At 43.6% G+C, this 72,089-nt stretch overlaps 1 protein-coding gene and 1 long non-coding RNA gene across 3 annotated transcripts; one reads left to right on the top strand and one right to left on the bottom strand.

The window, feature by feature from the left end:
• The first annotated feature begins 33,263 nt into the window (after positions 1-33,263).
• On the top strand, positions 33,264-42,163 carry LOC123078895 (uncharacterized). The gene is made up of 4 exons (XR_006437758.1): positions 33,264-33,507; positions 37,559-37,794; positions 40,617-40,691; positions 41,220-42,163. It is a non-coding gene; the product is annotated as an uncharacterized lncRNA (long non-coding RNA).
• LOC542790 (ABC transporter B family member 4) lies at positions 34,759-41,674 on the bottom strand. 2 transcript variants are annotated; one of them, XM_044501542.1, is made up of 12 exons: positions 41,403-41,674; positions 41,261-41,315; positions 40,500-40,675; positions 40,051-40,272; positions 39,722-39,960; positions 37,866-38,391; positions 37,518-37,791; positions 36,785-37,418; positions 36,471-36,699; positions 36,095-36,361; positions 35,742-36,005; positions 34,759-35,504 (listed from the first exon to the last, which is right to left on the bottom strand). In XM_044501542.1, exons 1-12 carry the CDS (start codon positions 41,661-41,663, stop codon positions 34,863-34,865), a joined length of 3,789 nt encoding a protein of 1,262 aa, XP_044357477.1. In that variant the 5' UTR covers positions 41,664-41,674; the 3' UTR covers positions 34,759-34,862. The 2 variants fall into 2 exon arrangements, with proteins under 2 accessions (XP_044357477.1, XP_044357478.1); XM_044501543.1 differs by having other exon boundaries at positions 41,261-41,363; positions 41,424-41,663.
• Positions 42,164-72,089: the final 29,926 nt, after the last annotated feature.

The raw sequence follows: 72,089 nt of genomic DNA, 5'->3' as shown, positions 1-72,089 counted from the left end.
TTATGAAAGAAAATTTGGAAAAATAATACTTTACAATGCCCCCTTGAGGTATAGACCAATGTTTTGACCAGTCAGTCTAGAGGGCATTATAAATTAATAAAAAATTATAAAAAAATTAAAACCTTGGAAAACTAGCTTTGTTTGTGCAAGAGATCATGTGTGCCAAAACTGAGGTGATTTGGAGGTGGTCGAAAAAATCATCGCATTCCGGAGGGGCCATTTGGTCTAACTTAAGCCAGTTTTTGAACATACGTGATTTTTTCCACCACCTCCAAATCACCCAAATTTTCTTGTACATGGTGACCCACATGTGCCAAACATGGCTATGAAAGAAATTTTGGAAAAATAATACTTTACAATGCCCCCTTGAAGTATAGACCGATGTTTTGACCAGTCAGTCTAGAGGGCATTATAAATTAATAAAAAATTCAAAAAATGTAAAACCTTGGAAAACTAGCTTTGTTTGTGCAAGAGAACATGTGTGCCAAAATTGAGGTGATTTGGAGGTGGTCGAAAAAATGCCCGCATTCCGGAGGGACCAACTTAAGCCAGTTTTTGAAAAAAGGTGAATTTTTCCACCGCCTCCAAATCACCCAAATTTTCTTGTACATGGTGACACACATGTGCCAAACATGTGTATGAATTTTTTTTTTGAAAAAAATTATTTTACAATGCCCCCTTGAGGCATAGACCGATGTTTTCAGCAGTCAGTCTAGAGGGCATTATAAATTCAAAAAAATCAAAAAAATAAAAAAACTTGGAAACCTAGCATTTTTTGTGCAAGAGATCATATGTGCCAAAATTGAGGTGATTTGGAGATGGTCGAAAAATTGCCCGCATTCCGGAGGGACCATTTGGTCTTAAGCCAGTTTTTGAAAAAAGGTGAATTTTTCCACCGCCTCCAAATCACCCAAATTTTCTTGTACATGGTGACACACATGTGCCAAACATGTCTATGAAAGAAATTTTTGAAAAAAATTATTTTACAATGCCCCCTTGAGGCATAGACCGATGTTTTCAGCAGTCAGTCTAGAGGGCATTATAAATTCAAAAAAAAATTAAAAAAATACAAAAACTTGGAAACCTAGTTTTGTTTGTGGAAGAGATCATGTGTGCAACATGTCTATGAAAGAAATTTTTGAAAAAAATTATTTTACAATGTCCCCTTGAGGTATAGACCGACGTTTTGAGCATTAAATCAGGGTGTGTACAACTCTAGCTTGTTCTTGCCAAAATGCAGCATGATGGACAGGCTGCAATGGAAATAATGGTGACAAATGAAAAAAATGAAATAGACATAAAAAGCCCGCCTACTTGCCCGCTTTCACAATTCAACGGCCTGCATACGACTAGTAACCCAATCATTTATTGGGCCAGGATGCAGAGGCCCGCCAGATTGTGAAAACAGGTAGCAAGTAGGCCCCACAGGGCAGGGACGGAGACAGTTAGGCAATGTGCTGCCCGCTTTAGAAAGGAACTTGAGAGGGAAAGCTTAGCCCGCTATATAAACCGGTGCTAGCTCCCCTCGCTCGGCGAGGTGGGACTAAACTCCCTGCTCCCCTGGGATGTGCCCGGCGCGAAGCTCGCTTGGGCCTAATTCGGGTGGGCCATCCCATGCCAGCCTCACCCGCTGGGTCGCTGGATGGACCGTTGGGCCATCTCGTTGTCTGCGCCTGAGGCCTGCATGCATGGGAAGGGTGGCGACGTGGGTTTGCATGCGCGGGTGGCGGACGTGCATGCATGCGAGCGAGGCGATTAAAACCTTGTTTTCACACTTTTCGATTCAACGTGGCAATTAAAACCTTGGTTTCACACTTTTTTGATCCACCCGCATGTATTCAACGTGGAAATTAAAGCCTTGGTTTCACACTTTTTTGATCCACCCGCATCTATTCAACGTGGCAATTAAAGTGGCATATGGATCGTTCGACGCGGCTAGTTTGAACCTAAGGGCGGTAGGTTCCCTTCCCTTCCCCTTTCCCTATTTAAACCACCAGCCCTCACCTTCTGCACACATCCATTTGCGCCGCCCTTCTCTTCTTCCCCAAACCCAGAGCACTCTCTGAGCGAGCCGCGAGGATGCAGTACAACGGCCCCACCTACCGGCTCCCACCGACCGTGCTGGAGAGACAGTATCCGGCCGGCGTCGTCGTGGAGAGCACGCTTCGCGTGTGGGCGTTCTCACGCTGGAGGGGTGCAAGGGGCTTTGCCCAGTGGTTCCTCCGTGCGGGCTTCGCCCACCTCCCGGCGGGCTCGCCGGTGATGTTCCGACTGGATGAAGTGCGTCCAAACTCCTGGTCTCCGCCGATAGGGCTCACCGTCACCTTCACCAACAGATTTGATGCGTACTACCTCCTCGGCAAGGTGTTTTGGTGTGGATGCGAATTCATCGCATTCACAACCCACAACATCTTCACAAACTTTGACTGCGTCTTCCCCACCCGCGACGGTATGCACACCCTCCCCTACTACATCGGCGAGGACGGGATGGAGAGGAGCACTGGAGAGGAGGCGCAGTGAAGATGGTGGTGAAGGCGCGGTCTCGTCAGCTTGACTTGCCCTAGCATGCTAGGGCAAGTTTTTTATCTTTTAAATATTTCTATTAAATCATGTTGTTGGTTCTACCGTGAACTTTATCTATCCGAACTATGTTATGATTTCTACCCGTCTATTTGATATGTTGTTGGTTATCTGTGTTTTGCTTGCTATTTCTATCTTCTTCCCTTGATATTTCTATCTTATTTGACGTCAAAACCAGCAAGTTTTGGGGTTAGCTCAGATTTCACGCGGCCCACGGGGGTGTGCTTGCGCGCTTGATGGAAAAAATTGGTGTCATTCAACTTAGCCGTTCGGGTAGCAGGGGATGTTCCGTCTGGGAAGACGGATTTTTTCGGCATGCTTGAAATGGACCCAAAAAATTTTGAAACCCTTGTACCAACATGACAAGCATCCATGCCAACTGGAAATTGTTTTGCGACGTTGTATGGTTTTGTAGGCTATAATGATTACACGTGTAGATGAAAGGCACGAAAAAACAGTTTCAACAAAGACAACATAAATGATTTTTTACAAGTTTTATAGATGGAAACTTCTTTAGATGCAATGCCATCTCACAAACAACTCAGAAACAACTGTATGATTGATCATAAAACACATGCATTGTTGTTCAAAGAACTGTCTCATGAATAAATTGTACCATAATTGCGAACATAGTGTGAAACAGAAAAAAAATGTTTGTTTGCAACAAAATAATCCTGGTTTGAAGCTTAAACTGGTTGAAAAACAATTGAGCCTACTTCATATGGTCTTCTGCACTGCCAAAATCCAGTGACCTCTTGCGTTGCGATGTTGGAGATCGCGTCGGGCTTGGCGATGACCCATGTGCTTCAATATTTTTCTCTTTAACATCAATGTAACCATACAACTGAAGTTGTTCTTGTTCTTTCTCCGCAAACTCTCTAGCAAGACCCTCCGTTTCTTGGATTCTCACTTCCTGTAGGAAACCATAGGAATTGTATTAGGAAGAACTTAAAAATGACGTAGCCATAAACTAGATGCATGTAACATGTAAAATTTGAACCTCTGGATCAATGTCACCCTCGGGAAAACAACCCGTAGTTCTATTGTACACAATGTATAGGTGACATGTCTTGCTGCCATTCAGATCAGAAAGCATTTTTTCTACATCATCTGGTCCTGCAATCAAGAACATTCCTTCTGGCAGCTTCCACGCAGACCCGGGTAAGAAGTAGTACAGTTCTGCTCCCAGTTTGCAACCAAAAGTATCTCTCATTTCACTCATAATGAGATCGTAGGTCACTTTGGCGGGTTCAAAAATTCTGACTTCTCCCGGGTGTTCGTCAAAGTATGCTCTCGGGACATGTGACATCTCATCATCCCTACTAACAAAAAATTCCATGACCAGCACCTAGTATCTCACATCAGAGTTAATACATTCAATGAGTAAAGGGGCAAACACAATTTTTTATGTGCATAGCAACATTGCGGTGTTGTTACCTGCTTTTGTGGAATGTATCCTTCATGTGGAGTGACTGGGTATTGTGCCATCTCAAACCTTCTCACCTTGTTATGTGGAATGTATCCTTCATGTGGTGTGACTGGGGACTCTGCCATCACACGTTTCTTATCCTGCGTATGAAACGTCGACAGTGGGTTTACACACAAATTTTAAAAGGTCATACCATATCTTGGGTATGGCATCATTGGGAGGTACTTACAAGGGGAGAATTGAAGATATGTTGTTGGGGTGGAGTGATGTGGCATTGAACGGGTGACTCTATCGCAATGTCTCGAGTGGATGGCGACTGTGCCGTCTCATGACGCTTAGCCTACATACAATTGCCGACATAAGGTTGCCACAAATTGAAGATGTTTGTATCATAGAATACGTAGGTCCTTAATATATACAATCGGTGCGAGATACTTACAGGGGGAGAAAAATTGAAGACATGTTGTCGGGGTGGCCGTGAGATCGCACGGGCTTCTAACATATGTCCTTCCAAACGGACCTTCTCCAGCATGGCCTTATAATCCATGTCCGACCGCTCCTGTAGCAGCCTGCTGTCCATATCCGAACGTGCCTGCAACACATAGGCATCCATCCTGACTCGCTCTGTCTGTATAATACTGTCCACAAGCTTCCGGTCCTTCTGCAACGTTTGATGCATTTCCTTGTAGCCAAGGAAAAACTTTTTTTCCATGTCCTCACAGTCCCGCTTATACTTTTCTTCAATCTCAAGACGCATCTTCGCCATCTTACGGGAAAACTCCTCACGCTCCTCCTTTATCATCATGTCCACGTATGAACGTTCTTTTTTGAGTTTCTTTTCTACCTCAGCGCGATCCTTTTGCACCTTCAACTCGATCTCTCGGCGCGCTTCATGCAAAGACTTGTCGTACTCCACACGGTTGTTATGCGCCTCTGAGACCATGGTCCCTACAACAACACATATACCCATAGTATGAAAACTGTATCCACAACCTCATCCAACTAATTCCTAACAATACCACCGAGAAAATATATTCATAACCAGTTCGTACGAACAACTACTACAAACTATCAATCAAAAAGCTCTTGCATGACATCATGTACTCCAATTACACCAGAACTACTCAACTATGGCAAAGGCTGTATTTTCTAATCTCTTCGGAAATGACTTCTTGGTCGAATCAATGGAAAAAATAATCAGCACTGCAATCGAAGATGGGAGGAGCCGTGGAGGAGACCTTTTTAATCCGGCGTCGGCGTGGTCGCTTGAGAAGCGATGGCGCGATCCCGGCGATGGCTATGTGAGGAGAAACAAGGTAGATGGGGGTGGTTAGGATAGGGTTGATATGCGGTAGAATGGGAAGGTATATATCCGTGATTGTAGGGTTAATTAGTTATTTTGAAGTAATGCGCTTCGATGCAAGTTTTTTTTAACGAGCACGATCTTTTGGGGGCTTCCAAAACATGTGCACTGACCGCGGGTCCAACCACATATCACAGAAGCCCGAGCCAGAAACTTATTGTTCTCTAAAAAAGGAAGAGCAATAAATTCCTTCCAAGAATTTCCAGAAATAATTGTCAACCCATTTTCGTTGGTAATTACGTGATATGTTTGGCGCAATTAGTGGCTAACTGGTTTTTTTAGGAATAGTGGCTACTTGGTTTGATACATGCCAAACGTTACGTTCAGATTAGTTGCATTATTTCGTTCATTTTTTACCCAAAAAATCTATACAAAGTGTTAATTGGACAATGTGAACAATGTGGCATGTACCCTGAACCCTAACCCCCCCCCCCCACACACACAAAACCGTAAAAACATTCAAAATTTTGTCCCACATGGAAACCATTATGCATGCATTCTCTATGGGGTCATGGGATGCCATGAAGAAAGTTTGGGATTATACACGCAAGTACGATCTCTGACACGCGCATTTCCGGCCTAGCATGTCAACACCCCGAAAGCCCCCTTGAGGTATAGACCGATGTTTTGACCAGTCAGTCTAGAAAACTAGCTTTGTTTGTGCAAGAGATCATGTGTGCCAAAACTGAGGTGATTTGGAGGTGGTAGAAAAAATCATCGCATTCCGGAGGGGCCATTTGGTCTAACTTAAGCCAGTTTTTGAACATACGTGATTTTTTCCACCACCTCCAAATCACCCAAATTTTCTTGTACATGGTGACCCACATGTGCCAAACATGGCTATGAATTTTTTTTGGAAAAATAATACTTTACAATGCCCCCTTGAGGTATAGACCGATGTTTTGACCAGTCAGTCTAGAGGACATATTTTGTTTCAAACTTGTGTGCAAAATTAGACATTTGACATATGCAAAAAATTGAATACAAATTTAAAAATTTACTTTGGGTATCCTCACATGGTGGAAATGTTTGGTCCAAATATTTTTAATATTTTTAAATTTTAAATTTAATTTATAATTTGAAAATTTAATGATTCAAACTTGTTTGCAAAATTTGACATGTGACATAAGCAAAAAATTAGACATGTGACATATGCAAAAAAATTAAATAAATAATAAAAATTGCCAACTTGTTTGCAAAATTTTACATGTGACATATGCAAAAAATTAGACATGTGACATATGCAAAAAAATTAAATAAATAATAAAAAATGTCAGCCTACACCAACAACATTTATATGAAACCCCACGGCCTGCATACGACTAGTAACCCATTGGGCCAGGATGCAGGCCCGCGGTGAATGTATATAAGTTGCCGGTAGGCCCAACGGGGCAGAGAGAGACTGGTTAGGCAATGAGCTGCCTGCTTTAGATAGGAACTTGAGATGATTAGCTCAGGTGCGTTTATAAACCGGTGCGAGCTCCTCTCCGTTGGCGAGGTGGGACTAAACTCCCACCACCCCGAGACAGTGCCCGCCGCGGCTTTGATTTGGGCCTAATTTGGGTGGGCCGTTCCAGGCCGGCCTCACACACGGTTATCAGCTGGAGAGGGGAAAAATTCCCCATTTCATCTGGCAGATACGAACCCTAGGTCTTTGCTTCTGTTCCCCATTCACTCCGTGTGCTCAAATCTCACATCTGGCATCGCCGGCGATGGGGGACAAGAAGGGAAGGAGGTCGCGGTCGGCAAGTGATTGCCGCCGCGCTCAAGAAAAGTGGGAGGAGGCAGTTGGGAAGTTCTGTCAGGGTGATCTGGAGAAGAGGGCGAATGTGGAGGAGATCTGCAGCTGGTTTCCCAGCTTGCAGATGTTCATCGACCACGGTAGGGGTCTCATCAAAGTGCTTACGGGCAATGAGAAGAAATCGTTGTTTGGTCCTGCTCGAGGAGTTGTTCCAGTCCAGGTTTTCCTCTGGGCTATGAACGAAGCGGAGAACTCCCCGGATCCGCGTCAGCGTGCGAGGTGGTACATGTACCGCTCCCGCCGCCGCGCCCCTCCTATTCCAGTGCCAGATCTTGTCGGAGTGTTGCTCGCGGTGCCTGCTCCGGTTGATCAGTCCAATGTTCACTCTGACAGTGATGTGGAGCAAAGAAAGGATGACAGTGATAGTGAAGATGTGGAGCATAGGGAGGATGAGAGTGATAGCGAAGATGTGGACCAGAGCAAGGATGAGAGCGGGGAAGAGGAGGTTGTTCTGCTGCTGGACGACAGTGCTGGAGAGGAGGAGCAGGATGATGTTGTCCAGGAGCAGCCGGCGGACGTGCAGATTGTGGGTCCAGGGATCCCGCAGCTCGGAGACAGGATCATGCCGATTGAAGCGGAGACCTACATCCGTATGGGCATTCGTCACTCAGAGCGCATCAGCAAGTTGAAGGACAAGAAAACAGAGTGATGGCATGTCAGTGTCTTCAGTTAGTCTATCTGTGTGAGTCAGTTTGGACCCGTTTGATAGCATACTATGTTCTAAGTTCTTTGAGAATACTTCAGTATTTGAGATTATGTTAGTTTTATTTACAGTGAGCTGTTTGGTTGCCCCTAATAAATGTGATTTTAGTACTGCAGTATTGGGAAAACTATAGTTATTTCTCTGCATGAAAAATGTAGCCCCTAATAGGATTGTTGATTGATCTATTTTGCAGACAAAGGAGCCACAAAAAAGGTGCTGGAGGTGGGAGCAAGACTGCTAGAGCGAGTAGCAAGTGAAGTGTACACAGCGAAGCAGGGGTGGAGAATCAACATGGCAAGACTGGAAGGATAAAAAAGAAGACTCTACTTCCTGCTGAAGATGTGGCCTTTACTTTGTTGCGATGTTTTAGTAGTTGTTGCTGTTATTTTGCGGTGCTCATGAACTTTGTAAGCCTAGGATGATGGGTTAGGCAGACTGCGGGCCATGCTGGCTTTTGGTTATATAGGTTTATGCTGGCTTGAAGTGGAAATAGAGCATTATTAATGATATATGGATCAGCCAGTTCTTCAACTCTAAGGTTGCGTTAATTTGGTTCTAGATTCAAATACATAGCTTAACCCTGCAAGGTTAGCGATAAAACCCTAGAACAGTGCCCCGACATGACGCAACGTGTGTATTGTGTCCGAATTCGTGCACACCTTGCCTGGGGGACCACATTGGCCATGCCCACATGCTCCGAAAAAATTGGGGTCATCTCATGCATGCCTCCACATGAACCATGTACAAGCCGGGCAAGTTTGAAAGAGGTTTTCCTTGCCGGTCCCACCAAATGATCCCAAACTTTATGCACACCCTACCATGACCATGGCATGCATGTGGGAGCAGAATTCATACACCACGGCCTCATTTTTGTTGAAATCCCATTAATAGCCATGTGTATTACATGTAAGTGAGCATGTGTAAAATTTATTAGGTGATTTGAAGGTCAAAACATTAACTTGTCATATATGCAAAAAATGTGTATTGAATGCAAGTGAGCATGTGTATAATTTAGTGTGTGATTTGAAGATCAAAACACATGGCAATATGCCAAAAAAAGTGCCCACCTACCAGAGCAGGAGGATTCATACACCACGGCCTGCATACGACTAGGAACCCAGCCGTTCATGGGCCAGGATGCAGGCCCGTGGTGCAGAATATCTCTGCTGCTAGTAGGCCCCACGGGGCAGAGGGGCCGAGAGTTAGGCAATGTACTGCCTGCATATGATAGGAGCTTGGGAGGGGAGTCGCAGCCGGGTATATAAACCAGTGCGGCGCTCTCTCGCTTGGCGAGGTGGGACTAAACTCCCACCACCCCACGGCTGTGCGCTGCGCTGTGCCTTGCGCGGCTCTGCCTTGGGCCCAATTCGGGCGGGCTGGCCCAGGGCAGCCTTACCCGCGCACTGATCTGTTTTATATTCTCTTTGTTTTTCACTTCTTAACTCCAAAATTTATTTTCTTGTTTATATTTCTAATATTTAAAATCAAATCTCTTTTTTCTATATTATTTCTAACAGTGTTTACTAAAATTAAAAATATATGCCAAATTTTGTTGTGTTTTATTTCATTTGTTCGTTCTCGTTTTTATATTGATAATATTTACGAAATATAAACTAAAATGGTGTGTTTTATTTCAATTCTTCATTCTAATATTTCTTATCTTTATTATATTTGAAATGTTTTTAGTTTGTAAAATAAAATGTTCTGTTTTATTTCACTTCTTCATTCTAATATTTGCTCTCTTATTTATATTTGAAATATTTTCAAAATGTAAGATAATATGTTATCTTTTATTTCACTTCTTCATTCTAATAGATCTTATCTTTTTTACATTTGAATTGTTTTTTAAAATCTTAGTAAATGCATCGAGTGTCGGAAATCGATGAGAATTGGCATGCATGATGTCCATGGTCATCCCGTTGTGTGAAAAAAATTGGGGCCATTTGGTTGAGTCCAGAAAAACAACGTCCTTCGGGCTCCCCCTACGGCAGACCCGAATGATGGTGATTGCACATGTGCTATGTGCTGGCCTGCATGAAATGACACCAAACTTTGGCACCATGTGAGGATGCCCAATGTAGGCCCCCATGCAACATGTGAGCCATTCCTGACACCGAACGAACATTGCGTCACGTCCGGGCAGCGTTTCGGGTTCTTTTCGCCGGCAAAATCCTAGTAAATGCATCGAGTGTCGGAAATCGATGAGAATTGGCATGCATGATGTCCATGGTCATCCCATTGCGTGAAAATTTTTGGGGCCATTTGGTTGAGTCCAGAAAAACAACGTCCTTCGGGCTCCCCTACGGCAGACCCGAATGATGGTGATTGCACATGTGCTATGTGCTGGCCTGCATGAAATGACACCAAACTTTGGCACCATGTGAGGATGCCCAATGTAGGCCCCCATGCAACATGTGAGCCATTCCTGACACCGAACGAACGTTGGGTCACGTCCGGGCAACGTTTCGGGTTCTTTTCGCCGGCAAAATCCTAGTAAATGCACCGAGTGTCGGAAATCGATGAGAATTGGCATGCATGATGTCCATGGTCATCCCATTGTGTGAAATTTTTTTGGGGCCATTTGGTTGAGTTGAAATAATTATTTGGTATCAAAATTTTCTAATATGAAAAAGAAAAGAAAAAAAGTACATGAAACGAGCCACTCATCGCTCAAAGAGAGGAGCAGCTGCGATTTGTTACATAATTCCCGGATCGGAATCTACAAAAAAAACTCGAGCGTGGGAAGCCTATCCCTTTAATTTAGGAGCACGTACTGCCTCTCCTCAACTAAGGAAGGCAAAGATCACGGGCGTTCTATCCCTGGTGGTTACGACGACCTAGGAGATCCTCCTCCTCCTATTTAGTCTCGGCATCGTCTTTCATGTCGTCTACGACGGCTCCTACCGCCGAGTCGACGACAGCTGCGTCCCTAGCATCGGCCCAACCCTAGCAAGATCGTCGAGAACATCCAGGTCGTCAGCGCGTGCTGGACGTCGTGGACGAACTGCGTCCACGTTACAACGCCGACAACTTCCATCTTCATCGAGCGATCCAGTATGTTGGCAACCGTACCGCATCGATGATGCTTTTCTTTGTGCGTGTGTTAGATTCGATAGGACTAAGATTAATTAGCGCATAATCTTCGCATTACATCTGTTGGAGTAGATGTTTTTTGTTTGTGCGTGTATTAGATTAGATAGGCCTATGACACTAGATTTGTTTGTGCGTGTATTTGATTAGATAGCCCTACGATTGCAAATTAGTTTCTGCATGTTGTTTGCTGTCTTTCACTTGTAGGTTGGATTGATGAATAAACAACAATATTTTATCAGTGTTAGTTATAGCATAGTCACTTTAAGTTATAGCAATGCCCTAAGACATGCATGTTGCAACTATGAGACGCCGACTAATATTGTATGTGATGCACGTTTGTTTGATGCAGGTTCCAGTATGCATAATTTCGTTTTTTTCTTTTCAATTTACTGTTAATTAGGCACTGTCACCGATTCTTATATCTATTTGTACAGTACCATATGAAAATAAATGATTAGATAAATTATGTTGCTTTTTATTATGAAACTAATTGGTTAAATAAGTACTTGTTAAACTGTCATTTTATGTGCTGCATGTGTCTCTGCTGAATGTTTCAGTATGAATAAATTATGTTGTATAGTTTTCTATCTACTGTGGGATAGTGTATTCCATTATTATGTTTTATGCAACAATATGTTAGGAAAAAAGTTGATTACATAATTTATGGTACTAGTATATTTTTTAACAGGATGGATGAACTCAACGGAGAAATTGTTTGCGCCGTATAAAAATGGTGCAAACTTATTGCCGGTCTATCTTCCGGTCAACGGGCCGCACTTGCCGAAACACCACTCCGTAGCATGCTTCAGATACCTTCGCTGAAGATGCGTACACTGTTGATCCGGTACATGGTTGAGATATTTGATCCTAGCAAGGGCAGATTCATTGTACAAGACTTGGTTGGCGAAGTGTCTCTCGGTGCCGTGGATGTTGAGTGCATCTTGGCCTTGGAGAACCACGGACTGTCGGCAGAAGGTATTCTCGGTGAGGAAGGTGAGGATGTTAAAGATCGAGTGCCGCCTCAATTCCTGAGCAAGACCACAGGTAACATAGTCATCGATGATTTGATTGTGGACATCACAAAAAATAAATCTGCCGACGACGATTTCCTTCGGAGAGTTGTCCTCGTGTTGCTTGGAACAGTTCTTGCTCCCATGTCGAGCAAGACTGTACCAAAGCAATATTACGCATTGGTGGACGATGTGAAGCGTATATCCAAGATTAATTGGAATGCATTCACCCTCCGGGTTCTGCTGGACTGCCTTCGCAACGTGAGGAAAGGCAAACACCTCCGCCAATGGCCGAGAGGGAACTTAGCTCTCCTGCAGGTACACCTTTCAGACTTGTACCATTGCAAAAAAAAATGATTGCTAATTTACCTGCTGTATAGTACTAATTGTAATTTTTCATATTCATGCAGTACCTGTACTGGGAGAAGGTTCAGCCTCTGGAAGATGAATGCGCATTCAATCCTAGCTTGTCCATGGAACCTCTAATGAGGAATTGGACTGAAGCTGCAGCCTCAAGGAGAGACAAGTTTGATTATGACCAAGGCCGTGGCCGTGGTAACATCAAGGTAATTCATTACGTTGGGTACTTCTTAACTTTTATATAACATAATTAGTTGTATTAATATTTTTATTGATCACATATACTTGTATTTCACATGCAGATTGAAGACAACATAACCAAGGAGTATAGGGCGCAGGAGCGCAAAGTACCCGAACCAGAAAAGCCAAAAATGAAGCCCGCCGTTGGTGCGGCAAAGAAGTCCAAGTTAGCCTCAAACGCGGACGAGATGATGAACCTCATCATGAAGCGGTGTATGGATTACATACGCAGCCAAATGAAGGAAATACCAGAACAAGTAGCCGAGGTGACACACCCTTAATTCTATGTTTACAACATTTTTGAAGTTGCAAAACCGTGCCGACATTAATTAATATTTTTTATGTAATGCAGAGATTGTTAGAGAAGTTGAACCAAAATGGTGTGATGTACAAGCCAGCGGCTGCTGCGGCTTCCGGCAACAACGATGCCGACCTAGAAGTGGATTCCTTTGAGAATGGTCCGCCAGAAAAAAAAGAATTCGTGTACAAGGATGACTCTGACGGTCTAGAGCCGGTGATTGATTTGACACAGCCTGACGAGCCTGTTGTAAACCAGAACAACGATGATGAGGAAGTATGTTTTCATTTATTTGTCTTCATTTATCTCAATTATGCATCTTCATTTTTGTTAACTGAACCTATCACATTATTTTTTTGTTAACTAGAAAACACCTGCCAAGTTAAATGTTGACAAGACAACGAAGCCTACTGATGAGTGCGGCGCAACACCGGAGAACCCTTGGATTGTAGGTAATTCTCCTCGAGCAGAATCGTCCGACATTGACATTTCTGCAAGTTCTATCGACAGGATGGTGGGTAAGAGCAAGGGGAAAAAGTCTGCAGCAACCGCAAAAGAAGACGATGTTATATCCGGGAAGCGCCGACGGACTGTTCCCAAGAAATTTGAATCCCCCTTTAAACTTGACAAGCCCGGCAAGCGAAGCGCTCGCGGTACTAAGCCATCCGGCAACACTACCGCAACTAGAGGTACCGTTAGTAGCTATCTGAGTGCTTAATTTACTACCATTTCATGTACTCACTGTTCGTGACGTTCGTAATTTATCATGCAGCTCTGTTTAGTGACAATGACATGGAAGGCTCTGTTAAGGACGATTTGACACCGGAACTCATCGATGCTGCTGTTGCGTTTGTGGAGGCAGCTGCTCGGTGTGAGAAGAATATGACAAAAAGAGTTTACTACAATGAACGTGGCACCTCTGTGACTGTGGAGAGTATACGACATGTACTTGAGCATACATGGCTGGCGGATGACGTAAGATCTATTACCATGTCCTGCTATTTAAGTGCATAATCTAGGTGTCACCTATGAAAATAAAATGTTCTATTATTTTACGCAGATTATCGATGCTTATCAGACACATTTGGCTCTGCGCGTTGGTCATGATCGGCACCTCTGTCCAGCCTGGAGGTCCAAATACCTTGTTGATCGTGCTAAGGCACGAGACAACCCTAAACCGTCGAAATACAACATGGATAGTGCGCTGAGCAGAGCTGGAGCAGTACGTAGGGTTCTGGACGAGTATACCGTCCGTGATAAGGTACGATATGTTCTTACTAGTTCATTAACACTCATTTCAACAAGCATAATTGCATCTGATTACAAATGTGTTCCACATTTCAGTCGTTTATCCCGTTGAACGTCGGCAATACACACTGGATCACCGTGGTGATGCACAACCGCAAGAAAGAATTCCGAGTTTTTGATTCGCTCTATCCTCTCGAGTTCTCTCTCGACACTGTGAAAGCACTGGTACTCTCCCCGACATTGAGCATTCTTCATATGAAATGTCATATGGTTTCTCACTACTACTTTCTTTCAAATAGCGACTAGCAATAGCAATTGATATGGAAGAGGCAAACCGTATTACACCTGGCAAATATCCAGACGTCACTAAGTGGCCTATCATACCTCAGATCGACATGCCACTACAAGAGGACGGGTGAGTTATGGTTCATCATTTTCTACTTACGAAAGACATGTTCGTGTGCACGGTGACTAATGTTTGCATATATATTAGGAACTCTTGTGGCCTTTTTGTGATTGAAGTTATGGAGCATTGGGACGGGGATCGATGGACCACCGATTTTACCCAGGTAATTTGTCCTCTCTGCTCGTACACTTGTACAATTGTCGTATAATACCAACTTCTATTCATTAAACCTTGTTCTAAAAATTGCAGGGCACGGTTAATGCAAGGAGAAGGCGTCTCATCGCCGAGTTGGTTCTCTCACCTACCAACACGCTCGAATGTGTGAAGAACAAAATCCGCGACATCGCAAAGAAAAGCAAGGCGTGAAGACATCATACATGATTCAAGATTCTAGTTTCAGTCGTTTGTTTTAAGTCCGGAAGCACGTTTCCCGGAATGGACAACTTTGATTTTCTATCATTCATGTAATAAGCACGATACCATGGATTTTGTGTGGATTTTTGGTCGCTCACACATACTTGTGTATGTGTAATGCAGTCAGACTATACGTTTCGTACCAATAAATTTTTGCTTCCCTTCATTTGTTCTACCTTAATGTTTTTTGCTGCTGTGTTCATTCTTTTCTTCCATGGAAGAGTAATTCATTTCCTTTTTAATTTTGCATATTTTTTTGATTTGATTTGGCATTATTCAACAATAAGAAAAAAAGTTGATAAATTCCTTTTTGTTTGCTTGAGAATCAACCTCGGCTGTCGTGCCATCCGGTGTGGGATCCCGCGCCCGAGACAACGACAGATCCGGTCCCAGCGCGGGCGACCCAGTCGACGAGCGCCAGTTGGCGCGGGGGGACGCGCCAGGTCCGGTCCCGCCCGACCGCTCGGTGGAGACAGCCCGCGTGTCGGACGCAGACGGGCCACCCGTGGATCCTGCGGTTGGTGGAGTAGGCAGATCCGCCGGGGATCCCGTGCGCATGATTGCCGCTGGATCTCTCGGGATCGGCATCCACAGGTGGATCTTCCTCGTGTCTTGCGCCAGACTCCCTTGGCGTTATGTGTTGCTTCAAATCTCGTTGCATAGTTTTTTTGCTGCATTTTTGTTAGCCTTTTCCTTTTCTGCATCATGAAGATCAAGATCAGTAGCACCATCAATCACATGATCAACTACTATTTTGCCCCCTTGATCAGTACGATTTAGAGCTCCGGCGGAAGCAAAATAATTTCAGTGCTTAGCCAAGAACCCGCATTAGGATGCAGGTTAAACAAGGGCAAACTATTTCGAAAGTGATATAATTTATTGGTTAATATAATATACTTAGACCTTACACAAATGAACTGGCCACAATGCAGATAGGACTTGATCATTCTGTTCAACAATAAACCACAAAACATACTTAAAATTCATCACAAATCTCCTTCAGCTTCTTGATCTTATCAACGTACCCATGTTTCTGTTTGAGAAAATCTGCAATAATATACTCAAGTTTTTTCTTCTCTTGCTTCAGCTGGTCCCTCTCTCTCATCACTTGGTCTCTCTCTAGCACCACCCGGTCCCGGTCTTTCTCAGCCTTTACCCTCAGGACCTGATGTAGATTGGCACAACCATGATCTGCCATCTTATTCTTCTCCAGCTCCTCTTTGAGATCGCTAAGTGACAATCTTGCATTGCCCAACTGCGTGAGAGCATCCTCCTTATCAGCCACCAGTTTAGCAAAGTCCATTTTGAAAAATCTCAGCTCTTCCTCCGTCCTCCTCTTTTCTCCAATTAACATGCATTTTTCTTCAGCATTCTTAATATTCTGTCTCAGCTTCTCGTCATACATGCTCCACAGTTCTCTCAGGCAGAACTTCGTAGCCACTGACCACTCCGGGTCTACCCATTCCACATAGTTACATTTCACTTCTTCCTACAGCATGAAAAAATATGGTCTCAATCATATATGCACAAATGCAATACAATTACATGCAATGCACTAAAAATATGGTCTCAATCATATAAACACAAAATGTAGCATGCAATGATATACATATATATATATGGATCAATTAACTACAAGTATATGCTATTATGTGCTAAAACAAATATTAGACCGTAAAAAAACAACATAAATGCGGACTTTGTAAATGCACAAATTAATTGAAATGTATGCAATTTTGGGCAGAACAATGGATTACCGCGAAGTAAATCGAGCACGAGGTAATTTAAACATATATTTACAGTACGGAACAACATACCTTCTGACCACAGGCAAGAAAACGTCTGCCAGTGTCCAAGGAATCAAAAGCAACTAGCCTGACGCAAGGTTCTCGATGCAGACAACGAGAAGACAGATCGTGAGCAATGCCACTCCATTCATAGCAAGGGATAGTCGTAGGAAGCTAAACGAAACAACAGAGATAATGCACAAATCAACGCCCTGCGTTAAATACCGGAAATGAAGAACCCTAACTCTAAGCCTAGCACTATTTGGAGATTATATAGTAGGAGCGTACCTGCAGGCTAGTCACGGATTCGCCATCCGAAGAAGAGCTCGACTCGTCGCTCCACGAAACCATGGCGTAACGTGACCGGCGGCAAGACGTGGATCGGTGGCGGCAGCGGCGGCGGCGGTTGCAGTGGATAGATAGAACGCGCGTGGAGATCGCGAGGGAAGAACCGCCCCGACCAGGTGGCCAGCGCGGCCCATTTAAACGGGCTGTAATCAAAATAAAAATTGTTCAATGGGCTCGGCAACGGGAGCGGCCGTGTGTCGCGCCGTCTTACGGCATCCATCACCCCCCCTCCACGTCATCGCGACAAGCGGCCCGAGTTACACTACAAGCCATAAAATGGTGGGTTTTTCTTTTCTTCATAAGGGGAAAATGGTGGGTTTTTGGTACGAAGTCTATACTATAGACCAAAGTGAGCTGGTATCTTCTATATCTAAATGGTGGTGAACCAAAGGAGTCAAAAAAATTTAATTATTACCACACATAATTACATCTTCTATATCTAAACAACTAGCCACCACTAACTATTTCTCTTAACATGCAAGTTTGCCACCTCGTCATTCAACATGTATGGAGAAAGGTCCACCACAACATGCAAACAAAATATTCCCGCAACAACATATACATGTTACACGTAACCATTTCTCTATGAATATATTGCAAAACATTCCCGCAACAACATGCCAGGTATCGTCTAGTTTTCTAATATAATATAACTACAGTGGACAACACAAAAGATGCCATCATTACAATGGCTAAAATGCTATCCATTTTCCATGATTAAAGTCCCTAGTGACCGCCTCCTGTTTAGTCCATATATGCTACAAGCACTATCTCAAGGTACTGGCCTCTTGCAATAGTATATATCATGTATCATGTATGCAGTAACACATTGTAAACACCTCACTATTAGATCACTGGATTCATTGTAACATAACTTTAGCAACTGTTCTACTCTTCTTCGCCCACCACGCTTCTGCACACGATAACATGAAAAGTTAATGAATGACAAGTTAAAAACAATTATAACCTACAATGCATACAAAAACTTACTTCTTATTTAGTTTGCATTTCTTGCTGCGTTTAGTGTGCCCTAGCAATTTGCATGCGCCGCACCTGATTCTGATCTCGTCGTACGAAAGTGGCCTACCATTTTTCGACATAGGGCGGTTCTCATCTACCTTAGTTGCACCTTTCATTGATACTTTAATAGGATCATGAACTTCAACTATGTTGCCTTCACCATCATCTACATATTCAATTGCACAAGTACTAAGATCAGCCATTTTCTTACTCAAATTTTCCTTTAGCTGATCATACTCATGGCTCTTAGCTATCACGGCCTTCAAACTCTCCTGTAACTGATCCCACAAAGTTGGGTGTTTGCATGCTGCATGCATAGCTTCTGAAGCCAACACACTGACCTGGCTATATTTCATTCTTTCAGCTGCTCCAGTCCATCCAAATCCCAACAGATCACTTGTGCGCCTGGCGGGCAGTCCCAACCTTGCGTCTTTCGTGAACTGCACAAGAACTAAACACTTTGGTATTTCAGATATATTCAAGTACTTCAGTACATGGAATATGTGCTTGCAAGGTAGACCCTTTCGAATCATTCTTCTGCAGCTGCACCTTATAGTTTCTGCGGAATTTACTGGAGTGTACTCCACCCAAAAACGGCTCTTCCGGTTATTCTTCCAGGCCACGATGTACTGCTGTGATCCGTCTCCGAGCTTTATTTCTACAATCTCCATGCCACCAATTTTCCTAAGATCTGCTTGCAACATATAGAAGTTTGCTGGAGTGAAGACGTGAGAAGCAGCTATCTCAAGTTCCCTCGAGCTAGTTACTGGCACCGGTAAACTCTGTGAGGCCGTGCAATCATCTCGTGCCTCATTCTCACGGATACGTACAACGGCGTTCTCATAGTGCAAAATCATATCCACCAGGGTCATTTCACCGTCTAGGTGGAGGTGAAGGCATGAGTTTAGACTTTCACTCCTCTGGTTGCTTTTCATGCCAAGCCAAAAACCCTCTGTCAGATAAGCCGCGGCCCACAGTCTCCTCTTCTTATACATCCGTCTCAACCATGTTACTGTTTTTTCCGACTGCCATCTTTTGGAAAACGCGTGCCATCTCTCCTCAAACGTGGCCATGGACGTGCTGTAGTACAGAAGAGTTCAGAACTCCTTCAAGGACTTGTGACTGAGGTGAATCTTCATATTTTTTTCTATATGCCACGTACATATACGGTGCCACACGTCTGCCAAGACTTGGCGAATTGCCTTCATCATCGCAGCGTCGGCATCCGTGATAACACTCATAGGCATCTTTTGACACATGGACCTCAAAAAAGTCTCCAGCAGCCACACATATGTCTCTTCGGTCTCGTTCAAAACTATGGCACAAGCAAAAACAGTGGTCTTCCGGTGATTGTTAAGACCAACAAAGGGTATGAATGGCATACCATACCGGTTCATCTTGTACGTGCTGTCAAATACAAGCACGTCGCCGAAGTCCTCATAGTCATGACGAGACTGGGAGTCACACCAGAACATCCTATTCAGATGTCCTTCCTTGTCTAGCTTGTACTCGAAAAAGAAGCTAGGATCCCTCTGTTTCCTACTGACCATGATGCCTATGACTGTGGCAGCATCACCTTTTGAAAGCAGCTTCCTCTTCTCCCTGGCGCAAAGGTTGTATATTTCACGCCTGGTAAAACCAACACCGCCGTACCATACATGTTTGCTGATGAAGCAATCCATCATGTCGTGAATTCTAATCCCTGCAGCTCCCATGGACATTATCTCATGCTTCTGGTACTCTTTGATTTTTCTGTGGGACCAAAGAAAAGGTACCTCGTCCGGTCCTGCCAAGATATGGCTATGCTTGTCCTCAAAACTATCAACATACCAAACCCCACGCTTTTGGTCAAGCTTCACGGTCAGGTGCGCTTCGCAGTGGCAGCGTGTCTCGGGTCTGAGCCTACGGCTGTGTCCTTCCTCGGTTAGCAACCTGTTGTCACATTTTCCTTGTCTGGAACAAACAAACCGCCTATAACGCATATGACGTGACTCGGTTTTGCTATACCTGACCCTATTCTTTCTAATGCTGAAACCATTATCTCTAGCATAGCTGTTGTAGAAATCATACGCAGCCTCGTGAGACGTAAAAGTCATTTGTATTATCTGCATGAACATATCCCTCTTATCATCTGCACTAGCAGTATCTTGGACATTCTTTTTACCCTCAACTTCTGTCACCTACACAATCATAACATAGCCATGAAAACAATTTTCTATGGTATAACATTACTTCCATACAACATTGATTACATACATACCTCACTCATGATGACCGACAATTGCGACTCCCCAGAATCAGATGCAGCTAATGGTTCGACATCAAGGCCTGTCTCCGCGTCGGATTCACCGTAATAGTCGTACGCATTATGACATTCGGAAATGAGCTGAAAAATATAACACAAATACATAAGTACTTATCATATAATATTCCAGGATTAATTCAATTTGCATGCATGCCAACAAAAAATTCCACTTCCATACCTGACTAATGTAATCTTCATTCGAGATCTCCGAGTTGTTTTCCTCACCATCATCATGCTCATTGTTTTCCTGACCATCGTCATGTTCATCCATCTATAAATTTTCAAAATATAATATTGTCGGATGCCACCAAAAAATTACAAGATGATAATGCCACTCACATTAAGATCTTCCAATACGTTCCCATTCTCTGACCTATGTCCACGATCTGAATTTTCATCATCTGACCAATCTTCTATCCAGTCTTTCATCAGTTCTCCAAACTCCATGTCATACATCATATCAGTTAACTCATCTTCCGCCATTTCCTACAACAATTAATATGTATCATCACATGTGCAAACATTATCAATGCTGACATATACAACACCTAGCGCACGATCACGGATGTTAAATAAACTACACCAACCGGAGAGCGCCCCAACCGAAGGCGTTCAGATCGTGCACACAACCGACGCCAACGACCTCTGATCGCCCATGGATCCTCCCCCCTCTCCACACCGAGCGGCGTTAAGGTACGTCCCACGAATCCAGTACGTGATCACTTTGGATCGCGAGAACCAGCGCTACCCATGATAACATGCGCCGCCAGATTCCTAGCCCACGGCACCAGTCGTGATTACTTTGGATCGCCGGATACCTAGGTAAGCCGCCGCATCAAATAACGGAGTCGTCGTGCACACAACCGACGGCAACCGTCGCTAGGTTAACCCTAGAAAGAAGAAACCCACTTTAGCCCGCGTGATCACTGTGTATATCACGACGAGCAGCACTACCAGAACAAGATCTGCGATGGCCTGGACCGCCAGAAATCTAGGTTGCCCGCCCCGCTAGGTTAACCACTACGACGAGAACAACGGCAATTCGTTTGATGCTGCCGTGAGCGAGACAAACGTGGGGAAACGGGATGCGGTACCTGCAAGCGCTGGAGGTTGACGACGGTGCCGCGCGCGCTCTCGGACGAGATCGCCGGCGATAAGATCGCTGCCGCCGATATTCCTAGAGAACCTCACCAGAATGATGGAGGAGCTGCGTGAATGATGGATCTGCGTGATTGATTGAGCTGCGTGATTGATGGATCGGCCGTCGGCAGGTCTTACCTGGTCGTGGGGTCGTGTCATCCTTTTTTTTCGGGATGTCACCGTATACATACGTATGGGTCATACGGGTTATACAGGGCTTGGATATGGGCTACGGGGCTTGGATATGGGCAGCGGCGGGCCGGAGAAAAAATAGATGGCGGGGGCCAAGAATACCCCTAGGAAATTGAGTTAGGGGGGTGCACCGGAGCAAGCCTCATTGGACGAAGGGTATTGGAGTCCGGAATTGTTCCGGGGGTACCAGGCTATGGCCAGCATGTCCGAAAGGGGTTTCGGAGGCCCCGGCAAGCATTGGGGGGCCTTATGGGCCAAGGGGAGGGGGCACACCAGCCCACTAAGGGGCTGTGCGCCCCTCCCAACCCCTCTCACGTAACGTGGAGAGGTGGGGGCGCCTCCCCTAGGGAAGCCACCCCTCCCGGCTTGGGGGGCAAGTTTCCCAGGGGTGGGGGCGCCCAAACCCATCTAGGGTTTCCCCTGTGGCCGCCGCCCCTCCCCTAGGGAACCCTAGGGCGCCTCCTCCACCCCCTTCCCCCTATATATAGTGAGGGAGAGAGAGGGCAGCCGCACCCTTTGCCTGGCGCAGCCCTCTCCTTCTCCAACTCCTCCTCCTCCTCCGTAGTGCTTGGCGAAGCCCTGCCGGAGAACCACGAGCTCCATTGCCACCATGCCGTCGTGCTGCTGGAGTTCTCCCTCACCTTCTCCTCTCTCCTTGCTGGATCAAGAAGGAGGAGACGTCCCCGGGCTGTACGTGTGTTGAACGCGGAGGCGCCGTCCGTTCGGCGCTAGATCGGATCTTCCGCGATTTGAATCGCCGCGAGTACGACTCCATCAACCGCGTTCTTGTAACGCTTCCGCTTAGTGATCTTCAAGGGTATGAAGATGCACTCCCTCTCTCTCGTTGCTAGCATCTCCTAGATTGATCTTGGTGACACGTAGGAAAATTTTGAATTATTGCTACGTTCCCCAACAGTGGCATCATGAGCTAGGTCTATGCGTAGATTCTATGCACGAGTAGAACACAAAGTAGTTGTGGGCGATGATTTGTTCAATTTGCTTACCGTTACTAGTCTTATCTTGATTCGGCGGCATTGTGGGATGAAGCGGCCCGGACCGACCTTACACGTACTCTTACGTGAGACAGGTTCCACCGACTGACATGCACTTGATGCATAAGGTGGCTAGCGGGTGTCTGTCTCTCCCACTTTAGTCGGATCGGATTCGATGAAGAGGGTCCTTATGAAGGGTAAATAGCAATTGGCATATCACCGTTGTGGCTTTTGCGTAGGTAAGAAACATTCTTGCTAGAAACCCATAGCAGCCACGTAAAACATGCAACAACAATTAGAGGACGTCTAACTTGTTTTTGCAGGGTATGCTATGTGATGTGATATGGCCAAAAGGATGTGATGAATTATATATATGTGATGTATGAGATTGATCATGTTCTTGTAATAGGAATCACGACTTGCATGTCGATGAGTATGACAACCGGCAGGAGCCATAGGAGTTGTCTTAATTTATTGTATGACCTGCGTGTCAATGAAAAACGCCATGTAATTACTTTACTTTATTGCTAACTGTTGGCCATAGTAGTAGAAGTAATAGTTGGCGAGACAACTTCATGAAGACACGATGATGGAGATCATGATGATGGAGATCATGGTGTCATGCCGGTGACGAAGGTGATCATGCCGCGCCTCGAAGATGGAGATCAAAGGCGCAAGATGATATTGGCCATATCATGTCACTTTATGATTTGCATGTGATGTTTGTCATGTTTACATCTTATTTGCTTAGAACGACGGTAGCATAAATAAGATGATCCCTCACTAAAATTTCAAGAGATGTGTTCCCCCTAACTGTGCACCGTTGCGAAGGTTCGTTGTTTCGAAGCACCACGTGATGATCGGGTGTGATAGATTCTAACGTTCACATACAACGGGTGTAAGCCAGATTTACACATGCGAAACACTTAGGTTGACTTGACGAGCCTAGCATGTACAGACATGGCCTCGGAACACAAGAGACCGAAAGGTCGAACATGAGTCGTATAGTAGATACGATCAACATGGAGATGTTCACCGATGATGACTAGTCCGTCTCACGTGATGATCGGACACGGCCTAGTTGACTCGGATCATGTATCACTTAGATGACTAGAGGGATGTCTATCTGAGTGGGAGTTCATTAAATAATCAGATGAACTTAATTATCATGAACATAGTCAAAAGGTCTTTGCAAATTATGTCATAGCTTACGCTTTGGTTCTACTGTTTAAGCTATGTTCCTAGAGAAAATTTAGTTGAAAGTTGATAGTAGAAATTATGCGGACTGGGTCCGTAAACTGAGGATTATCCTCATTGCTGCGCAGAAGGCTTATGTCCTTAATGCACCGCTCGGTGTGCTGAACCTCGAGCGTCGTCTGTGGATGTTGCGAACATCTGACATACACGTTTTGATGACTACGTGATAGTTCAGTGCGTAATGCTAACGGTTTAGAATTGAGGCGCCAAAGACGTTTTTGAAATGTCGCAGAACATATGAGATGTTCCAAAGACTGAAATTGGGATTTCAGACTAGTGCCCACGTCAAGAGGTATGAGACCTCTGACAAGTTTCTTAAGCCTGCAAATTAAGGGAGAAAAGCTCAATCGTTGAGCATGTGCTCAGATTGTCTGAGTACTACAATCGCTTGAATCGAGTGGGAGTTAATCTTCCAGATGAGATAGTGATGGTTCTCCATAGTCACTGCCACCAAGCTATTAGAGCTTCATGATGAACTATAACATATCAGGGATAGACATGATGATCCTTGAGCAACTCGCGATGTTTGACACCGCGAAAGTAGAAATCAAGTAGGAGCATCAATTGTTGATGGTTAGTAAAACCACTAGTTTAGAAGGGCAAGGGAAAGAAGGGATACTTCATGAAACGGCAAATCAGTTGCTGCTCTAGTGAAGAAACCCAAGGTTGAACCCAAACCTGAGACTAAGTGCTTCTGTAATGAGGGGAACGGTCACTGAAGCAGAACTACCCTAGATACTTGGTAGATGAGAAGGCAGGCAAGGTCGACAGAAGTATATTGGATATACATTATATTAATGTGTACTTTACTAGTACTCCTAGTAGCACCATGGTATTAGATACCGGTTCAGTTGCTAAGTGTTGGTAACTCGAAATAAAAGGCTACGGAATAAACGGAGACTAGCTAAAGGTGAGATGACGATATGTGTTGGAAGTGTTTCCAAGGTTGATGTGATCAAGCATCGCATGCTCCCTCTACCATCGAGATTGGTGTTAAACCTAAATAATTGTTATTTGGTGTTTGCGTTGAGCATAGACATGATTGGATTATGTTTATCGCAATACGGTTATTCATTTAAGGAGAATAATGGTTACTCTGTCTATTTGAATAATACCTTCAATGGTCTTGCACTTAAAATGAATGGTTTGTTGAATCTCGATCGTAGTGATACACATGTTCATGCCAAAAGATATAAGATAGTACCACATACTTGTGGCACTGCCACTTGAGTCATATTGGTATAAAACGCATGAAGCAGCTCCATGTTGATGGATCTTTGGACTCACTCGTTTTTGAAAAGATTGAGACATGCGAACCATGTCTATTAGTATATATGCATGAAAAAAGTCCATACAGATGGATCGTTTGGACTCACTTGATTTTGAATCACTTGAGACATGCAAATCATACCACATGGGCAAGATGACTGAAAGGCCTCGTTTTCAGTAAGATGGAACAAGAAAGCAACTTGTTGGAAGTAATACATTTTGATGTGTGCAGTCCAATGAGTGCTGAGGCATGCAGTGGATATTGTTATGTTCTTACTTCACAGATGATTTGAGTAGATGCTGAGTATATTTACTTGATGAAACACAAGTCTAAATTATTGAAAGGTTCAAGTAATTTCAGAGTGAAGTTGAAGATCGTCGTGACAAGAGGACAAAATGTCTGTGATATGATCATAGAGATGAATATCTGAGTTACGAGTTTGGCACACAATTAAGACATTGTGGAAATTGTTTCACAACTAATACCGCCTGGAACACCATAGTGTGATGGTGTGTCCGAACATCATAAATGCACCCTATTGGATATGGTGCATACCATGATGTCTCTTATCGAATTACCACTATTTTTTATGGGTTAGGCATTAGAGACAACCGCATTCACTTTAATAGGACACCACATAATTCCGTTGAGATGACACCGTATGAAATATGGTTTAGAGAAACCTAAGCTGTCGTTTATTAAAAGTTTGGGGCTGCGACGCTTATGTGAAAAAGTTTCAGGCTGATAAGCTCGAACCCAAAGCGGATAAATGCATCTTCATAGAATACCCAAAATAGTTGGGTATACCTCCTATTTCAGATCTGGAAGCAAAAGTGATTGTTTCTAGAAACGGGTCCTTTCTCGAGGAAAAGTTTCTCTCGAAAGAATTGAGTGGGAGGATGGTGGAGACTTGATGAGGTTATTGAACCGTCACTTCAACTAGTGTGTAGCAGGGCACAAGAAGTTGTTCCTGTGGCACCTACACCAATTGAAGTGGAAGCTTATGATAGTGATCATGAAACTTCGGATCAAGTCACTACCAAACCTCGTAGGACGACAAGGATGCGTACTACTTCAGAGTGGTACCTAATCCTGTCTTGGAAGTCTTGTTGCTAGACAACAATGAACCTACGAGCTATGGAGAAGCGATGGTGGGCCCAGATTCCGACGAATGGCTCGAGGCCATAAAATCCGAGAGAGGATCCATGTATAAAAACAAAGTATAGACTTTGGAAGAACTACTTGATGGTCGTAAGGCTGTTGGGTGCAGATGGATTTTAAAAGGAAGACGGACAATGATGGTAAGTGTCACCATTAAGAAAGCTTGACTTGTCGTTAAGATGTTTTCCGACAAGTTCAAGGAGTTGACTACGATGAGATTTTCTCACTCGTAGCGATGCTAAGAGTCTGTTGGAATTATATTAGCAGTTACTGCATTATTTATGAAATCTTGCAGATAGGATGTCAAAAACATTGTTTCCTCGACGATTTTCTTGAGGAAAGGTTGTATGTGATACAACCAGAAGGTTTTGTCAATCCTGAAAGATGCTAACAAGTATGCAAAGCTCCAGCAATCCTTCTAAGGACTGGAGTAAGCATCTCGGAGATGGAATGTACGCTTTGATGAGATGATCAAAGATTTTGGGTTTATACAAAGTTTAGGAGAAACTTGTATTTACAAAGAAGTGAGTGGGAGCACTATAGATTTTTGATGAGTATATGTTGTTAACATATTGTTGATCAGAAATGATGTAGAATTTCTGAAAAGCATACAGGGTTATTTTAAAAGCGTTTTTCAATGGAAAACCTAGATTAAGCTACTTGAACATTGAGCATCAAGATCTATAAGGATAGATCAAAAACGCTTAATAGTACTTTCAAATGAATACATACCGTGACAAGATTTTGAAGGAGTTCAAAATAGATCAGCAAAGAAGGAGTTCTTGGCTGTGTTACAAGGTGTGAGTATTGAGTAAGACTCAAGACCTGACCACGGCAGAAGAGAGAGAAAGTACGAAGGTTGTCCCCTATGCTTTAGTCGTAGGCTCTACAGTATGCTATGCTGTGTACCGCACCTGAAGTGTGCCTTGCCATGAATTAGTCAAGGGGTACAAGAGTGATCCAGGAATGGATCACATGACAACGGTCGAACTTATCCTTAGTAACTAGTGGACTAAGGAATTTTCTCGATTATGGAGGTGGTAAAAGAGTTCGTCGTAAAGGGTTATGTCGATGCAAACTTTGACACTAATTCGGATGACTCTGAGTAGTAAACCGGATTCGTATAGTAGAGCGGTTATTTGGAATAGCTCCAAGTAGCGCGTGGTAGCTGCATCTACAAAATGACATAGAGATTTGCAAAGCACACATGGATCTGGAAGGTTCAGACCCGTTGACTAAAAACCTCTCTCACAAGCGAGATATGAACAAACCCCATGGGTGTTGGATTCATTACAATCACATAGTGATGTGAACTAGATTATTGACTCTAGTGCAAGTGGGAGACTGTTGGAAATATGCCCTAGAGGCAATAATAAAATGGTTATTATTGTATTTCCTTGTTCATGATAATTGTCTATTGTTCATGCTATAATTGTATTAACTGGAAACCGTAATACATGTGTGAACACATAGACCACAACATGTCCCTAGTAAGCCTCTAGTTGACTAGCTCGTTGATCAATAGATGGTTATGGTTTCCTGACCATGGACATTGGATGTCATTGATAACGGGATCACATCATTAGGAGAATGATGTGATGGACAAGACCCAATCCTAAGCATAGCACAAGATCGAGTAGTTCGTTTGCTAAGAGCTTTTCTAATGTCAAGTATCGTTTCCTTAGACCATGAGATTGTGCAACTCCCGGATACTGTAGGAATGCTTTGGGTGTACCAAACGTCACAACGTAACTGGGTGGCTATAAAGGTGCACTACAGGTATCTCCGAAAGTGTCTGTTGGGTTGGCACGAATCGAGACTGGGATTTGTCACTCCGTATGACGGAGAGGTATCTCTGGGCCCACTCGGTAATGCATCATCATAATGAGCTCAATGTGACTAATGAGTTAGCCACGGGATCATGCGTTACGGAACGAGTAAAGAGACTTGCCGGTAACGAGATTGAACGAGGTATTGGGATACCGACGATCGAATCTCGGGCAAGTAACATACCGATAGACAAAGGGAATTGTATACGGGATTGATTGAATCCCCGACATCGTGGTTCATCCGATGAGATCATCGTGGAACATGTGGGAGCCAATATGGGTATCCAGATCCCGCTATTGGTTATTGGCCGGAGAGGTGTCTCGGTCATGTCTGCATGGTTCCCGAACCCGTAGGGTCTACGCACTTAAGGTTCGGTGACACTAGAGTTGTTATGGGAAATAGTATGTGATTACCGAAGGTTGTTCAGAGTCCCGGATGAGATCCCGGACATGACGAGGAGCTCCGGAATGGTCCGGAGGTGAAGATCGGTATATTGGACGAAGGTATTGGAGTCCGGAATTGTTCCGGGGGTACCAGGCTATGACCAGCATGTCCGAAAGGGGTTTCGGAGGCCCCGGCAAGCGTTGGGGGGCCTTATGGGCCAAGGGGAGGGGGCACACCAGCCCACTAAGGGGCTATGCGCCCCTCCCAACCCCTCTCACGTAACGTGGAGAGGTGGGGGCGCCTCCCCTAGGGCAGCCACCCCTCCCGGCTTGGGGGGCAAGTTTCCCAGGGGTGGGGTGCCCAAACCCATCTAGGGTTTCCCCTGTGGCCGCCGCCCCTCCCCTAGGGAACCCTAGGGCGCCTCCTCCACCCCTTCCCCCTATATATAGTGAGGGAGAGAGAGGGCAGCCACACCCTTTGCCTGGCGCAGCCCTCTCCTCCTCCAACTCCTCCTCCTCCTCCGTAGTGCTTGGCTAAGCCCTGCCGGAGAACCACGAGCTCCATTGCCACCATGCCGTCGTGCTGCTGGAGTTCTCCCTCACCTTCTCCTCTCTCCTTGCTGGATCAAGAAGGAGGAGACGTCCCCTGGCTGTACGTGTGTTGAACGCGGAGGCGCCGTCCGTTCGGCGCTAGATTGGATCTTCCGCGATTTGAATCGCCGCGAGTACGACTCCATCAATCGCGTTCTTGTAATGCTTCCGCTTAGCGATCTTCAAGGGTATGAAGATGCACTCCCTCTCTCTCGTTGCTAGCATCTCCTAGATTGATCTTGGTGACACGTAGGAAAATTTTGAATTATTGCTACGTTCCCCAACACCATGTTCATCATTGTCACCGGCATGACACCATGATCTCCATCATCATGATCTCCATCATCGTGTCTTCATGAGGTTGTCTCGCCAACTATTACTTCTACTACTATGGCTAACAGTTAGCAATAAAGTAAAGTAATTACATGACGTTTCAGTTGACACGCAGGTCATAAATAAATTAAGACAACTCCTATGGCTCCTGCCGGTTGTCATACTCATCGACATGCAAGTCGTGATTCCTATTACAAGAACATGATCAATCTCATACATCACATCCTTCTGGCCATATCACATCACATGACACTTGCTGCAAAAAAAAGTTAGACGTCCTCTAATTGTTGTTGCAAATTTTTACGTGGTTGTTATAGGTTTCTAGCAAGAACATTTCTTACCTATGCCAAAACCACAACGTGATATGCCAATTTCTATTTACCCTTCATAAGGACCCTTTTCATCGAATCCTATCCGACTAAAGTGGGAGAGACAGACACCCGCTAGCCACCTTATGCAACTAGTGCATGTCAGTCGGTGGAACCTGTCTCACGTAAGCGTACGTGTAAGGTCGGTCCGAGCCGCTTCATCCCACGATGCCGCCGAATCAAGATAAGACTAGTAACGGCAAGTAAATTGACAAAATCGACGCCCATAAAAACTTGTGTTCTACTCGTGCATAGAAACTACGCATAGACCTAGCTCATGATGCCACTGTTGGGGATCGTAGCAGAAATTAAAAAATTTCTACGCATCACCAAGATCAATCTATGGAGTAACTAGCAACAAGAGAGAGGGGAGTGCATCTTCATACCCTTGAAGGTCGCGAGACAGAAGCGTTGCAAGAACGCGGATGAGGGAGTCGTACACGTAGCGATTCAGATCGCGGCAGAATCCGATCCAAGCACCGAACAACGGTGCCTCCGCGTTCAACACACGTGCAGCCCGGTGACGTCTCCCGCACCTTGATCCAGCAAGGAGGAGGGGGATGTTGAGGAAGAGGGCTCCAACAGCAGCACGACGGCGTGGTGGTGGTGGATTGACAGTTCTCCGGCAGGGCTTCGCCAAGCTCACGCGGAGGAGGAGAGGTGTTGGGGAGGGGAGGGGCTGCGCCTTGGATGTGGTGCTGCAGCCCTCCCCTCACCCCTCTATTTATAGGGAGAAGGGGAAAGGGGGCCGGCCCCTCTAGATGAGATCTAGAGGGGGGCGGCGGCCAAGGGGGAGGTGGCTTGCCCCCCAAGCAAGGGGGGGGGGCGCGCCCCCTTTTAGGGTTCCCCCCAAACCCTACGCGCATGGGCCCTAGGGGGTTTGGCGCCCAGCCCACTTAGGGGCTGGTTCCCTTCCACCTACAGCCCATAAGGCCCTCCGGGGCAGGTGGACCCTCCCGGTGGACCCCCGGAACCCCTTCGGTGGCCCTGGTACAATACTGGCATACCCCCGAACACTTCCGGTGACCGTATGATGACTTCCCATATATAAATCTTTACCTTCGGACCATTCTGGAACTCCTCGTGACGTGCCGGATCTCATCCGGGACTCTGAACAACATTCGGTAATCACATACAAACCTTCCTTATAACCCTAGCGTCATCGAACCTTAAGTGTGTAGACCCTACGGGTTCGGGAATCATGCAGACATGACCGAGACACCTCTCTAGCCAATAACCAACAACGGGATCTGGATACCCATGTTGGCTCCCACATGTTCCACGATGATCTCATCGGATGAACCACGATGTCGAGGATTCAAGCAATCCCGTATACAATTCCCTTTGTCAATCGGTACGTTACTTGCCCGAGATTTGATCGTCGGTATCCCAATACCTCGTTCAATCTCGTTACCGGCAAGTCACTTTACTCGTTCCGTAATGCATGATCCCGTGACTAACTACTTAGTCACATTGAGCTCATTATGATGATGCATTACCGAGTGGGCCCAGAGATACCTCTCCATCATACGGAGTGACAAATCCCAGTCTCGATCCGTGCCAACCCAATAGACACTTTCGGAGATACCTGTAGTGCACCTTTATAGCACCCAGTTACGTTGTGACGTTTGGTACACCCAAAGCATTCCTACGGTGTCCGGGAGTTGCACGATCTCATGGTCCAAGGAAATAATACTTGACATTAGAAAAGCTTCAGCAAACGAACTACACGATCTAATGCTATGCTTAGGATTGGGTCTTGTCCATCACATCATTCTCCTAATGATGTGATCCCGTTATCAATGACATCCAATGTCCATGGTCAGGAAACCGTAACCATCTATCGATCAACGAGCTAGTCAACTAGAGGCTCACTAGGGACATGTTATGATCTATGTGTTCACACATGTATTACGATTTCCGGATAACACAATTATAGCATGAACAATAGACAATTATCATGAACAAGGAAATATAATAATAACCATTTTATTATTGCCTCTAGGGCATATTTCCAACACAGAGCCCGTGGCTCGGTGCTGCCCGGTGGCCATGGCCGTGTGGGCGGTGTGGCTGCTGGGGTGTGGCATTCGGTGACGGTGAGTGTTGGCCGGGGTGAAAACCTGTTCTATCTTTGGACGGACCAGCGGCGGCGAAGCTCGTTCCCTTCTTGAAGGCGTCGTCGCGGCTCTCATTGCCCGTCGTGATGCTTCGGAGGAAACTCTGATCCTCGGATCGGGCGGTGGCGGCGCTCCGGTGTCGTATACTTCCTGAAGGCACCGCCTTGGAGCCCACGGTTCGTCGTATGTGGCTTCATCTCCTCGCGGTGACATTAGTGCTAGGGATGGTGTTGTTGTGCTCAGCGCCTATGTATCCTGCCTTGGGTGTGTGCGTGTGTTGTGGTGGCGTGTATTTGTACTGGGCTGTTGACGATCATTGCTTTATATATAAAGCGGGGCGAAAGCCTTTTTCGATAATGAGCAAGTTTCATAATTAGCTCATTAAGCTCGTTAATACATCACAATGCATATTTGTATGTTAAGTGACAACATTTCTTGGCATTTCAACCCATCAATTCCATCTAATCGATCCAATCTAGCCCACAGTAGACAATAACTAAGCGAGGGATGATGACCTAAGTGAGGGAGCTTTTTCTGCTAGTTTTTAGCCTTTTTCTCTACTTTATTATTTTTTGGTTATTTCTTTCATTTGGTATTCCAAAAAGCCAACATTATTTGATTTTTTAAATAAAATATTTTTTGTAGTCATGAATATTTTTTAAAAAATTATGTTTATTTTTAAGGCTAGAATATTTTTATTTTTTGAGAACATTTGGCAAAAAGATAAAAATTTCAAAAAATTAATAACATTTAAAAAGAAAAAAAGCAAAAAATAAAAAGGTAAGGAAAGCATAATTTTTTAAAAATAAATAAAAATGAAACCGATATGGAATAAACAGAAAAACCAAAAAAGAACCTTTCAAAAGGTTCCTAAAGGCCGGGAAAACCAAAGCTGCATTTTTTTGAGCGAAAAAAACTCAAAGCTGCAACCTTCCTAAAACCTAAGACCGGAATCCTCTAGCACCGTCCTCGCAGCTAAAGGTACACTTTCAGTTCGGTTGATCGACATTTTGTCGCAACGAGCACCGATAAATTGCCGTACATTTTGGCGGTGAAATATGAACTTATTTTAAAAAATAATAATTTTGTGACAAATTTCAAAAATAAAAAAAACGTTGTACTTTTTTTTTGAGGCAAAAAAAAAACGTTCTACTACTACTACTATTCTAGCCGGCCCAGCTACTTTCCCATCTATTATAGCCCATTCGCCGTATCGTCTCCTTCCGTTCTGCAGTCTGCAGCTTCCCACGCACACAAGAGGGAGAGAAAAAAACAGGACCGCGTCCGCAGACACCTTTGCGGCTGCGCAAGCGGCAGCCAGCGGGGGGCTGGGGAGCCGGGCGCCAAGGCAGGGCAGGACCTGAGCCCGCGGGAGTCTCCGGCCGGCCGACCGGACCGCGACCTGGGCATCTGGGTGCATGCATCGCCACATCGGCCGCTGGACTGGAGGGCCAAGCCGCCAGAGGTATATCTCTAAATCTCAAACTATTTTGCTAAGTGACTAACACTACTAGGTACGTAGTTTATGAACTGCTAGTTGATGCCGGACTTATAGAATACCATTATAAGAATAGAAGATTATGCCCCTGAAATTAGAAGTGAATCGGAAAGTGCTTATTTGTTGAATGGGCGAAACAAAGCTATTTAGTCTATCTATATAAAAGGAGAAAGGAGGGTAAACACTATCTAAAAGCCTCTCTGAAAAGACTCAGCTCATCTCTAGCCAAAGCACCAATTACACTATCTAAAAGCCTCTCTGAAAAGATTCAGCTCATCTCTACCTCATCTCTAGCCAAAGCAGCAATTACACTATCTAAAAGCCTCTCTGAAAAGATTCAGCTCATCTCTAGCCAAAGCAGCAATTACACTGTCTAAAAGCCTCTCTGAAAAAGATTCAGCTCATCTCTTGCCAAAGCAGCAAATCTTTTCAGAGAGGCTTTTAGATAGTGTTTACCCTCCTTTCTCCTTTCTTCTTTCTTTTCTGTTTTTGCTGGGTCTGTGAGGCCACATTCTGTATGACACCCTGGAATCTTTGATCCTTTTCTCCCTTCTTATATTGAAAGGCAGAACTACTGCTATTGCCCGTGAAATAAAAAAAGAAGAAGCTATTTAGGCATAAATTCAAAATGACAAAGGATGGTGAAATTCGGAGATCCTTTCAACGTGCGTGGTTGGAGAAGTTTGTACTTTTATAGTACTAATAATTGTGCTAATTTCAAACTTGCGGCTGGGCACTTGGGAATACATTTCCCTTTTTATTGTTGTTTCTCTTGTACTGATGTATTGGTGTGGGGATTCAGAATACATGCGACTATTTTTTCTATGATGATGTCGATTTAGTTTAGTCACCATTAACTTTGAGCCCACCCTCCATTTTCTTCTGTGTTCGACACTGCTTGTATGTGTTTGTAGTCATATGATATTTGCTTGAGTATGCGAGAAGACTATCTGTAATGCTACATGCAAGTCGTTTGAGTCGAACCTGCAGTTTTTGTGAACTAGCGCCTCAGACCTCGATTTCTTTAGGGACAGAGGTCGAAATCCTGTCTCTTCTTCCTTCTATCATATTGATGCATGTTAGTATTTAAAGGCAAATATTTAATGATGTCGGCCTAATCTTCTGTATAATCAGTTGGTACACAGATAGTTGTTATTCTCATTACTTACCATGCTCATAGGTCTTCCTTGCAACAAACCGCTAACCTCTTGCATTCACTTCTCAAATCACAAATTGTATTCCATGGCCAAATAATTGTACTAGGAACAAACAAATGCAGTAAAAGAAGAAAGAAAAAAAAGTCAAACAATACACAATTCTACTCAGGAATTTGAGCGAAGTTCTACTAGTGAAGCGTAGACCCCATCCTTGATTCCCATTAGGGCCTCATGCTTTCCCTTTTCTGCAATTTTGCCTTCCTTGAGGACTGCAATCATATCAGCCCCTTTGATTGTGGAGAGGCGGTGAGCCACCACTATGGTGGTCCTGCTCACCATGACTCGATCCAATGCATCTTGAACGATGCGCTCCGATTCTGCATCCAGGGCACTGGTTGCCTCATCAAGTAGTAGTATCTTCGGGTCCTTTATAATGGCCCTTGCGATAGCTACCCTCTGCTTCTGTCCACCAGATAGTTGCACTCCTTTCTCGCCAACCAGAGTGTCGTATCCCTGTGGCAAGCTTGATATGAACTCATGAGCATTTGCTGCCTTGGCCACAGCCGTGACTTCTTCCTCTGTCACTTCTCCGTGTTTCCCATATGTTATGTTTGCACGGATTGTGTCATTGAAAAGTACTGGCTCCTGGCCTACCAGCCCCATCTGATCCCTCAACCAGCTAATTCTCAAGCTCTTAATTTCGACTCCATCTACTGAGATTATACCAGAATCAGGATCATAGAAGCGCTCCAGTAAAGCAATTATAGTGGACTTGCCACTACCACTTTCTCCAACTAGTGCGATGGTCTGAAAAAGGAAGGAAAAGGTGTCAACATAGAAGTTTTTGTGGTTCTGAATGATCATATGTGAAATAAATCAGCTGAAAGCTTCTTATATCGTAACACTGTAACTAGATGCATCACCTGTTTTTAAGTATTATTCTTGGTTTTATGCCAAGAGGTGGCACTTTAAGTTAGTTATCTGAATGGAAAACAATTGGCTGCAACAATGATAACAAAGACTATTAAAGGTTGCAAATCATACCTTTCTGGAAGGAATGTGCAAGGTAAAGTCACTGAATATTTGGACATCAGGGCGTGATGGGTACTTGAAACTGACGTTACTGAAATGAATGTCACCAGTGACATTTTCCAATACCAGGCCCTCGTCGTTACTCGTGTCAATTTTCGACTTCCTGTCTAGAATACTGAAAACAGAAATGGCTGAATCCCTTGCCTTTGTTGCATTAGATGCCAATGCACTTGCCTGCGAAACCCCAACAGCTGCCAAAACCAAGGCAAAGAAAACCTGAAAAACATCCAATGCATTTGTGACTGATTATTAAAAGTTGATACCCATACAGAAACTGTAACTCGAAATGATTTAGGATCTCTTACTTTGAAAACATCTGCAAAAGTAGTTTTTCCCTGACGTACAAACTGTGCACCAACATAGAAACATAGAGCATATGTAAGATACAACACTAAGAATGAAAAACCAAAACCAAGCCCTCCAACGATTCCACTTCGAATTCCCTGTTTCCTTAAAGCTTCACATTTCTTGTTATACGTTGTAACCACTCTTTTCTCTGCACAGAAAGATGCTATAGTTCTGATACTGCCAACAGCATCAGTTGCAACTTGACTTGCATCTTCATACATCTCCTACACAATAATAATAAGATCATATTATTGTGATAATCAATTCCAGGGGTCCTTAGGGTTGCTCATCCTGAATCAAATAGGAAGTAAATTTTAGAGTGTTATGTGTTACCTTAGCTTCTTCACTAAACCCTTTCAAGAACTTCACTTGAGCATAACCTTGTGCACCCACTAAAGGAATGACACAAGTGATAATCAGTGCAAGCCTCCAGTCCGCTGTAAATGCTATGACAAAGCCAGTGATCAGTGCAGCTGTAGACTGCACTATAAGGCCCAGGTTATCTCCTACTAAGCGCCGAACATTTAATGCATCAACTGAGAGTCGTGTACCAAGTGCACCACTGTAAGTGATAAAGCAGAATCTTAGTATCTGTGTAGATCTATGTATGAGAAGATAAAGTAATTGAGATCATTTGAATATGTTACCTGGAATTTGAGGGATTATCGAACCAAGCAACTTCCTGATGCACAATATTTTGAAATGACAGAGTACGAACACGCTCTATAAGCTTGCCACCAGCAATTCCAAACAAAAGGTATTCTGCTGGGATTGCAATGAAAGATGCAAACCCCAGAACTACAGATATCAATGCCCAAAAGCTAGAATCTTTCCGCAGCTTATCTGGTGGCTCGTAGAATGCTTTTATAACGCCAGACATTAGTATGCCAAACAATGGGAAAATGACTCCATGCACCGATGCTGCTATAGCACCGAGCAGAAGAAATGGTACCTCCGGCTTGTTAAGATAAAAAAGACGTCCAATTGGTGCTTTCTGAAGGGTCTTCCCATTGGAAAGGTCGTCTTTGTTCTGTTCACCTGTGATTTCATCCTCATGCAACTCAACTGATAATCCTAAGGGGTTCTTGAAGGAGTATCTGTTGCTATTGCCAAAAGAATCTTTAGTCATTGACCGTCTAATTGACAAACTAGTGCTTTTTGATAAGGAATTGGGCACTCCAGAATCCTGTATTTTACGTCTTTCATCACCACGAGTTTCTTGTAGCCTAATAAGCTGGGAGTAAGCTCCATTGGGATCCTTCACTAATGCATGATGAGTACCTGTACAATAGGATATGTTTGTGGGGTGAATGAACCATCATAGGTTGACAATAGATATATCTAGAATGGGAAAATAATGTACATTCAAGAGATTCTAACCTTGTTCAACTATTTTCCCTTGATGAACTACTGTGATGCAGTCAACATTCCTTACAGTGCTCAAACGATGAGCAACGACGAGTGTGGTTCTTTCTACCATTATCCTATTGAGTGCCTCCTGGACTATCCTCTCAGATTCCACATCCAATGCACTTGTTGCTTCATCTAGCAAAAGGATTTTTGGATCTTTAAGGATGGCTCTCGCAATTGCAATTCTTTGTTTTTGTCCTCCGGAAAGCAGAGTGCCACGTTGGCCAACCAACGTATCGTAGCCCTGGTATGAATTTAAAATGTTGTTAGCTTAAATTTCAAGAAGTTATTTGAAGCATGCAATCTTTATTTACATACATTTGGTAACTTGTCGATGAAGTTTGCTGCATTTGCAAGCTCGGCTGCTCTCTTGATCTCTTCAAGTGTTGCATCTTCTTTACCATAGATTATGTTATCTTTAATGGAGGTCATAAACAACAATGGTTCTTGGCTAACAAGGCCGATCTTCCCTCTTATCCAATCAAGATTCAGATTCTTGATGTTGACTCCATCTATCAAAACTTCACCAGCCTGTGGATCATAGAATCTTTCAACTAGGCTAATAACAGTTGACTTGCCACTTCCACTCTCTCCAACTATGGCCATTGTTGTTCCACTGGCTACTTGTAATGACAATCCATCTAATATTAACTGCCCAAGTCTTGCAGGGTAGCGAAAGTACACATCCTTTAGTTCAACATAACCCTTGATATTTTCCATGATCATGCCGCTGGTATCATCTGAATCTATTTCGGGCTTCCTCTCAATCGTTTCAAACAGTCTGTATGCTGCAGATTGACCTTCCGCAATTGCAGAAATTGATGGTGTTGCATTACCTAATGAACTGTTACAAAAATTTGTAAAGTGACAGGTTTAGGACATTTTCTATTTCTTGGCATGAAGTACAGTTTAAGCTATTAGTTCGTCACGCATTTATGCTTTACTGAGGTAACATAAGATGAAGATAGAGCAATGTAAACAGAATAATTAGTGTCCCGCGGAGGGCTTGCAAGCTGGTTATCCGATGAATTATACCCATGCACTAAAAATGTAAATCAACTGGTAAATTGATTCAAGCTCATCTGATCATGTGTTATAGGTCAAAAAGTTTATTTGAACTTATATACATGGCATGTAGGCACAATAGCATTACTAAATTAAATATTACACCTATGACATGCAACGTACTTGTAATTCTTCTTGGTGAATACTTCTTGGAAGCTTAAATTTTTCACTACCTTTGCTTGTCTCTGTTGTACAATTCTAATGATACTATGTATACCTTTTACAATTTTATTTTATAACTTACTTTTTTAATTTGATTATTGTTCATACTTAGTATAAATAGTGTAGTTGATTTGTTTACTAGACTTTAGTAGTGCTATGGTCAACATATAAGCTTGTCGTATTTATTGTTTGACAGAATGTTTTAGTTCTCACCAACACTGGAGTAACGTTAATTGAATAATTAAAACACAATGATGACTCCTAAAGAATAACAATGATTGAATCTGAAGTAGCTTCGACAATATCTATTGCAATAATTGCAATTTATACCTTATTCAAAATTGTGCTTCGTGTGGTCGATTGGATTGGTCTTTTTAGAAAGAGAGCTATATATAAATAGCAATTTAGATCATTCTTTTTTTGTTTTAAATTTATGGCAGATTTTTTTAGGATTATTATTGAATTTCTTTTACCTCAAAGGAAGAAGGCACCTTGAATCTCGTGGGCTATTTGTATTTATAAAACAATTATTAGCCTTGAGCTCAAGCATTACCAATATACATTATTTATACAAAACATAAATAAGTAAACAAATACTCCCTCCGTCCCAAAATAAGTGACTCAACTTTGTACTAACGTTAGTACAAAGCTAGTACAAACTTGAGTCACTTATTTTGGGATGGAGGGAGTAATAACTATCTAAAGGTAATCTCTGAATACAGCTTGAAAGAAACATCAACCGACATGTAAAGTTCCTTATAGATTTTACAGAAAAATATGTATTTGCAGGTCATCCGTAAGAAAAAGGTTATCTTAAAATTTTGGTACGTACTGTTTTACATTTCCTTTCATTCAAGTAGTCCATCATAAATTGAGGGTTATGTACAACAAATATTACTACTGCTCAGCAAATGTATGTGGAATGTAAAGATTTCAGAAAAACTCACGTTGCGCCATTCAATACGGCAAATAAAACAGTGACGATCTTCCCTCCGGTATAACCTTTGTCAATGATTAGCTTTCCACCATACCAGAAGGCTAGGCCATAACTGCTAAATAAGATGCAGAAGACAGAGCCCATGCCAAAACCATTGACAAGGCCTTCCTCAACAACAGTCCTGTATGCACTTTTTATGAATTTATTGTACATTTCTATAGCTTTCTTCTCACCATTGAAGGACACAACCTGTTTACATGAGAGTTGCTAAATTACTGTTTGCTATTATTTATATTAACTGAAGATAATTGATGAATAACTGATATAACTTGAACTCACTGTTCGTATAGATCCAATTGTCTGTTCAACTGTGTTTGCCGCATCACTATACGATGTTAGACGCTTGCTAGAAACCCGGGTTAGCATCTGTGCAGACACTGCACCAGCGATAGCAACTAATGGTAGTGATGTTAGCATGACAAGAGTCAGGAGCCAGCCTTTTGTGAATGCTATGATAAAACCCCCAAAGAAGGCAGATGTAAGTTGTACAAGCTTCCCTGCCTGTAAATCAGAATGCGCGAATGTCAGCACCGGCAGCACTAAGTGGGGTGCATAGAATGTACGAACTATGAAATACACTTAGGTAAGTAACACAAAAACTTATGTTGTAGTATCAATAATAATATTGATGCTTGCCATTGACTCGCACCTGTAGATCTGTGCACACTTTTGCAATGTGATAAAAAAGATTGCAATTTCTTTATTTGGTACTAAAAAGGAAGTATTACCTTCTCACCAAGAGCATCTTGAATTATGACCGTATCGCTAGACATTCTAGAAACTGCTTCGCCAGTTGTCATTTCTGTGTCGAAGAATGCAATATCTTGTCTCAGAACTGATTTCAGGTACAAAGAACGGATGCGGGCTGACTGCCTTTCTCCTGCCATTGTCCAGCATGCCACCTCTGGAAGAAATGAGGGGTGAGCCTTTTTTACTAACATCTCTACTATTAGCATATAATTTAACTAAACATATCCAATCATTAGGAATTCAATTGGTACTTCTCATGGAATGAATACATGATAGCTGATGACAATTGCTCTGTTCTGATAATTGTATCTGCATGTTCCTCACTCAAGCGAGAACAAATTTGTGTGTCATTTTGTATTAAGACGACGCCGAGAAGGTGGCGGAAACATCCCACAGCTAACTAAACACAAGCGCAGTGCTATATGATTGCACATACTTTTCCGTTTCATTGCTCACTGCTTGCCAATTTCATATGTTAGAAATGCAGTTGAGTTTTTTTTTTTCGAACCATGAAATGTAGTTGAGTTTGATATTTAAAATTTATAAGTTCATAGAGTACCAGCTCCCCATGGAGTTTTCATGGATGTATCAAATAACCTTGTTAATTATCCTCTGCAGTTTACTTTTTTTTGAAATGTTTTATATATAACTATCTTTTCATAAGTACTATTGCTTGACATCTAAAGTTTCACTGACAGGAAACATGCATTCCAAGAATTCGAATGGAAATTCCACTTACGAAGAAAGGAAGCAACTGCTGTCCCAATGCCCAGATATATGAAGTTGAGAACAACCTGGAGATCAAAAGAATATTCTCTGTTAACTCGTCTAGCCAAGCCACCCTTCAAGTTAAGTGATCACCATAAGCCGTTGTGGCACACCTTGGTGACAGCACGGAGGACAGTGCTGGTCGTGCTCTCGCCGAAGGAGTTGATGACGTCTCCAAAGAGGACCGAGATGAGGGGCTCGGACACGCCGTTGCCCACCGCCCCGAGCGAGCCGACCACCATGAGCAGCATGTCGAGGCGGTCGGCGTACCTGAACATGCCGAGCAATGGAACCTTCTTCTCCGGCCGGTCATCTTTTCCGCCGTGGGCGTGGCGTGCTCCTTCTCCACTGCTAGCTTCCGCTGTCGCGTCCATTTCCTGGCGGCTACTTGCTTTGTGCTGATGTGCTCGACGAGCCTGGCCGCACTGCGCCGTGTGTGGTTCCTGTCCCCGGGGGTGGTGGAGGCACTATATATACGCATCTTGCGGGCCGCCCAGAGTGCCTTTGACTGTTGGGCTGATTGGGTGCTCCGGGGCTGGAAGCGACCGGGAAAGTATGCCATGGAAAATTACACGGACTATGTTATGGCATGTGATTAATTATGGGAAAATTCACAACTCTTGCTGGTGCTGTGGTGCAGGTGCGACAATTCAAGATCCATAGCGTACTTTTGTGCTTTGTCAGCGTAGTCAGTTGGATGGATTGCGTTAATCTTGTGACCTGAGGTGCGCTAAGCTAGTTGGGCTCTTTGGTGTTCACAGATAATTGCTCTTGGAAAAAAGAAAGGTGACGCTACGTTTTACTTTTTGACAGTATAGTATGTTGATATGACTACGAAAACTTCAAAGGACAAATATGGATGTATTCGTGAGTATGCATTTTTGGAGCACAGTTGCTAGTCAGCACTTTTTTTTTGAATAGTTCGAATATTACGTTTTGAGGTTTCAAAAAACGCAAAAGCAAATCCTGCATGGTAGTATGGATGTACTCCTATAATGTGTAAAGTTTGATGATGAAATAAGTGAACACGTGAGCTACATAAAAATGACAAGTTCATGATTTTGAAGAGGTGAAAAACGTTAAAAATCTACGTTTCTTTTGGGGTGCTCGCTGGCACCAGTGTCCCAAGGTGACTTTTTTTGTATACTAATGGAATACCACAACTATAGGTCCTTTGCGTCGACCGTGGAGGATGGGCGACAGACATTTTGGCCGGACGCAGGTTCCTGTGCAGACGTCAGCACACAACGTTTCGACCAACTATCGAGCTATCGACGCCTGGCACGGTTAAAGAACACGAGGCGTTTTGTTCCGCTCTACTACTACGGTTGCTTCACATCCAAGAAGGTGCAATCAGGAGTTGAATTGAAAACAAAAAGAGGTGCAATCAGGAGTTGAAAAGAATAAAAGAGGTGCAATCAGCAGAGAAAATTCGTCCAGCTATTCTTGAGGGCCCATTGCATGTGGGCTCAAGAACGGACGGCAGGCGTTCCTTGGGTTCCAAGCATGCACCCCGCACGTGGTCCCTTCCTTTTCCGGATGCGCCGGCCTAACTAGTCCACACACGAGTCCGTTCTTGACTTTGCTTGCTTTGGTCAGCACCTTCGACCGCCGATCAGCATTTGTTTTCCTTGGCATCTTGAGACCGGCCCTTAAAATGAACACTGTATTAACAGTGACGTGGGAATTGGCTATCCAATTATTGGTCTCTTCATATCTTGTGTCAAAGTTCGATTATAGATTTAACTATTAGTAGAATGTTAATGCATGTCACAGAAAATTACGAGTACATTGTTGGACCCGTATTTGAACATAGTTTTCGATAATATTATTTTTTATATGTACAATTTATATTTTATTAGTTAAAATTATGGTCAAAATATGACCTAAATGCAAGGGGGACTAATAAACTAGGATAAAGGTAGTAAATGTTTGTCTATGGCTTTTTAGTCTATGATGAGCTCAACATAATAGCATATCAAAATTTTGATAAGTGAAAATATTCAAATGTGACAATACTTCTAATTAAATATTACAATCCAACTAATTTTTGAAATAAAATAATTAAAACTTGAATTCAACTCGTACATATGTTCTACTACCTCCATTCCTAAATATAAGTCTTTCTAGAGATTTCAATATGGACTACATACAGATGTATATAAACGTAGTTTAGAGTGTAGATTCACTCATTTTGCTCTGTATGTAGTTCATTGGAATCTGTAAAAGACTTATATTTAGAAATGGAGGGAGTAGTTGTCCGCTTTAACCGCCCACAGATGCTCAATCAGATATTCCTTGAGCTACTCATGAGTTGCTCAATGACGAATTTGTTAATGCATTTAGACAAACTCAAATGTGGCTGAGTTCCGATGTAGAAGTTAGATAGGATAATCCATGTTCTAAAATTTCAGACTTTCAACAACATCTTCACCCTCATCCTTCATGATCATGTTCACTGGTACAACGAGCTGCTATATAAACGGTTTTTAACCCCTTTCCGCGACGACATTCTGAACCGTCGTCAAGTGAGTGTGTGCGATAGGGGGGTCCTTCTCACACGATCCAAAAACCGTCGAGGATAGGCCCTTCCGTCACAGACATTGGGCAAAATGAGATCGTGTGCGACGGACGAGCAATCAAACACAATTATACAGGCCTAATCGGTTCCGGTCATAAGTACATCCCACACAGTCAGTCCCTGACAAACGTTTCCGTTTGCATGTACATTCCACACAGTCAATCCAAGGAATACATTTCCGTTCTTATGTACATCCAACACAGTCAATCCAAGAAGTACGTTTCCGTTCGTATGTACATCCCACACAGTCAATCGAGGGAAAATGTTTCCGTTTGTATATACATCTCACACAGTTTTATGTATAGCCTCGTGTGTGATATCTGTAACGGTCACACACGCTCTGCCTCAGTTAACCGTTTGCTTTTATTCAACTACATCACACACGATTTGATGAAGAAAACTGTATGGCATTGGGCTATCCATCAGAACCGCTTTTACTGCTAGAACCGTTTGCAAAGTTCCATGACCCATTTAGCAGGTTTATTAGTTTACAATTAATAATTCCAGTATTACGCAAATTCACATTTCATATCGAATAGCTGTTTGCCAATTTTCATATCAGGTACATAAATATATTTTAACATCAAAGTACAATAGCTACCTGAAAACAACACAATACAACATATAGCTAGTTCACCTTCATAAGAAAAATATTAGAACAATATATTCATTTCCCCTAATCGACTGATATGACCAGCCAGGTTCGTCTTCTCCACCTCTGCTTTCAGTTCAGTAAGAACCTGTTTTGCATTGACCAACTGGGAAAGTGCCTCCCCCTTCGCCAACACCATCTTAGCAAAGTCTAATTTAAAAATCTGAGCTCATTCTCCATCTTCCTCTTTTTTCCCGCATCTTGAAATATTCTTCAGCCTTGACAACACTTTCTCTAAGCCTATCTCTGTTCTCTTCCTCATACATGCTCCAGAGCTTTGCTAGGCATATCTTCAAAGACTGTGGCCACTCTTGATTAACCCACTCCAGGTAAGAACACTTTCGATCATCCTATAATATTTAAAACTAAATCGGTAACAACTGTAGGGAAAATGGGTTTCTAGCAACATAGAAAATCACAAAATACATATTTTGAAAAACTAAAGAAACAGGTTAATTATGACATATCTTCTTAAAAAGATCAATGTGCAAATGAATTAATTGCTACTGAGACAACAACCAAATTTTGAAATATCAGAAGCTATAATTAACTGCAACAACACTACAAGTTCTTAGTCGTGTACTATAAATAACAAATTGAACATTTTATGAGAAAGCTAAATATAACTGCAACAGCACAGCGACAATGTTTGGATGACATCAAATTGATACTAACAGGTGTGTACATGCATAAATTTAGTAACATAGAGTTAATAGCACTAAGGTCGTCCACTATGTATGCCAAAACCGGTGGCAAGCCGGTGCAAAGGAAAAAAATCAAGGAACCAGACTCCGGAGCACCTAGTTGCTCCGATGCCCAGTTCCTTCGTGCCATAAAGATTTAGTATTTTACTGCTTGGCTACTCAGATGTGTGGACCAAAGTTGGCTGCACATACTGCTGAAGCGGTGCCAAATAATTTTCTAATGGCACCGCTAATGAGATGGCAACATTTTTAGATACTAGGTAGAAATTGTGACATTGTCTTAATCACATCCAGAATAACATAGCACAGTAACAGTGTCTGAATCACATCTAACAAATGATTCGTAACAACGAGAAAGTGGGGCTAACCTTCTCTGCACATGCCAGAAACTTCCTCCCACTGTCCACAGAGCAACTAACTTCAAGCATGGAGATTAATGGTGACAGCGAGCAAGCAGATCATCAGCCACCCCGCTCCATTCGTTGCAACTGATGGTCCTATGGAGCTACAACAGGAAGAAATGACTCAATTTGACCGTCGGGTTAAAATCCTTCATTTCAAATCATAACCCGAGAGAGAGAAGAGAGGCATACCCGGGTGGTGAAAGAGTCGTCGCCGGAGGAGGAACCACTAGAGAGGTCATATAAGAAGACCATGGCGACCGCGGTGGTCGGATGCGAGACGGCGAGAGCGAGGAAGCGACTATAGCTTCGGAAGGAAGGAAGGAGGAAATAGGGGAAATGTGGCTTGTGGTCGAGGAGAAAATGTTGGGGAATGTAGCATGCAATTTCAAAAATTTCCTACGCTCACACAAGATCTATCTAGGAGATGCATAGCAACGTGAGGGGGAGAGTGTGTCCACGTACCCTCGTAGACCAAAAGCGGAAGTGTTTGAAAACGCGGTTGATGTAGTCAAACTTCTTCTCGTTCCGACCGATCAAGCACCGAACGTACGGCACCTCCGAGTTCTGCACACGTTCAGCTTGATGACGTCCCTCGAACTCTTGATACAGCAAAGTTTCGAGGAGAGTTTCGTCAGCACGACGACGTGGTGACGGTGATGGTGAAGTGATCTGTGCAGGGCTTTGCCTAAGCACTACGTGAATATGACCGGAGGCGTAAACTATGGAGGGGGGCGCCGCACACGGCTAACAACTGTTGATTTCTGTTCTAGCGATGCCCCCTCATATATATAGGTTAGAGGGAAGGAGAGGCAGCCAAGGGGGCACCCCAAGTAGGAGGAATCCTACTTGGGTGCCTCCCAATTCGGCCTCCCCCCCTTTCATATTCATCTGGAGGGGGGAGGAAGGAGGAGGGAGGAGAGAAGGAAGGGGGAGGCCGAATTGCTCCCCTTCCTTTCTCTCTTCCCCTCTTTCCTCCCCCCCTTATTTGGCCTAGCTACAAGGGGTGCACCATCCCCCTAGGGGCTGGTTTGTCCCCTTCTTGGCCCATTAGGCCCATGTTGTTGCCGGGGGGATGCCCGGAACCCCTTTCGGTGACCTGATATGTACCTGGTACCCCCAGAACACTTCCGGTGTCCGAATATCATTGTCCAATATATGAATCTTTACCTCTCGACCATTTCGAGACTCCTCGTCATGTCCGTGATCTCATCCGGGGACTCTGAACAACATTCGCTCACCAAATCACAAAACTCATATAATACAAAATCATCATCGAATGTTAAGCGTGCGGACCCTACGGGTTCGAGAACTATGTAGACATGACCGAGACACCTCTCCGGTCAATAACCAATAGCGGAACCTGGATGCTCATATTGGTTCCCACATATTCTATGAAGATCTTTATCGGTCGAACCGTTATGACAACATACACTATTCCCTTTGTCATCGGTATGTTACTTGCCCGAGATTCGATCGTCGGTATCTTCATACCTAGTTCAATCTCGTTACCGGCAAGTCTCTCTACTCGTTCCGTAATACATCATCCCAAAACTAACTCATTAGTCACATTGCTTGCAATGCTTCTTATGATGTGTATTACCAAGAGGGCCTAGAGATACCTCTTTGATACTCGGAGTGACGAATCCTAATCTTGATCTATGCCAACCCAACAAACACCTTCGGAGATACCTGTAGAGCATATTTATAATCACCCAATTACGTTGTGACGTTTGATAGCACACAAGGTATACCTACGGTATCCGGGGGTTGCATAATCTCATAGTTGAAGGAATATGTATTTGACATGAAGAAAACAATAGCAATAAAACTGAACGATCAATATGCTATGCTAACGGATGGGCCTTGTCCATCAGATCATTCTTCTAATGATGTGATCCCGTTCATCAAATGACAACACATGTTTATGGTTAGGAAACTTAACCATCTTTGATTAATGAGCTAGTCTAGTAGAGGCTTACTAGGGACACGGTGTTTTGTCTATGTATCCACACATGTATCAAGTTTCCGGTTAATACAATTCTAGCATGAATAATAAACATTTATCACGATATAAGGAAATATAAAATAACAACTTTATTATTGCCTCTAGGGCATATTTCCTTCAGTCTCCCACTTGCACTAGAGTCAATAATCTAGTTCACATCGCCATGTGATTTAACACCAATAGTTCACATCTTTATATGAGTAACACCCATAGTTCACATCGCCATGTGACCAACACTCAAAGGGTTTACTAGAGTCAATAATCTAGTTCACATCGCTATGTGATTTACACCCAAAGAGTAGTAAGGTATGATCATGTTTTGCTTGTGAGAGAAGTTTAGTCAACGGGTCTGTCACATTCAGATCCGTATGTATTTTGCAAATTTCTATGTCTACAATGCTCTGCATGGAGCTACTCTAGCTAATTGCTCCCACTTTCAATACGTATCCAGATTGAGACTCAGAGTCATCTGGATCGGTGTAAAAGCTTGCATCGACGTAACCCTTTACGACGAACTCTTTGTCACCTCCATAACCGAGAAACATCTCCTTAGTCCTCTTTAGGTACCTAAGGATAATTTTGACTGCTGCCCAGTGATCTACTCCTAGATCACTATTGTACCCCCCGCCAAACTCAGCATGGCATACTTTATAGAACCTTTGGCTAAGGCATACTTTCATTCTCTCTCTATCTTCTGCCGTGGTTGGTTTTTGAGTCTTACTCAACTTCACACCTTACAATATAGGCTAGAATTCCTTCTTTGACTGATCCATTTTGAACTCCTTCAAAATCTTGTCAAGGTGTGTGCTTTGTGAAAGTCCTATTAAGCGCCTCGATCTATCTCCATAGATCTTGATGCCCAATACATAAGTAGCTTTACCGAGGTATTTTATTGAAAAATTCTTATTCAAGTATCCTTTTATGCTATCCAGAAATTCTATATCATTTCCAATCAGCAATATGTCATCCACATATAATATCAGAAATGCTACAGAGCTCCTACTCACTTTCTTGTAAATACAGGCTTCACCGTAAGTCTGTATAAAACCATATGCTTTGATTACCTCATCAAAGCGTATACTCCAACTCCGAGATGCTTGCACCAGTCCATAGATGGATCACTGGAGCTTGCACACTTTGTTAGCACCTTTAGGATCGACAAAACCTTCTGGTTGCATCATATACAACTCTTCTTTAATAAATCCATTAAGGAATGCAGTTTTGACATCCATTTGCCAGATTTCATAAAATGCGGCAATTGCTAACATGATTCGGACAGGCTTAAGCATCGCTACGAGTGAGAAAGTCTCATCGTAGTCAATTCCTTAAACTTGCCGAAAAACCCTTTTCGTGCGACAAGTCGAGCTTTGTAGATAGTAACACTACCATTAGTGTTCGTCTTCCTCTTGAAGATCCATTTATTTTCAATGGCTTGCCAATCATTGGGCAAGTCCACCAAAGTCCACACTTTGTTCTCATACATGGATCCTATCTCAGATTGCATGGCCTCAGGCCATCTGTCGGAATCTGGGCTCATCATAGCTTCTTCATAGTTCGTAGGTTCGTCATGGTCTAGTAACATGACTTCCAGAACAGGATTACCGTACAACTCTGGTGTGGAACATGCTCTGTTCGACCTACAATGTCCAGTAGTAACTTGATCTGAAGTTTCATGATCATCATCATTAGCTTCCTCTCTAGTTGTTGTAGACATCATGGGAAACAGATTTCTCTGATGTGCTACTGTCCAATTCGAGAGAAGGTACAATTACCTCATCAAGTTCTACTTTCCTCCCACTCACTTCTTTCGAGAGAAACTCCTTCTCTAGAAAGGATCCGTTCTTAGCAACAAAGATCTTGCCTTCGGACATGTGGTAGACGGTGTACCCAACAGTTTGTGTTGGGTATCCTATGAAGACGCACTTCTCCGATTTGGGTTCATGCTTATCAGGTTGAAGCTTTTTCACATAAGCATCGCAACCCCAAACTTTAAGAAACGACAGCTTAGGTTTCTTGCCAAACCACAGTTCATACGGTGTTGTCTCAACGGATTTAGACGGTGCCCTATTTAATGTGAATGCAACTGTCTCTAATGCATAACCCCAAAATGATAGTGGTAAATCGGTAAGAGACATCATAGATCGCACCATATTTAATAAAGTACGGTTACGATGTTTGGACACACCATTACTGTTGGGGAACGTAGTAATTTCAAAAAAAATCCTACGCACACGCAAGATCATGGTGATGCATAGAAACGAGATGGGAGAGTGTCGTCTACGTACCCTCGTAGACCGTAAGCGGAAGCTTTATGACAACGCGGTTGATGTAGTCGTACGTCTTCATGATCGACTGATCCGAGTACCGAAGTTACGGCACCTCCGCGGACTGCACATGTTCAGCTCGGCAACATCCCACGAACTCACGATCCAGTAGAGCTTTGAGGGAGAGCTTCGTCAGCACGACGGCGTGATGACGGTGATGATGAAGTTTACCGATGCAGGGCTTCGCCTAAGCACCGCTACGATATGACCGAGGTGGATTATGGTGGAGGGGGGCAGCGCACACGGCTAAGAGAGAGATCAATGATCAACTTGTGTGTCTATGGGGTGCCCCCTCCCCCGTATATAAAGGAGTGGAGGAGGGGGAGGGCCGGCCCTCTCTATGGCGCGCCCTAGGGGAGTCCTACTCCCATCGGGAGTAGGATTCCCCCCTTCCAAGTTGGAGTAGGAGAGGGAAGGAAAGAAAGGAGGGAGGAAGGAAAGGGGGGCCGGGCCCCCTCCCAATTCGGATTGGGCTTGGGGGGGGGTGGGCGTGCCCCCTCCTTTGATCCTTTCCCCTCTTTTCCACTAAGGCCCAATAAGGCCCATATACCTCCCGGGGGGTTTCGGTAACCTGCCGGTGCTCCGGTATATTCCCGATCTCACACGGAACCATTCCGATGTCCAAATATAGTCATCCAAAATATCGATCTTTATGTCTCGACTATTTCGAGACTCCTTGTCATGCCCGTGATCATATCCGGGATTCCGAACTACCTTCGGTACATCAAAACACATAAACTCATAATACCGATCGTCACCGAACGTTAAGCGTGCGGACCCTACGGGTTCGAGAACTATGTAGACATGACCGAGACACGTCTCCGGTCAATAACCAATAGCGGAACCTGGATGCTCATATTTGTTCCTACATATTCTACGAAGATCTTTATCGATCAAACCGCATAGCAACATACGTTGTTCCCTTTGTCATCGGTATGTTACTTTCCCGAGATTCGATCATCGGTATCTCAATACCTAGCTCAATCTCGTTACCGGCAAGTCTCTTTACTCGTTCCGTAGTGCATCATCCCGTAACTAACTCATTCGTCATATTGCTTGCAAGGCTTATAGTGATGTGCATTACCGAGAGGGCCCAGAGATACCTCTCAGACAATCGGAGTGACAAATCCTATTCTCGATCTATGCCAACTCAACGAACACCATCGGAGACACCTGTAGAGCACCTTTATAATCAACCAGTTACGTTGTGACATTTGGTAGCACACAAAGTGTTCCTCCGGTATTCGGGAGTTGCATAATCTCATAGTCATAGGAACATGTATAAGTCATGGAGAAAGCAATAATAGTAAACTAAACGATCAAGTGCTAAGCTAACATAATGGGTTAAGTCAATCACATCATTCTCCTAATGACGTGATCCCGTTAATCAAATGACAACTCATGTCTATGGCTAGGAAACTCAACCATCTTTGATCAACGAGCTAGTCAAGTAGAGGCATACTAGTGACACTATGTTTGTCTATGTATTCACACATGTATTATGTTTCTGGTTAATACAATTCTAGCATGAATAATAAACATTTATCATGATATGAGGAAATAAATAATAACTTTATTATTGCCTCTAGGGCATATTTCCTTCAGTCTCCCACTTGCACTAGAGTCAATAATCTAGATTACACAGTAATGATTCTAACACCCATGGAGTCTTGGTGTTGATCATGTTTTGCTCGTGGAAGAGGCTTAGTCAACGGGTCTGCAACATTCATATCCGTATGTATCTTGCAAATCTCTATGTCTCCCACCTGGACTTGATCCCGGATGGAATTGAAGCGTCTCTTGATGTGCTTGGTTCTCTTGTGAAATCTGGATTCCTTTGCCAAGGCAATTGCACCAGTATTGTCACAAAAGATTTTCATTGGACCCAACGCACTAGGTATGACACCTAGATCGGATATGAACTCCTTCATCCAGACTCCTTTATTTGCTGCTTCTGAAGCAGCTATGTACTCCACTTCACACGTAGATCCTGCCATGACGCTTTGTTTAGAACTGCACCAACTGACAGCTCCACCGTTCAATATAAACACGTATCCGGTTTGCGATTTAGAATCGTCCGGATCAGTATCAAAGCTTGCATCGACGTAACCATTTACAACGAGCTCTTTGTCACCTCCTTAAACGAGAAACATATCCTTAGTCCTTTTCAGGTATTTCAGGATGTTCTTGACCGCTGTCCAGTGATCCACTCCTGGATTACTTTGGTACCTTCCTGCTAAACTAATAGCAAGGCATACATCAGGTCTGGTACACAGCATTGCATACATGATAGAGCCTATGGCTGAAGCATAGGGAACATTTTCCATTTTCTCTCTATCTTCTGCAGTGGTCGGGCATTGAGTCTGGCTCAACTTCACACCTTGTAACACAGGCAAGAACCCTTTCTTTGCTTGATCCATTTTGAATTTTTTCAAAACTTTATCAAGGTATGTGCTTTGTGAAAGTCCAATTAAGCGTCTTGATCTATCACTATAGATCTTGATGCCCAATATATAAGCAGCTTCACCGAGGTCTTTCATTGAAAAACTCTTATTCAAGTATCCTTTTATGCTATCTAGAAATTCTATATCATTTCCAATCAACAATATGTCATCCACATATAATATTAGAAATGCTACAGAGCTCCCACTCACTTTCTTGTAAATACAGGCTTCTCCAAAAGTCTGTATAAAACCATATGTTTTGATCACACTATCAAAACGTTTATTCCAACTCCGAGAGGCTTGCACCAGTCCATAAATGGATCGCTGGAGCTTGCATACTTTGTTAGCACCCTTTGGATCGACAAAACCTTCTGGTTGCATCATATACAACTCTTCTTCTAGAAATCCATTCAGGAATGCAGTTTTGACATCCATTTGCCAAATTTCATAATCATAAAATGCGGCAATTGCTAACATGATTCGGACAGACTTAAGCATCGCTACGGGTGAGGAAGTCTCATCGTAGTCAACCCCTTGAACTTCTCAAAAACCTTTCGCAACAAGTCGAGCTTTGTAGACAGTAACATTACCGTCAGCGTCAGTCTTCTTCTTGAAGATCCATTTATTCTCTATGGCTTGCCGATCATCGGGCAAGTCAACCAAACTCCACACTTTGTTCTCATACATGGATCCCATCTCAGATTTCATGGCCTCAAGCCATTTTGCGGAATCTGGGATCACCATCGCTTCTTCATAGTTCGTAGGTTCGCCATGGTCAAGTAACATGACTTCCAGAATAGGATTACCGTACCACTCTGGTGCGGATCTTACTCTGGTTGACCTACGAGGTTCGATAGTAACTTGATCTGAAGATCCATGATCAATATCATTAGCTTCCTCACTAATTGGTGTAGGTGTCACAGGAACCGGTTTCTGTGATGAACTACTTTCCAATAAGGGAGTAGGTACAGTTACCTCATCAAGTTCTACTTTCCTCCCACTCACTTCTTTCGAGAGAAACTCCCTCTCTAGAAAGGATCCATTCTTAGCAACAAATGTCTTGCCTTCGGATCTGTGATAGAAGGTGTACCCAACAGTTTCCTTTGGGTATCCTATGAAGACATATTTCTTTGATTTGGGTTCAAGCTTATCAGGTTGAAGCTTTTTCACATAAGCATCGCAGCCCCAAACTTTAAGAAACGAAAACTTTGGTTTCTTGCCAAACCATAGTTCATAAGGCGTCGTCTCAACGGATTACGATGGTGCCCTATTTAACGTGAATGCAGCCGTCTCTAAAGCATAACCCTAAAATGATAGCGGTAAATCAGTAAGAGACATCATAGATCGCACCATATCTAGTAAAGTACGATTACGACGTTCGGACACACCATTACGCCGTGGTGTTCCGGGTGGCGTGAGTTGCGAAACTATTCCGCTTTGTTTCAAATGTAGACCAAACTCATAACTCAAATATTCTCCTCCACGATCAGATCGTAGAAACTTTATTTTCTTGTTACGATGATTTTCCACTTCACTCTGAAATTCTTTGAACTTTTCAAATGTTTCAGACTTATGTTTCATTAAGTAGATATACCCATGTATGCTCAAATCATCTGTGAAGGTGAGAAAATAACGATACCCGCCGCGAGCCTCAATATTCATTGGACCACATAAATCAGTATGTATGATTTCCAACAAATCTGTTGCTCGCTCCATTGTTCCGGAGAACGGCGTTTTAGTCATCTTGCCCATGAGGCATGGTTCGCAAGTACCAAGTGATTCATAATCAAGTGATTCCAGAAGTCCATCAGTATGGAGTTTCTTAATGCGCTTTACACCAATATGACCCAAACGGCAGTGCCACAAAAAGTTGCACTATCATTATCAACTCTGCATCTTTTGGCTTCAACATTATGAATATGTGTATTACTACTATCGAGATTCAACACAAATAGACCACTCTTCAAGGGTGCATGACCATAAAAGATATTACTCATATAAATAGAACAACCATTATTCTCAGATTTAAATGAATAACCGTCTCGCATCAAACAAGATCCAGATACAATGTTCATGCTTAATGCTGACACCAAATAACAATCATTCAGGTCTAAAATTAATCCCGAAGGTAGATGTAGAGGTAGCATGCCGACGGCGATCACATCGACTTTGGAACCATTTCCCACGCGCATCGTCACCTTGTCCTTAGCCAATCTTCGCTCAATCCATAGTCCCTGTTTCGAGTTGCAAATATTAGCAACAGAACCAGTATCAAATACCCAGGTGCTACTGCGAGCTTTAGTAAGGTACACATCAATGTATATCACATATACCTTTGTTCACCTTGCCATCCTTCTTATCCGCCAAATACTTGGGGCAGTTCTGCTTCGAGTGACCAGTCTGTTTGCAGTAGAAGAACTCAGTCTCAGGCTTAGGTCCAGACTTAGGTTTCTTCTCCTGAGCAGCAACTTCTTTGTCGTTCTTCTTGAAGTTCCCCTTCTTCTTCCCTTTACCTTTTTCTTGAAACTGCTGGTCTTGTTGACCATCAACACTTGATGCTCCTTCTTGTTTTCTCCCTCCACGGCCTTTAGCATTGCGAAGAGCTCGGGAATTGTCTTATCCATCCCTTGCATATTATAGTTCATCACGAAGCTCTTGTAGCTTGGTGGCAGTGATTGAAGAATTCTGTCAATGACACTATCATCCGGAAGATTAACTCCCAGTTGAATCAAGTGATTACTATACCCAAACATTTTGAGTATATGTTCACTGACAGAACTATTCTCCTCCATTTTGCAGCTGTAGAATTTATTGGATACTTCATATCTCTCAATTAGGGCATTTGCTTGAAATATTAACTTCAACTCCTGGAACATCTCATATGCTCCATGACGTTCAAAACGTCGTTGAAGTCCTGGTTCTAAGCCATAAAGCATGGCACACTGAACTATCGAGTAGTCATCAGCTTTACTCTGCTAGACGTTCTTAACGTCATCAGTAGCATCTGCAGCAGGCCTGGCACCTAGCGGTGCTTCCAGGACGTAATTCTTTTGTGCAGCAATGAAGATAATCCTCAAGTTACGGACCCAGTCCGTGTAATTGCTACCATCATCTTTCAACTTTGCTTTCTCAAGGAACGCATGAAAATTCAACGGAACAACAACACGGGCCATCTATCTACAACAACATAGACAAGCAAAATACTATCAGGTACTAAGTTCATGATAAATTTAAGTTCAATTAATCATATTACTTAAGAACTCCCACTTAGATAGACATCTCTCTTATCATCTAAGTGATCACGTGATCCAAATCAACTAAACCATAACCGATCATCACGTGAAATGGAGTAGTTTTCAATGGTGAACATCACTATGTTGATCATATCTACTGTATGATTCACGTTCGACCTTTCGGTCTTAGTGTTCCGAGGCCATATCTGCATATGCTAGGCTCGTCAAGTTTAACCTGAGTATTCTGCGTGTGCAAAACTGGCTTGCACCCGTTGTATAAGAACGTTGAGCTTATCACACCCGATCATCACGTGGTGTCTTGGCACGACGAACTTTGGCAACGGTGCATACTCAGGGAGAACACTTGTACCTTGAATTTTTTAGTGAGAGATCATCTTATAATGCTACTGTCAATCAAAGCAGAATAAGATGCATAAAGGATAAACATCACATGCAATCAATATAAGTGAATGATATGGCCATCATCATCTTGTGCCTTTGATCTCCATCTCCAAAGCACCGTCATGATCACCATCGTCACCGGCGCGACACCTTGATCTCCATCGTAGCATCGTTGTTGTCTCGCCAACTATTGCTTCTACGACTATCGCTACCGCTTAGTGATAAAGTAAAGCAACTACAGGGCGATTGCATTGCATACAATAAAGCGACAACCATATGGCTCCTGCCAGTTGCCGATAACTCTGTTACAAAACATGATCATCTCATACAATAAAATACAGCATCATGTCTTGACCATATCACATCACAACATGCCCTGCAAAAACAAGTTAGACGTCCTCTACTTTGTTGTTGCAAGTTTTACATGGCTGCTACGGGCTGAGCAAGAACCGTTCTTACCTACGCATCAAAACCACAACGATATTTCGTCAAGTTAGTGCTGTTTTAACCTTCAACAAGGACCGGGCGTAGTCACACTTGGTTCAACTAAAGTTGGAGAAACTGACACCCGCCAGCCACCTGTGTGCAAAGCACGTCGGTAGAACCAGTCTCGCGTAAGCGTACGCGTAATGTCGGTCCGGGCCGCTTCATCCAACAATACCGCCGAACCAAAGTATGACATGCTGGTAAGCAGTATGACTTGTATCGCCCACAACTCATTTGTGTTCTACTTGTGCATATAACATCTACGCATAAACCTTGCTCGGATGCCACTGTTGGGGAACGTAGTAATTTCAAAAAAATTCCTACGCACACACAAGATCATGGTGATGCATAGCAACGAGAGGGGAGAGTGTCGTCTATGTACCCTCGTAGACCGTAAGCGGAAGAGTTATGACAACGCGGTTGATGTAGTCGTACGTCTTCACGATCGACCAATCCCAGCACCGAAGTTACGGCACCTCCGCGGACTGCACACGTTCAGCTCGGCGATGTCCCACGAACTCACGATCCAGTAGAGCTTCGAGGGAGAGCTTCGTCAGCATGACGGCGTGATGACGGTGATGATGAAGTTTACCGACGCAGGGCTTCGCCTAAGCACCGCTACGATATAACCGAGGTGGATTACGGTGGAGGGGGGCACCGCACACGGCTAAGAGAGATCAATGATCAACTTGTGTGTCCATGGGGTGCCCCCTCCCCCGTATATAAAGGAGTGGAGGAGGGGGAGGGCCGGCCCTCTCTATGGCGCGCCCTAGGGGAGTCCTACTCCCACCGGGAGTAGGACTCCCCCCCTTCCAAGTTGGAGTAGGAGAGGGAAGGAAAGGGAAGGAGGGAGGAAGGAAAGGGGGGTCGGCCCCCATCCCAATTCGGATTGGGCTTGGGGGGGGGGGGGCGTGCCCCCTCCTTTGCTCCTTTCCCCTCTTTTCCACTAAGGCCAAATAAGGCCCATATACCTCCCGGGGGTTCCGGTAACCTCCCGGTGCTCCGGTATATTCCCGATCTCACCCGGAACCATTCCGATGTCCAAATATAGTCATCCAATATATCGATCTTTATTTCTCGACTATTTTGAGACTCCTCGTCATGCCCGTGATCATATCCGGGATTCCGAACTACCTTCGGTACATCAAAACACATAAACTCATAATACCGATCGTCACCGAACGTTAAGCGTGCGGACCCTACGGGTTCGAGAACTATGTAGACATGACCGAGACACGTCTCCGGTCAATAACCAATAGCGGAACCCGGATGCTCATATTTGTTCCTACATATTCTACGAAGATCTTTATCGGTCAAACCGCATAGCAACATACGTTGTTCCCTTTGTCATCGGTATGTTACTTGCCCGAGATTCGATCGTCGGTATCTCAATACCTAGCTCAATCTTGTTACCAGCAAGTCTCTTTACTCGTTCCATAGTGCATCATCCCATAACTAACTCATTAGTCATATTGCTTGCAAGGCTTATAGTGATGTGCATTACCGAGAGGGCCCAGAGATACCTCTCCGACAATCGGAGTGACAAATCCTATTCTCGATCTATGCCAACTCAATGAACACCATCGGAGACACCTGTAGAGCACCTTTTAATCACCCAGTTACGTTGTTATGTTTGGTAGCACACAAAGTGTTCCTCCGGTATTCGGGAGTTGCATAATCTCATAGTCATAGGAACATGTATAAGTCATGGAGAAAGCAATAACAGTAAACTAAACGATCAAGTGCTAAGCTAACGAAATGGGTCAAGTCAATCACATCATTCTCATAATGATGTGATCCCGTTAATCAAATGACAACTCATGTCCATGGCTAGGAAACTCAACCATCTTTGATCAACGAGCTAGTCAAGTAGAGGCATACTAGTGACACTATGTTTGTCTATGTATTCACACATGTATTATGTTTCCGGTTACTACAATTCTAGGATGAATAATAAACATTTATCATGATATGGGGAAATAAATAAATATTTCCTTCAATTACGCTGTGGTGTTCCAGGTGGCGTGAGTTGTGAAACTATTCCACATTGTTTTAAATGAAGGCCAAACTCGTAACTCAAATAATCGTCTCCGCGATCAGATCATAGAAACTTTTATTTTCTTGTTACGATGATTCTTCACTTCACTTTGAAATTCTTTGAACTTTTCAAATGTTTCAGACTTGTGTTTCATTAAGTAGATATACCCATATCTACTTAAATCATCTTTGAAGGTCAGAAAGTAACGATACTCGTCGCGAGCTTCAACACTCATTGTACTGCATACATCGATATCTATTATTTCCAATAAGTCATTGGTTTGCTCCATTGTTCCGGAGAACGGAGTTTTAGTCATCTTGCCCATGAGGCATGGTTCGCAAGTATCAATGATTCATAATCAAGTGATTCCAAAAGCCCATCTGCATGGAGTTTCTTCATGCGCTTTACACCAATATGACCTAAATGGCAGTGCCACGAATATGTTGCACTATCATTATCAACTTTGCACCTTTTTGGCATCAATATTATGAATATGTGTATCACTACGATCGAGATTCAATAAACTATTTATATTGGATGTATGACCATAGAAGGTTTTATTCATGTAAACAGAACAACAATTATTCTTTGAATTAAATGAATAACTGTATCGCAATAAACATGATCCAATCATATTCATGCTCAACGCAAACACCAAATAACATTTATTTAGGTCCATCACTAATCCCGGAGGTAGAGGGAGTGTGCGATGGTGACCTTATCAACCTTGGAATCACTTCCAACACACATCGTCACCTCGCCCTTAACTAGTCTGTTCATTTTGCAACTCCTGTTTTGAGTTACTAATCTTAGCAACTGAACCGGTATCAAATACCTTGGGGTTACTATGAACACTAGTAAAGTACACATCGATAACATGTATATCAAATATATCTTTGTTCACTTTGCCATCCTTCTTAACCGCCAAGTATTTGGGGTAGTTCCGCTTCCAGTGACCATTCCCTTTGCAGTAGAAGCACTCAGTTCAGGCTTAGGTCTAGCTTTGGGCTTCTTCACAGGAGTGGCAACTTGCTTGTCATTCTTTTAGAAGTTCCCTTTCTTTTCCTTTGCCCTTTTTCTTGAAACTAGTGGTCTTGTTAACCATCAAAACTTGATGCTATTTCTTGATTTCCACCTTCGCTGATTTCAGCATCACGAAGAGCTTGGGAATCATTTACATTATCCCTTGCATATTATAGTTCATCACAAAGTTCTAGTAACTTGGTGATAGTGACTAGAGAACCCTGTCAATCACTATCTTATCTGGAAGATTAACTCCCACTTGATTCAAGCGATTGTAGTACCCAGACATTCTGAGCGCATGCTCACTAGCTGAGCTATTATCCTCCATCTTGTAGGCAAAGTACTTGTCAGAGGTCTCATATCTCTTAACACGGGCATGAGTCTAAAATATCATTTTCAGCACTTGGAACATCTCATATGCTCCATGGTATTCAAAACATTTTTGGAGTCCCGGTTCTAAGCCGTAAAGCATGGCGCACTAAACTATCAAGTAGTCATCATACTGAGCTTTGTCAAACGTTCATAACATCTGCATCTGCTCCTGCAATAGGTCTGTCACCTAGCGGTGTGCATCAAGGACATAATTCTTCTGTGCAGCAATGAGGATAATCCTCAGATCACGGACCCAGTCCGCATCATTGCTACTATCATCTTTCAACTTAGTTTTCTCTAGGAACATATCAAAAAATAAAACAGGGGAACTATACGCGAGCTATTGATCTACAACATAGATATGCAAATACTATCAGGACTATGTTCATGATAAATTAAGTTCAATTAATCATATTACTTAAGAACTCCCACTTAGATAGACATCCCTCGAGTCATCTAAATGATCACGTGTTCCATATCAACTAAACCATGTCCGATCATCACGTGAGATGGAGTAGTTTTCAATGGTGAACATCTCTATGTTGATCATATCTACTATATGATTCACGCTCGACCTTTCGGTCTCCAGTGTTCCGAGGCCATGTTTGTACATGCTAGGCTCGTCAACTTTAACCCGAGTATTCTGCATGTGCAAAACTGTCTTGCACCCGTTGTATGTGAACGTAGAGCTTATCACACCCGATCATCATGTGGTATCTCGGCACGACGAACTGTCGCAACGGTGCATACTCAGGGAGAATACTTATACCTTGAAATTTTTAGTGAGGGATCATCTTATAATGCTACCGACGTACTAAGCAAAATAAGATGCATACGAGATAAACATCACATGCAATCATAATATGTGACATGATATGGCCATCATCATCTTGTGCCTTTGATCTCCATCTCCAAATCACCGTCATGATCTCCATCGTCACCGGCTTGACACTTTGATTTCCATCGTTGCGTCGTGGTTGTCTCGCCAACTATTGCTTCTACAACTATCGCTAACACATAGTGATAAAGTAAAGCAATTACACTACAAAAAAAGACACATCCGTGACAATTTGGGCCAAACGAATTTTTTTGTCATGCTTATGACACTTCTATGACGATAATTGTGACAAAACCCGGTATCATCATAGATGTGGTGGGCTCCTACTTCTATGACAAAAAATCATGACAAAAAATGGGCTTTTCGTCCTGGGCGGGCCGGAGATGCAGCTGCATGACATTCTTTGGGCCGTCCATGACGGAAAAAAAACGTGGTAGAAGCGAGGGCGAGGAAAATATCAGGGAGTTCCCGGTTACGGTGGGTGGTCGAGGCCGAGCGATGCACGGAGGTTTGCGCATTTCTCTCGTACACGTACGCGCGTGTGTGCGAGGCGTTGTGCTCTAACTCAACCCAAGCGAGGCATTGGGCTCTAACTGAACCCGAGCGATTGCACTAGCTATGTTACTGAACCCTGACCGATCCCTTGCTGTTAACTGAACCCGAGTGATTCCTTCGCTACTGCTGCTAATTGAAGCCGATCGACGCTGCCTCTTGATGGACAGTGAGCGTTGTTGGGGGGGGGGGGGTTGGATGAACAGTTCCTGGTGGGGGGGATGAACAGGACCCCGTTGTAGTAGAGGCCGTTGCCGGTGGATGAACAAGACCCCGATCGAGCCGGTTGGGGGTGGATGAATGATACGTATCCAACGTATCTATAATTTTTTATTGTTCCATGCTGCTATATTATCAATCTTGGATGTTTTATAATCATTTTATATCATTTTTTGGTACTAACCTATTGACATAGTGCCAAGTGCCAGTTGTTGTTTTCTGCATGTTTTTTTACATCGCAGGAAATCAATATCAGACGGAGTCCAAATGCAACAAAACTCCACGGAGATTTTTTATGGACCAGAAGACACATAATGGGCCCTGGCTGCGCCTAGGGGGTGCTCCGAGGAGAGCACAACCCACCAGAGCGCGCCAGGAGGCCCAGGCGCGCCCTGGTGGGTTATTGCCACCTCGGGTGCCCCCCGGACCGCCTCTTTGCTCTATAAATACCCTAATATTCGCAAAACACTAAGGGAGTCGACGAAATATTGATCTAGCCGCCGTAGGGTCTAGAACCACCAGATCCAATCTAGACACCATCTCGGATGGGGTTCACCACCTCCATTGGTGCCTCTCCGATGATGCGTGAGTAGTTCTTTGTAGACCTTCGGGTCCGTAGTTAGTAGCTAGATGGCTTCCTCTCTCTCTCGCTGAATTCTCAATACAATGGTCTCTTGGAGATCCATATGATGTAACTCTTTTTGCGGTGTGTTTGTTGGGATCTGATGAACTTTGAGTTTATGATCAGTTATATCTTTTTATATCCATGAAAGTATTTGAGTTTCTTTGATCTCTTTTATGCATGCTCTCTTATAGCCTCATATTTATTCTCTGATATTTGGGTTTTGTTTGGCCAACTCGATCTATTTATCTTGCAATGGGAAGAGGTGATTGGTAGTGGGTTCGATCTTACGGTGCTTGATCCCAGTGACAGAAGGGGAACCGACACGTATGTATCATAGATACTAAGGATAAAACGAAGGGGTCTATCTCTACATAGATAGATCTTGTCTACATCATGTCATCGTTCTTATTGCATTACTCCGTTTCTCCATGAACTTGATATGAAAGAAGGGTATGGAACACTTTCCTAGAAAATATTAAGTTCCAATTTCCCTTGAGGAAGGGTATGGAACACTTTCCTAGAAAAAGAATTTGGCCACCATATGAATCAATCATGAGGGCATCTTATGGATCTCGAACCAAAGATGACAAAACTTAGATCCTTGCTTTATGCCTAGCTAGGGGCGTAAAACTATAGCGCTTGTTGGGAGGCAACCCAATGAATAAAATTTATTTTTCTTTTTGTTTTCTGTTCTTGAGTGTTTAAAAAATTATGCTACTGTTATGATTGTGTTTTTTGTGTTTTAATTAGTGTTTGTGCCAAGTAAAGCCTTTAGGATCTTCTTGGGTGATAGTTGTTTGATCTTGCTGAAAAACAGAAACTTTTGCGCTCACGAAAACAATTGATAAAAATCACCAGAACATGATAAAATGCCAATTTTTTTGCAGTAGATTAATATACAAATTACCCAGGTCGTCCTGATTTTTCAGAATTTTTGGAGTTCCAGAAGTATTCGAGCAAATCAGATTGCTACAGACTGTTCCGTTTTGATAGATTTTGTTTTCTTTGTGTTATGTGCTTATTTTGATGGCTCTATGGTTTTCTTTGATGAGTTTTTGCCATAGAAAAGTTGGAATACAGTAGATATAATGCAAAAAATAAAATATGAATTGGTTTGATACAACACTTATAGTAGTGATTTATTTTTCTTACACTAATGGATCTCACGGAAGTTTTGTTGAGTTTTGTGTGATTGAAGTTTTCAAGTTTTGGGTTATCTTACAATGGATGAAGGAATAAGGATTAGAAGAGCCTAAGCTTGGGGATGCCCCAGCATCCCAAGCTATTATCCAAAAATGAGCAAACAACTAAGCTTGGGGATGCCCCCGAGTGGCATCCCCTCTTTCTTCTAACGACCATCGGTATTTTACTCGAAGCTATATTTTTATTTGTCACATAATATGTGTTTTGCTTGGAGCGTCTTGTATGATATGAGTCTTTGCTTGTTTTATTTTGTGTTTAAAGTATTGATCCCTTGCTGGACACACCTATTTGAGAGAGCCAAAATTATGTCATGACTTGTTAGAATTGCTCTCTATGCTTCACTTAAATCTTTTATGAGCTATGGACTTGCTCTAGTGCTTCACTTATATCTTTTTGAGCATGGTGTGCTTTAGTATTTTTGAAGAAATGCTCTCTTGCTTCACTTATATTTATTTGAGAGTTAGTAAAATTTTCAAGAAATTCTCTCTTGCTTCACTTAAATTAATTTGAGAGAAAGAAATTTTATGCTCATGATCTTCACTTATATTTATTTGAGCTTGTCAAAAGCAACACATGAAAATTAGTCCCAAAGTGATAGATATCCAAAAAGGATATAATAAAAACTTTCATGAAGATCATTGGACAAAATAAACTTGATTCTTAGTAATAGTTTTGAGATATGATGATGTGATATGTGAGTTATGCTGATGAGTAATTATGCTTTAGTAAGAATATTGGTGTTAAGGTTTGTGATTCCCTATGCAGCACGAAAGTCAATAGTCAAGCAATGAAATTGTATCCTACTTGTGGTGCATTATTCGGTGTTAATTATGCTTAATGCTTGCTTATGAGATTATCCGTTTCTTGGTTGGTCGCTTCTCAATCTTTTGCTAGCCTTCATTTTTCACTAAGTATGATCTCTACTTGTGCATCCAAAAACCTTTAAACCAGTTTTACCACATGAGTCCACTATATCTACCTATATGCGGTATTCTTTTGCCGTTCTAAGCAAATTTGTATGTGCCATATCTAATTTTCAAAATAAACTTCTCTTTTGTGTGTTCGTTCCGCTCGCGGAGTGGTGAGGGGTGGCTAATATTTTCCATGCTAGATGTGTTATTCTCACAATGAGTGTTTATTCATTTGTCATTGCACGAGAGTAAGGCAAAGGTATTAGGGAAGCCCAGTCACAAAATGAAAAATGAATTTACTTTATCTTGTCAAATAATAAATTTCTTGGAAAGTGTTGGTATGGAGGGCAACCGTGGATACGGCTAGCCATGGAAAGTAAAAGTATGGTGGAAAAAGGAATAAACTTTATTTTCTGTTTGGGAACTGCCTATGATATATCTAGCAGGGAAAGTGTTGGGAACTCTAAGTCGTTTTCGTTGGTGGGAAGGATACACCTCCCAAAATGTTTTTATCTCTAATTTTTTCGCTTTGAGCTCTGGCACCCCTACAAATCCCTACTTCCCTCTGCGAAGGGCCTTTCTTTGACTTTATGCAATTTTTATTTTTGAATTTGAGTCTCCATCTTATCTTATAAAAGCACCAACTAAGAGGGAATATGATCATACTTGAGTATTGGGTGTAGCTAATATGCGAGTGTGTTTCATGAATGGATCAATGGTTGAGCACGATGGGTTAGGGATAACTTATTTTAGCATTGATATTTTGAAAGACATGGTTGCTTGTTGATATGATTGAGTATTTAAATTATCATGTCAAAAGACTATTGCTTTGAATCACATAAAAGTCTAAATGTCCATGCTATAAAGAAAAGAATATGATATGACATGTTAGGCAGCATTCCACATCAAAAATTCTGTTTTTATCACATACCTACTCGAGGACGAGTAGGAGTTAAGCTTGGGGATGCTGATACGTCTCCAACGTATCTATAATTTTTGATTGTTCCATGTTGTTATATTATCAATCTTGGATGTTTTATAATCATTTTATAGTCATTTTATATCATTTTTTGGTACTAACCTATTGACATAGTGCCAAGTGCCAGTTGCTGTTTTCTGCATGTTTTTTACATCGCAGGAAATCAATATCAGACGGAGTCCAAATGCAACGAAACTCCACGGAGATATTTGATGGACCAGAAGACACATAATGGGCCTTGGCTGCGCCTGGGGGGGGGGGGGGTTCTCCGAGGAGAGCACAACCCACCAGGGCGCGCCAGGAGGCCCAGGCGCGCCCTGGTGGGTTGTGCCCACCTCGGGTGCCCCTCGGACCGCCTCTTTGCTCTATAAATACCCCAATACTCCCAAAACCCTAGGGGAGTCGATGAAATATTGATCCAGCCGCCGCAGAGTCCAGAACCACCAGATCCAATCTAGACACCATCTCGGATGGGGTTCACCACCTCCATTGGTGCCTCTCCGATGATGCGTGAGTAGTTCTTTGTAGACCTTCGGGGTCCGTAGTTAGTAGATAGATGGCTTCCTCTCTCTCTCGCTGAATTCTCAATACAATGGTATGTTGGAGATCCATATGATGTAACTCTTTTTGCGGTGTGTTTGTTGGGATCTGATGAACTTTGAGTTTATAATCAGTTATATCTTTTTATATCCATGAAAGTATTTGAGTTTCTTTGATCTCTTTTATGCATGATCTCCTATAGCCTCGTATTTCTTCTCCGATATTTGGGTTTTGTTTGGCCAACTCGATCTATTTATCTTGAAATGGGAAGAGGTGCTTGGTAGTGGGTTCGATCTTACAGTGCTTGATCCCAGTGACAGAAGGGGAACCGACACGTATGTATCATTGCTACTAAGGTTAAAACGATGGGGTATATATCTACATAGATAGATCTTGTCTACATCATGTCATCGTTCTTATTGCATTACTCCATTTCTCCATGAACTTAATACACTAGATGCATGCTGGATAGCGGTCGATGTGTGGAGTAATAGTAGTAGATGCAGGCAGGAGTCGGTCTACTAATCTTGGACGTGATGCCTATATAATGATCATTGCCTGGATATCGTCATGATTATTTGAAGTTCTATCAATTGCCCAACAGTAATTTGTTCACCCACCGTTTGCTATTTTTCTCGAGAGAAGGCACTAGTGAAACCTACGCCCCCCGTGTCTCTTTCTCATATATTTGCCTTTCCGATCAACTTTTCCTTTGCATTTCAGATCTATTAAACCAAAAATACAAAAATACTTTGCTGCACTTTATTTTATTTGTGATCTATTTATTCAATCTATTACAACTTTCTCCCGTCCACGCACCATTTTCTGGCGCCGTTACCCGAAAGGGATTGACAACCCCTTTAACACGTCGGGTTGCGAGTGGTTGTTATTTGTGTGCAGGGGTTGTTTACGTTGTGTTGCTTGGTTCTCCTACTGGTTCGATAACCTTGGTTTCATATCTGAGGGAAGTACCTACCGCCACTATGCTGCATCATCCCTTCCTCTTTGGGGAAATACCGACGTAGCTTCAAGCGACATCAATGAACAGGACCCTGTGGAGGGCTGGATGAACAGGACCCTATGGAGGGCTGGTTGAACAGTAGCCGGTGGAGGGCTGGATGAACAGTAGCCCGTGGAGGGGTGGTTGAACAGGACCCCGTGGAGAGGGCTGGTGGAACAGTAGCCGGTGGAGGAGCAGTGGAGGCTAGATGAACAGGAGCCCGTGGATGAACAGTCGCAGGTGAGGCTGGAGGAGGTCGACGGTGGATGAACAGTAACCCATGGAGGCTGGAGGAGGTCGATGGTGGAGATGAACAGTATCCCTATTTTGCGGTACGCCACACCCCTCCCGATGAACAGGACCCCCGTTTCGACCGTAGCGCTCCAACACCAGTCCGTTTCCTCTGTTTTACGGTACGCCACACCCCTCCCGATCAACAGGACCCTCTTTCGACCGTAGGAGGTCCAAGAGAAGTCTGTTTCCTCTGTTTTGCGGTACGCCAGACCCCTCCTGATGAACAGTATCCCGTTTCGACCGTGGCCGGTCGAACACAAGGCCGTTTCCTCCGTTCTACGGTACGCCAGGCCTCGTTTCGATCAGCTGTTCCATCCAAGCCGGTTGGCTCCCGATGAACATGACGACGCAGTTTCTCCGTTCCGACCCAGCTATGTACACGAGCCCTGGCCGTACGTATGTGCGAGTAGGCGTTCGAGACCCTGCCCGTACGTACGTGGCCGTATTTACTTTCTTGCACCCTGGCTATACATATGTGTACATGCTACGTGTGCGCCTCTATTATGACACGTGCCCTTCCTTACTCGGCCACGGTTCATCATTGCAGCCTGCAGACAGACCGATCGACCAGTATGCACGTACACGTTCGCGGCCAGAATGACAACGCTACATACGCTTCGATCAGGTGGGTCCCGACTGTCAGGCACTTCTTTGCGTGTGAAGATGTAGCTGGTGGGTCCCAGCAGTCAGGGGGGAAACATTTTTTTTGCGAAATACGGTGGCCCGTCTGGTGGGTCCCTGCTATCAGGTGGAGGAATAATTATTTTGCACCTAATAAGGAGGCACTTCCTTGCTGTGACCGTGGACCCAGCTGTCAGCCTCTCCACATACAGTACTCTTCCGATGGAAGTCGTTCCTTGACCACATTGACCATGCCGCGCCGAGAGCACCAAGGCAGTGGACGACGACGAGGCCTAGGAAGGGGACGACGCGGAGCCGGGGAAGACGCGGCAATGGATGCCCACACGGATAGGAGTACGAGGGTTCACTGGTTCAGCTGCAGTGTGAGTCTGCCGTCGCCGCAGGGCCTGGCCAGCGGTGGGAGTAGTAGGGGGCGGTGAGGCCTCCGCGGCAGCACAGCCAGCCACGGGAGGCAAGAGCACACGGTGGTTTGGACGGCTGGAGCAAGGAAATCAGAGGTTGAAGAAGCAGGACGACCGTTGGATGTTAATAATCCAACGGTCACTGCTGATAGAATCGTTTGTTGACTAAGTTGACAAAGCCCTCCATCCGCGTCAACATAGTAGGCTCACAAGTCAGCCTCCCACTATGGTGGGTCCCAGCTAGCAGGGGGAGTATTCATTTTTTTGTGCGTAATAAGGAGGCACTTCCTTGCGTGCGAAGATATATCTTGTTGATACGTCCATTTTGCATCATGTTTTCTTACTGTCATTTATGATGTTTTTATCTATAATAATGCTTTTTGGAGTAATTCTAATGCCTTTTCTCTCATAATATGCAAGATACACACAAAGAGGGAGAATTTCGACAGCTGGAAATCTGGACCTGGAAAAGCTACGTCAGGCTACCTATTCTGCACAACTCCAAATGAGCTGAAACTTCACGAGGATTTTTTATGGAATATTTGAGGAATATTGGAGCAAATAACTACCCAGGCGGGCCCTGGTGGGTTGTGCTCACCCAGGCCCACCTCCGGTGCCCATCTTCTGGTATATAGGTCATTTTGACCTAAAAAAATGAGGGGGGGACTTCCGGGACGGAGCGCCGCCGTTTCGAGGCAGAACTTGGGCAGGAGCACTTTTGCCCTCCGGCGGAGCGATTCCGCCGGGGGAACTTCCCTCCTGGAGGGGAAAATCATCGTCATCATCATCACCAACAACTCTCCCATCTTGGGGAGGGCAATCTCCATCAACATCTTCAACAGCACCCTCTCATCTCAAACCCTAGTTCATCTGTTGTGTTTAATCTTGTTACCGAAACTATAGATTGGTGCTTGTGGGTGACTAGTAGTGTTGATTACATCTTGTAGTTGATTACTATACGGTTTATTTGGTGGAAGATTATATGTTCAGATCCAATATGCTATTTAATACCCCTCTGATCTTGAGCATGATTATCATTTGTGAGTGTGTACTTTTGTTCTTGAGGTCATAGGAGAAATCATGTTGCAAGTAATCATGTGAACTTGATATGTGTTCGATATTTTGATAGTATGTATGTTGTGATTCCCTTAGTGGTGTCATGTGAATGTCGACTACATGACACTTCACCATATTTGGGCCTAAGGGAATGCATTGTGGAGTAGCAATTAGATGATGGGTTGCGAGAGTGACAGAAGTTTAAACCCCAGTTTATGCGCTATTCCGTAAGGGACCGATTGGATCCAAAAGTTTAATGCTATGGTTAGAATTTATTCTTAATACTTTTCTCGTAGTTGCGGATGCTTGCGGGAGGGTTAATCATAAGTAGGAGGTTTGTTCAAGTAAGAACAGCACCTAAGTACCGGTCCACCCACATATCAAATTATCAAAGTAGCGAACACAAATCGAAACAACATGATGAAAGTGACTAGATGAAATTCCCGTGTACCCTCAAGAATGCTTTGCTTATCATAAGAGACCGTTTTGGCCTGTCCTTTGACTCAAAAGGATTGAGCTACCTTGCTGCACTTTTGTTACTATTATCGTTACTTGCTCATCACAAATTATCTTGCTATCAAACTACTCTGCTACTTACAATTTCAGCGCTTGCAGACATTACCTTGCTGAAAACCATTTGTCATTTCCTTTTGCTCCTCATGGAGTTCGACACTCTTACTTATCGAAAAGAGCTACTATTGATCCCCTATACTTGTGGGTCATCAAGGCTATTTTCTGGCGCTGTTGCCAGGGAGTGAAGCGCCTTTGGTAAGTGGAATTTGGTAAGGAAACATTTATATAGTGTGCTGAAATTTATTGTCACTTGTTACTATGGAAAATAATCCTTTGAGGGGTTTGTTCGGGGTATCTTCACCTCGACCGGAACCACAATTAGCTACCCCTCAACCTACCACACCTACTAAAAATATTGAATAAGGCCTCCTTTTAATAGAGAACCAGAACAAAGCATTAACACATAGTGAATACATGAACTCCTCAAACTACGGTCATCACCGGGAGTGGTCCCGACTATTGTCACTCCAGGGTTGCCGGATCATAACACATAGTAGGTGACTATACACTACTGCAAGATGCTGATAACGCGATACTACGACCAGAGACCCTTCGAAGAAACTGTGTGCGATGCCATAATCGCAAATGGTGGTGTAAAAAACCGTCAAAAAAGGTGCAAAACGTTTGCGATGGAGGATGCATCAAACACGCTTCAGATTTTAGTTGCGTGTGCGATGCAGGGCATACGGTTCAGCTCAATTAACTGTTTGCGATGAGAAGGAACAAAAGAAATAGGCAGCCAGATGAAGGTGTGTGCGATATACAACATACGGTTCACTCGGATGAACTGTTTGTGATTAGGCAACACAAAAGAAACGGTCAGCCAGATCAAGGTGTGTGCGATATACAGCATGCGGTTCACTCGGATGAACTGTTTGTGTTGAGACATGTGAACAAAAACGGTTCAACTTAACAAGATGTGTGTGATACGCGGCATACAGGTCTGTAATCGGAAACGTGTGCGAAGACCGATAACAACACAGATGATTACTGCTAACAAGCCGTGTGTGTTGTGAGCAAACGATTGCTGGTATACAATTGTGAGTGATTGATGAAAACATCACCTATGGGTTCCATTGTTTAGTCCGTGTGCGATGTGATTTTCTTTGTCCGCAGAACATCTACGCTCTGTCTAACAGAGCATCAACATATATACTTAAAAAGAAAACATTGCATAACCAAATTAAGCAAACAATTACACAAGTGACTACACACATAACATTTCCACACACCAAAGTAAGCAATTACATGCATACTAAGGTAGGAGAAACGAGGATCTAATCATCTACTTATTGTTGCGACGACGCTTGCCATTGCTCTGCTTCTGGCTAGATCCCTAGCCATTTTGGGGAAGGAGGCACTTCCTCATGTCAACGATCCGCCTGTACATGTCGTAGCTCGTGTACGCCTCCTTGGCCGCGTACACGTCGTGAGCTTTGTCGAGTTTCTCAATCCAGGCCGAGTGCCAGGCACGCTTGTCCTTGTTGCATGAATCCTTCATGTCTCTGTAGTAGGAGTCGATGATGGCCTCGGCGAGGTGAACCGGTGAGTCCTTCTCATGCTCCTTGCTGCCCCAGTTCTTGTATTGGCCCTGGATGTCGACAAGATTCGGGCAGGCGATGCCCGAATTCTCGAGCGCCTTTACATCATTGGTGATGTCCACCGTAGCGAACATGTAGTGGGGGCTGTTGACAAACCTGGCGAAACGCTCGCAAGGCCTTGTGGCCAGGCAGTAGTGGTAGACAAGGACATGGTTGCACACGCACATCCGGGCGACGATGACCTTGGGACGAGACCTGGCACGAGCGCGGGTGTACTCGAGGTCGAACCCGACCACCTTGTACTTCTCCTTGGCAAGCAACAACTTCATGATGTGGATGGAGTGCTCCACCCAGACCGGGTCGTTGGTGTACACCACCAAGAGGTCCATGAACCTTCTGTGGGTGTCCACCACGGCACGCATGGTGAACTGCTGCTCGTCATCGGCAGCCGCTCGGAGCGCCATTGGAGCCGCGCAGGATACCCTCTAATAATTTCTCGTGGTGGATGTGCTTCTTGCAATGGTGGGGCGCGATCGAAAGGTTGAAGAGACACAAGGGTTAAATGGCCGCTGTAATAAATGGGGGCCAACCGGCCTGTAATCGTCATGTCTTGTCACGGCGTTCATAGCGGAGGATTCTAGTGCATGCTTGACAACACCGCACCGCACGCATGGGCTCGAAGAGGCACCAAATGTATCATTAGTGAGCCTGTTCCCGCGCTACCGCACTATTTACCGCACAAGCTTCCCGCCCGGCAA

This window comes from Triticum aestivum, chromosome 3D (assembly GCF_018294505.1).
Source record: "Triticum aestivum cultivar Chinese Spring chromosome 3D, IWGSC CS RefSeq v2.1, whole genome shotgun sequence".
Classification (NCBI taxonomy): domain Eukaryota; kingdom Viridiplantae; phylum Streptophyta; class Magnoliopsida; order Poales; family Poaceae; genus Triticum; species Triticum aestivum.
Note: the sequence above shows the minus strand (reverse complement) of the source record. Positions and strands in the feature narration are given on the sequence as shown.

What these genes read in the sequence shown, in the direction of transcription:
- LOC542790 (XM_044501543.1), bottom strand. Translation starts at nt 41,663, where the DNA reads ATGGACGCGACAGCGGAAGCTAGCAGTGGAGAAGGAGCACGCCACGCC. An exon ending in GCGAGAGCACGACCAGCACT is followed by an intron (nt 41,364 to 41,423) that starts GTCCTCCGTGCT and finishes CTTAACTTGAAG; the next exon opens with GGTGGCTTGGCTAGACGAGT. An exon ending in CTTTTGCAGATGTTTTCAAA is followed by an intron (nt 36,006 to 36,094) that starts GTAAGAGATCCT and finishes GATGTTTTTCAG; the next exon opens with GTTTTCTTTGCCTTGGTTTT.